General features: G+C 35.0%; 1 long non-coding RNA gene across 2 annotated transcripts; it reads left to right on the forward strand.

The window, feature by feature from the left end:
- The first annotated feature begins 2,545 nt into the window (after nt 1-2,545).
- Nucleotides 2,546-44,321, forward strand: LOC131034085 (uncharacterized). Of its 2 annotated transcripts, none has more exons than XR_009103737.2 (4): nt 2,546-2,841; nt 3,915-3,969; nt 4,091-4,164; nt 29,570-29,987. It is a non-coding gene; the product is annotated as an uncharacterized LOC131034085 (long non-coding RNA). The 2 variants fall into 2 exon arrangements; XR_009103736.2 differs by lacking the exon at nt 29,570-29,987 and adding an exon at nt 43,901-44,321 and having other exon boundaries at nt 2,548-2,841.
- Nucleotides 44,322-72,089: the final 27,768 nt, after the last annotated feature.

Consider the following 72,089-nt stretch of genomic DNA (forward strand, 5'->3'; position numbering starts at 1 on the left):
TTTGCATATGAGACACTTAGGGATATGTGCATACATTGGGAGTGTGTATGTAGGAGAATTTCCACCTTTTATGGTGTGATATTGTTGTTACATTCCACCTTTGGTGGTTGATCCACCTCTTGTGGAATATTTGATTATTCCTCCTACCTACCCTTGCATCTTATTGAGCCACATGTCATCATTGTGTTCTCTCTTGTCTCTTAGATTTGCCTTTATGAGTAGGCTCATCATACATTGTATGTAATGATCCAGTTGATCTCATTTTTCTGTTGATTAGAATACAGTTTATTCTTATCAAATATTTAGTCTTTCTTTTGTGCTATTCAATGTGCTCTTGATATTTGCTATTTTCAACAAATTCTTACAGTAGGAATGAAACTTCCTCCATGAGTTTTTCTCTACATTATATAGTCTAGTAGGCTACCTTGTTTGTTGCTAATGCATCTCTACCCAAAATACTAGGATTTGTTACTATTTCTCCATATTGATTTTCCATAGGGAAATGGTGAAAGTGATTATTATATTTTTGAATCACAATTTTCTACAAGTCATACTTCATCTTTCATTGGGTGAACCGAAAACTTGATCTATTAGCATTAAAAAATAAAATTATATTAAAAAAAGCACAAAAATATTTAAAATAAAAATAAAAATGTAAAAGATAATAAGCACAAGAATAAAAATAAAAATAATAAGCACAAGAATACTTCATCTTTAGATAATAAGCACAAGAATAATATTGTATTATCTTTCAAGGATTTTTACTTTGATTCTTGTACTTATATTCAACAAAATATTCTTGTGCTTATTTAGATAATAAGCACAAGAATCAAAATAAAAATTATTATATTTAAAACCATTTCTCCTAACAATGTGTAAACATATGATATATACATAACTTCTGTTAATTCATCTCATGACATCTCATCATACTCCCATTTACCACCAATCTTTAGATATTTGATCCTAATTTCTAAACATATTGTTCATCAAAATAAATTAGATATAATGATGGAGACTTGATTTAGGTCACTTTTGTAGTTCGAAATCTAACTACAAAAACTTTTAAAATTCAAATTGTTACCTTGTTGATCACTTTCATTAGCCATTGTTAGCTAAGCTACCTTACATTTTGGTAATTTGTGGGCTTGGTTGTATTTATTAAATCTATACAAATTTACTCAAATATAGTAGCATAATCAAGGATTATCATCTAGGAGTTATCAAGAAGCACAATGGGATTTCATTGATAGTGACATTATCCTAGGGTTGTTCTACGTGTTTTTGTTATTTCTATGCCTTTCACTCAAAGTTGTAATGTTGGTTTTTAGGAGTTTGATTTAGAAGAACTTGACCTCACAATCTAATAATTCCTCAAAGATGTTTGTAAACAACACCTAACCTTACACTTCTAGACATTAAATTAAGATAAATAGATTTCAATTGCAATAACTAGCAAGATCAAGGCAACAAGTTACAAAATTACTTCCATGCATTTAGGATTAGTTCTACACTTGTGGGGATACCTTTCATGCACCTTGGATGTGACCCTAAACAATGCATAGCCAACATATATGTTAACAATAGAGATCAAAATTTCAAAACCATAAGAAATTTTTTTTTTGACATCTAAACAAAAAAGCTTATATCAAAATTATAATTAAATACCCATGTATTTAATCAATTTTGCATATTCAATTCCAACTCTATAATTACTTAATTGAACTAACCTAGATAACTTGGAAATGTATGTTTTATTTTTTTCAGTTTTTGATTTATATACAATCATATCATCTCTTCCAAAATAAAAAAAAGTGTACACTATGTTGAAACTTGTCTAAGAACTAGGTTTTGCCTCATTTAATATTTAGAAAATCTCTCTTTTGGTTTTCACTTAAACAAAATTTTTAAAGCTTAAAACTTGAACTCAAATTTTAAACACTTAAAATCTTCAATATCTCATTATTTTAACCATCCAATTTTCTTATTTTTTTCTTTTTATTGAGGGGGAAAAATCGGTAGGAAATGGCTATACAACGCTTAGTATGCACCAAACATCCATTGCAATATATTTATAATGTACAAAGGGTATTGATATCTTGGTGCATCCTATGGGCTATATAGCCAAATCTGAATCGGTAGGGATAACTCAACGACTTGAAGCCCACTTGACTTCTTACACCTAACTTACAATTCAAGACAAGATGAGCCCATCCTTATAAACCCCTGGAGTTGCAAACTTGGCCTGATCAAACCTACAACTAGATAAACTAAGGTGGAGAAAATTGATCTCACAACCTATATGAGATGAACCAAAAACCCTTAACAAAGTACACCACCTCTTCAAACTTTTAATTACACAATTTTCAAAATAATTTATAAATTAACTTTTTAATTTATAGAAACAAACCATTCTTTTTGTCCCTAGGCTCTCCTTATCTTGTTCAAGTGCGGCCAAAGGGGAAGAAACAAAGTCTAAATAGGACCAAATTAAGGATTGAAATTCAGTATAGATGGTACAAGTAAGAAACCGTTTAACAAAGAGTTTTAGCAGTCAGCTCATTTTCCGAAAAGGCCTCTTAGGGAATATGCTCTTGGATATGCCCTTGGGTGGAAAAATGTCTGTGATGAGCATCATATTTGCTTGGCTGAGAATTTCTTGCCTCAAATCTATTTCAGTCACAGAATATAATCTGCAAGCTGTTATTGCATGCTGTGAAGCATATTGCTAATTGCCCATTACCCATTCAAGCTCTTGACTATCAATGAACACTCGAGACAAAAAGAATCGAATCGTCAAAATACAGAGGAATGTACTGCTTTCTGATCAATTTGGACGAGGTATATTCTGCTTTTTTGAGGATATCCTTTTATGTTAACTATTTATATCTCTCTGTTATGCTGTGGATATGGTGTGGATAACTGTTATTAGTTTGTGTGCTCAGCATTTGCTGAGCAGCTCTTCTTTGGCTGAAAAGAATACAGATTTTGCAGGGGATTAAGAGATTGATAATGTGGTCTCGGTTATCTAGTCTAAATCTGATTCTGCCAAAGGAGAATTGCTCCTCAACTGCTAAGCACAAACATGCCCATTGATATTTACCAGTTTCAATGCCTATGCTACAGTTTTGATAGCTTTGGGTTGTAGGGAGACTAGATAAAAGAAAACATATATCATTATTGTACAATGTAGTTCAGAGGATAGAGGTCTTAATTTCTGATTATAGCTCCTGTAGATCCAAAAACAATAGTAGGTCCTGGAAAATTCTTAAATTAAGACAGAAATTCTAACATACCTCAAAAGAAAACCCAGGTGGTGGAAAATTTGATTAAGGAATGTTCTTTAGAAACCTATAAATTATACCTAGTACATTTGTTGAAATTTTTTTGATTTTGAAAAATGATTAATGTTTTTTATATGATAAAAAACAGAGGATTTGTAAGTTCGAATCTTACAGAAGTAGGGTATGCATACATTCTGGAAGTATTAGGTGGTCTTATATATAATATAAGACCTGTAAATTCAAAATCAGATTGCCCCATATCATAAATTATAAAAAACTTACAAAATAGAACAATTATTATTCAGAAGCAAAAACCTACAAATGCCAACTAAATAAACCACCCTGGTTTATTACACTTATTAACTTCCAATTATTAGTTATTTTAGTAAAAAGTACATCCAGTTTGCTGGATAGACAGAGGCATCTCATTAGGGTACCATTTTACTTTTGGTAAAAACAGCATATATCATGCTATATAGACGTTACCTCTATGATGAGCATTCTGTGAATAAAAAATGTTGTAATATATCTTCGAATTGACAGCATGCCAAATAGTTGTAAGGAATGATCAATTGTAGGTTGTACACTGAATTAACCAACCATTTTGGCATTGTTGCTCATGTCTGTTAGGGGTGAATGGCACTACCTACAATAAAATCATGAAGCAGCCTCGTGGGCTTCTCTGGTAATTGTAATATTGTTGTCCTAATCTTCTGGTTTTGATCTTTATTTTTCTCATTTTTGAAAGTTTGGATAATCCTTGAAAATTAATATAATTTCTTTGTTTTTCAACTACCTCTATACAGGATGGCTTGATAAGAAACCATCACCCTGTAACGATAGTGACTGATAAGCTGGACAACAGGAAAATAAGATAATGGTATGTACTAAATCTTTTTCCTATTACATGGTCATTAGTTGCTCTTATTTAGCTTAGAATTGTAGCACAAAAGGAGGAGCATCCCAAATTTGTAATGATCTTGTGGTTCCCAGATAATGTGTTGTTGGTAATTGTTTTTCTACTTTTGTATTTGTTTTCTACAGTTATTACTAGCAGAGGATTCCTGTTTCGAAGTTGTCTGTACTTTCAAATTGCATGTTGTTATTTCTCAGTCTTATCATATGTTTTCTTAGCCTTTATAAAGAGTATTTTGGAATAGTGGCTCAATGCTTTGAAATGTTTTAAGGTTTTTAGATTCTCACAGGCACATCTTCGCCAGAATGTTTTATGCATTGCTACAGGATAAGACATGTAGTGAGAGAGGCCCATTCTCCAGCTCTTATTTGACAAGTGAAATGCATATAGAGTTCTATATATGTTTTCAGATTGCAACCAGTAGCTATTTCTTATGATGCATCAGTGTATATATTATTGTATATGAATTTTTAAGATGCATCAATGTATATATTATAATTTATACATTGATGCATCTTAAAAGCTGGATAGCCATTTCCATCTAGAGATCATATGATCTGAAAGAATGAAAAAGCCTGATTAATACATACAATTGAGACTAAAAGAGTTTTATGGACTGAACTGATCTAAACTGTATTCGTTGAGGCTCATTCTTATTTATGAAATATCCCCCATCGAACCTTTATATTAATCACAAGAGAATGCTTTACTAGGTGGATCCACAATTGCCAAATTATCTAAGTCAGCACTATTACACTATTCGAAAAAATCTAGGATCACATCCATATGCAAAGCCACCTTCAAACCCTTTTGCAATTTCCTTCAATAAGTGCTATTAACATTATGCATTTTATAGTGGCATGTAGTGATCAAGAATATAGTTAAACTATAACTCAAATTGATGAACCACATCTTCAATATTTCCGTCAATAAAAAAGATCTAGTCATATGTGACAATATCAATGAATAAGAGAAATTCTTATCCACATGTCAAACATGTTTCTCCTCCCCCATGTATGCCTAGGGTCGAGTAGAAGATTTTCTATAGCTGAGAAAATCCCCATGCTCAAATCCCCATCTATGTCCTTCGTGAGCTCCCAAATTCTCACCACCTAGTGACAAAGCTTTGATATTTATTTCCTTCTATACATGCAACATAAATTACTCCTCTCTCTTTTCTCCCAATCCCACATTCAAATCCTTTTATGGATGCCATATGTCATAGCACCACAAACCATAAATAACATATAATGCCACCAACCCCACCTATAACCAAAATAAATAACATCCATCATTGCTTTTACTTGAATGAATGAGAATGTTCATCATTTCATCCCATAAATGCTCTTGTCTCTTCATAGAAATAATATCATTACTTTATGTATCACATGCTATCTATCCTACCCATTATTGGATGATTAAACACTCATATCCTCATGATTAAGTCTCAAGGTCTCCATTGAATACCCATTAAATCAATGATTATTGGACCATCCCTCCTTCCCTGTCAATCCCATACCTATATTGACAACTTAGTTAATAATACAATTTCCTTTCTTGGTAATATGACTAAAGGTAACCTCATCAAAATAAGTCACTACAACCCTCGCATTTGATAAAATAGTTTGTAACTACCAATTATGATTTTCCCTCACCATTCATTGTGATAGTGACAAAATTTGAGTTATCTTCTACCCATAACATATATTATATATATTTTCTTTAACCAAGGATAACCCCCATAACAAGGCCCTATCTTCTACCATGTTGTTGGTGTCCACATCAAAATTAAAGGCTAAGATGTCAAGGGGCTAAAGTTGTCACCCCTAAAAATATATCTTCTTTCTTCACTAATATTACCTTTTCTTTCATTTTCAATTTTTAATTTTGACCAACTAGAATTAGGATAACTCTAGTTACAAATATTATCTTGTTTAGGTTTTCCTAAGGGGAATTTGTCAAGACAAAAAATTTATAGCCAAGTGTCAACACAACCTTTCTCTTCCAGGTTTCAATACTCAAATAGCTAACTCCTTAATATTAGATTCCAAATACTCCAAAATCCTTTTCACCAATAATTCTCCATCTCAAAATATTCTTCCATTCCTTTCTATCCAAATATTCCAAGCAACAAGTGGATTATTGTCTGGGGCCTTTTCCCCTATGTTTTTCTTTCTTGGGACTTTGTCCCCTAATGTTTTTGTGGATAGTTGTCCTTTTGAGGTGACCCATGTTGGTTCTTTTGTTAGGCTTGTTGGCAATAGGTTGTAGAAAGCCTCCCAAAACCTTCTAGTTGTTACTTGACTTCTTGATTAGTTTATTCCCATCCTAAGGGTGGTTGTTAAAGGGATGGTTCAAGGTGTGTTCCTAAACCCCTTTGTTATGAATCGATACTTTTGTGCACCTGGAACTTCGGTTCCACTCTGATCAAAAGACTCTATTCAAAAAAGGATCTACCTTTTTTGGTGATGCCTCAGTGCTCTCACTTCTCGTGAGCTCTTCCCTTTTGCATGCCCTTGTGGCAACTTATTTCGGTATGAGCCTATCTTGTTTTTTTCTTTTGTTATGGTATGGGCTATCTTGCTTTTATTAATCAAAACAAGTACGAGAAATTAGTCCCAAATGATAGTCGACTTGATACTTTTGATCTTCAAATTGCACTTAGATAAATGAAAAGAATATTAGTTGGACCTTGCCATTTTCCAAAAAATAATTCCACAAGTCAATAAATAATCACAATGAATAAAAAAGTGATTATTATCTTGTTCTCCCATTTTACTTAGAATATACCATGAGGGGCACAATTTATGCATCATCTGCAACCTACCCCAATTGAGGGCCCTAACAATCCAAACAAAGGAACACTTGGTTTAAGAAAATCCAGAATAGCTATATCTTATCCTTGGAAAATGTTCTTATTCCTCTTGTAAACATGTTAAGTGATCTCAAAGAGATGCAACCACTTCCATTCTCATACCAAACCATAGAGTCATTTTCAACAAGAAAATTTGACCTCTTAGACTTGGAAGTGTTTAGAGAGGAGAAAATAGTAGTAAGCTCCCTAATCGTAGTAGAAAGATCTAAGTTTAAACAAGGTCCCTTTAAAATTCAAAGACCAAAAATGATTAACTAATGATGATTAATTGTTTGACTAAACATTCAGCCCCTAGTCGGACAATTAAAAACTTAATCCAAGATTGCCTTGAGTTGATTACCAAGCTGGATGAAGTACGAATAACACATGTTTTTTGGGATGGTAATCAACCTACGGACTACGTGGCTAACTTGGATGTGGCCTATGAGAAAATCAAATGGTGGACGCAGGGGGAAACCTTCCCAGTGCACTTGTGTGAACTGGCACGAAAGGATGTAGCTTCTCAATGATCAAATATTAATGATGCCATCTTATCACATGAAATCCACTCTTTGCAATAATTGGAATCGATACAACACTAGGGATTCCAGATTGTTCTTTGCTGCTTGGTTTTGTATCTTCTGGTTTGGGTCTGGGTATGTTACGGTGAATCTTAGAATTGGAAAGGACAATTTAAATATGGGGGGAGATAAAAACAGAGTGGAGCTGACGTCATACCAGAAGTGGGAGAAAAATAAGGAAATGTGGACTAAGATTTCGGATGGCGAGCTTGTCCCATACCTTAAAAAACTGCATGGCCATGACCCCAGGGCGATGAAGGGGTTTGGTAAGGGCTGAATAAAGGTGTTCTCAGTGCCTATGGTGTAGAATTCAGAATTGATGAGGAGCTTATAGCAAAAATCACTGGGTTGCAAATGGAGGGGAAGAAGTTTTGTAGAGAGTGCAAAGTAGCAAAGGAAGCCCTTTCTAGTTTCTTTGACAAGTACAATGAAGGAGACTGAGTTAGGAAAACAACTGATGCGGGCTACAACAGAAAAGACCTAATGAGCCTTTGGGCTAATGTGGCAGAGGTGATTATGAGGTACATTACCTTGGATGACTATATATTTTCTCCTATCATTTTACTATTTTGAACCACTTCAGACATGATAGGAAAATTTATCTTCCACTTTATTTGCTTTCTTCTTTGGAGCATGGTCTTTCCAATCATGCTAAAAATAGTACGAAAACCTTGTTTTACATGAGGGGCTCATCCTTCTCATTATGGAGTATGCTAAATTGAATGAAGTTAAGTGTTAACCTGTCCACAGAATTGATAGCAATCCCAATCCCTCGTATGGTTTTGATGTGCATGTTGTGTTAGATACCGAAATTGAGGATGAGAAGGGTTTGGGTGAGATGGCTATGGATTGGTGTGACCTTCAAGTGTTGGACCCAGAGTATTGGCCCTCTAATGAACAGAGATACTCCCCCCTCCCCCAGGCCACACTTGGCACTAACAACAACAAAAAGAGTAAACCCCCTTGAAAATGCAGCCAAAAAGAACAAAAGCCCCTTCCCAAACCCTAGGGGATGGGTCATAATATCTCTAAAAAGAAAAAGGTGGGAAATTCTATGGATATAAAGGACAAAGGGGATAATAAGATTAAACTTGATATCCCCCTTACCTAGACTAGGTTGACCTTGATAATAGTAAAAATGATAACACGAATATTGAAATGTTATTGGCTAACTCCACCTCTAGCCAGGAGAAGTCCTTTCGTTGGGTGATCGGTGAAATAATCTTCATCAAATAGTATAAATAATATTATTAGCACCTTCACTGAAAATCCAATTCTTGATAAAACTGATAAGCTCCTTAAAATGACCCAGAAATTGACTGAAGATGTTAAGGTCATGAAAATTGAGCATGAATCCAGAATCGCCAATTTGGAGAAAGGAATGGAAGAGTTAAAGGGAAGTCTCAAGGTTTTGGTTGGCATCAGTAAAAAAGCAATGAGTAATAGTGTTGAAGGCCTTAAAATGATGAATGAGAAAATTCCAATCCATAAAGCCCATCCTCTCAACAGTATGCCACCATCTACTGCTAAATCCAAATGAATAACTTGGATACTAATCTACAAGGATTGGAGGTACATATGTCTACTGGACCATCCACCAGGATCGAGAGTATAGAAGAGTACCACTAGGAGCATCATGGAGGAGCTGGAAGATATCAACAAGAACATTATTGAGAAAAATTCTGAGCTCATGGAAGCTCTTGGCTAGTTTTTTGTAGGGTTTTCTAGGGATGTAATGTTTTTTAGTCGATCTTTGTGGGGTGCTTCCTCTGTTTCTGTCTCTGTTTAGTTGTTGGATCTGGATTGTTACGTTACTATTTTGCTTTTGCTATTTTTGGATTTGGGTTTGGGGTCCTTGTAAAACCCGTTTTATCTTAATTATAAACTAATAAACCAATAAAACCTTTGTAAATGAGAATCCAAAGGTTTCAAAATCTTAGTATCAACTAAATTTATTTTCTCTAACCATAGATCTTGCCAGAATATAATTTATTCCCCCTTCTCAAATATCCACCTCATATCAAGACAAATGAAGTGATGACAAGATATAAAAAAGTTTCAAATACTTGATCCTAGAGGGAGTGGACTCTCCCCTCTAGGTACACAATCCACCTCATTTTTCAAATATTTGGACTACATAACATGATTTGACAACCTATCTTATTATTCATAGGTTATCCTTAACAAGTTATAATGTAAAGCCTTGTTCATCCTCTTCCACTATCTTAAACCCAATCTTCTTTATCGATTGACATACGAACATCATTCCCACTTAATAAAAAATATTGATGTGTGGAATCATTGCCACACCAAAGAAAGTTCCTCACATGGCCTTAAACATCTTACTCGCCATACTTGAAAATTGAAAGATAGACATGACACAAACTAGGATAGTAGGCAATAAGGCCTTAATGAGAGTGATTCTTCTAGCAAGGGAGAGATTATTTACCTTTCCATATTGCAAAATTGCACTATAGTTTCTCTAATATTGCTTGCATCCCAAGATACCTTTTGGCAACTTATCCACATACAAATCGCGAACCTTCAAATCTTCAATACAATGATCGTTTAGAAAGAATAATCTAACTCTTTGGCTAACAACCATTTCATGTCAATTAAAAATATTGTAAGCACTCTAGCCTCTCTAGCCATAACTTTCGTAAATAAGAGTCTATCATCAAAAAAAATTATAGATGTACTTGTATCCTTACTACCCCCAAGAAAACTTTAATACCTTTTATATTACCCATGTCAATCACAATCTTTTGGGCCTATCCTAAAGCTTCCATAACAATGAGAAAAAAAAAAGAGAAAGAGGATATTGCTATCATATATTAAATTTGGCCTAAAAGAACTCCAAATATGATCCATTAATTAAAATTAGTAAGGAGACTAGAGAAATATAGTTGTACACCCACTTACAAATTATCACTTTTAAATCCAAATATCCTCATTACCTTAATAAAAAGATCCCAAGAAATCTTCTCATAAGAGTTATTTATATCTATCTTTTGAATCCCACCTTCTTTTTTCTTATGCTGCATTGAATTGATAGTTTCGTGGGCTATAACAATACCATCTAAGATTAAATACTACCCTTGAAAAAAACACTCTACTCCTTTGGTATGATCCTATCCAATCAATTCTTTAGCTTAATGATCATCGGCTTGGTCACAATCTTATACACAATGTTGCAAACATGTGCAATTAGTATAAATTCATAAAAGTATTTTAAAATCTTATTTTATTGGATGAGATCTAAGAAAGTATAACTCTCTACTTTTATTATGGCTCTCCTCTACTCACATTACTTATTCATGAAAAGAAATTCATTACTATCCACATCCCATTGAAACCTTTCAAAACTAGCTTGAAACTCATTTAACTTAGAAGGTTTCTTATAACCAAGGAAAAACGTATTCCACTTAATCTCCTACAATGAGAAATGATTCATCAAATACTCATTCTCATAATTATAAAAAAGAGTATGAGATGTTATAAAGTAGCACTTCTTGGGAAGTTAAATCCTCTAGAGGAGTCATAGCTATAATCTCTATGAAGAAGTCAAGATCTTCTCTTCTATTGGCATCAAAATTACTCACAAGAAAGCTAGAAGGGAGTTAGATACTCACAATTTGATTAAAATAAATTATTTTATTGGTTGAAAGATAAAATATATTTGTGATCTAATCACTTTCCTGTAATAATTTCACTGTATATTTTTGTTACCAAAATATCTCCTCCATCCTTAACATTAGATTCAATTCCTGTACTAATTTTTTTTTTGTCAAATCTAAGATCAAATTTGAGACCCACGTGAGAAATAGAGGCTTCAATATCATGCATTTATTTCACAACCTAGATCATTTTGCCAAAAAAGAAAACCCACCTACTCTTTGTTCCAATAGATCTATTTCTTCTTAACTTCTAGCTTTTTATGTAACTTTAATCTATGATACATCCAGTAATATTTTTGTTCCACTACCTCTTGAGAGACTTCATGAAGCCTAATTATTCATACCAAAATGATTTCATCTTAAAGGGGCATCCCTTAGGTTTCTTATGGTCAAGATTAACTACATTGGCAAATGAATGATGTGAGCCATTAAATTGGACGAATCAAGACAAAAAGATGATAAGATTAAACATCGACTACACATTCAATAGAAATCTATTTAACCTAAAAATTATGCCCTTCCCCTCTAAATTACTATTAATATAGCTGAATATCCTAATTTGGTAACAAAATACACCAAAGAGAGATTTCCACATCCCTTAAGGATGGAGAACCCATTGCAAAATCTCTACTACACCACATCTTCTCCTTTAGGCTTAAGATAACAATGAAATTACCTCCAATAATCCAATTATCTTATTTGAGAAACAATCTCATATCCTTGATTCTCTCCCAAAAAAGAGCTTTATTAGCCTCCAAATTAGATTCATACATATTTGTCACCATCAAAGAGGAGTTATCATGCAAATTAATTAAAAACACATTTGGGACTAAGAATATTTTTTTACAATCATGTTGGAGCCATTCTATAACAAAACCAAATCCCTTGACATGTCACGAACATCCACCACGACCCCTTCACCTTTCTTCCAAATCTAAAATGTTTTAACTTATTATCGGTTTCTATCAACCCTAGAATGTTTTAATTGATTATCTTCAAGGTTTCTTAGAGTTAGGTAGCTTCTCACCTTTATTCTTAAAAAAGTCCACATTGAAGACTAAGTTTCATTCTCTAAGTTTACTAGTACCTTCAATTTAGCTTTAATCCTATTTTACTTCCTTCATCATAGTTGCTGTCTATTCGCATTGAATTACTTTAAATATTATTTCCATAACTCTTCTACCTCTTTGATTAGCTACACATGAATCAAATATTTTATTTATATTTGAGTGCATCCTTGATCGACTCTTCATCATGTCTAAATATTTATTTGCATTATCTTGACCTTATTAATTTATAATGTGGAATAATATTTCGTTGCTTATATGATGCCCCTCAACTCCCTCAAATCTACTCCATGAGTCAAAATTCTAATTTCCAAATGAGGAGGATTATATCGATTTTCTCCTTTCATTCAAGGGGAAATATCCCCAAGAGGAGAGGTTTATGGAGGAGTGATGGCCATCCCAACTGCATCTTCATTATTTTCCTTATTCTGCAAAGTGCCATCCTTTTAAGCTAAAAAATTAATGTTTATATATATACACGTATGTATACACACATGTATGTGTGTATTTATGTATGTATGAATGTACGTATACAATTTTTTTGGAATGGGGTCTATTCCCTTTTATATATTTACGAAAATCAAAATAATAGTAAAAATTGCATCAACCTATAATTAGACGTGCAACAAAATAAAATATTTACTCTTTCTTTGTCATCTCAATATTATGTGATGATTGGGTTTCTAAAGGGGGGATTTTTTCTCTTTACTTCTTGTTGATGTGAGTTTTGAGTTCGCTCAACATTCATAACTCTTGCTCTCAACCGTGAGTTTATGTTCTTGAAAGCTATAGGAGACCTAGACCTCAAGGCTCGATACGTCTTATAAGACCTCGTGGTTTTGCTCATTAGCATACATCAGCTGTTTTTATATGAGGGGATTCCAATTAGTTTCTTTAAGATAACCTAGTTTTGTATTCTCTGGAGGATTATTTCTACTATAGTTCACAATTTTCTGAATGTTTTGAAATAAAGACAAATAAATGAATTTATATGTTGAAACAAATTCTGATAACTTAAGCTAGTATCTCAATACATGCCTTTCTGGAATAATCAGTAATGATAAAGAACAATCTTACTTGAATAAACAAAAATATTCTCTCAATTATTTATAAAATTGTGCAATCCAGAAATGAAACACCGAATTAAACAAAGCAAGGGATATAACACACTGAAAATCTGTGCAGAGTTATATTTTGCTTCATACAAAAATAGTGAAGTACAATCACATATCATCAGCTATAAGTCCTTTAGAATTTATCATCACTATTATTTGCAAAGAACAAACACTACCAAAATAACTATTTCATAAGAGAAACAAGAAAAGAGGCTTGAACTTGTCAGAGCTTTCATAAGTCTACAAATCTCAATCTGTTTTCAAAATGAACATCATTATGCTTTTATAGTAGATTTCTAGCAAAAGGACAAATTATTGAGAACTCAGTGTCATTCCTGCTCTTGGTCAACGTTTGACTTTTCTTTCAGCTTAGAAGTCTCCAATTGTTGCTCCCAGTATTGTTGAAGACTTGTCAAAATTTGGGCCATCTCTTTTCTCTTAGATTGTTTTACGACGGACAAATTGTATTCTTGCACCTGACATTTTTCCCGCACAGGCTTCGTGTTTTGATCTTCCTCAAAAAAAATGTTTTCATATTGTCTTGCCCAACTTTGGATTTGTCCTATGTCTCCCAAGACCCGCGAATCCACATCTCTACCTAACATTGATGCTCTCTTGTTCCATTCATCTTTGAAATCCTCTAGTATCGCATTTTCACCCATCTCAATTACTTCTTCTACTAATCCTCCCATTAGCATTTCAATGAGTTTAACATTTTGGTGTTGGGCATCCACTGCGTCCCTTTTTTCTTCTTGCAACTTTTCTATTCCTCTCTGCAAACTATTTATTTGCCAAGTATAGACTGTTGTTCCAATCTTCACTTGAGGCAATTGCTTCGCAGTTAATATCTTCTGATTAATGATTTATTCCGCAATCATTTCCACCACCATTTGGAAATATGAGGTCTCTACTTTAACATGTCCCAACACTTCTTTATGTGCCTTTTGGGTTCTATCAATCCTCTTAATCAATTCCCCCAAGTGGTGTATCTATCTATTGCCACTTTCAACGAAGATTTGACATGTTCTAGTACCTTCTCAGTCTAGTCATCCATTAGTTCTGCCTTTCTTCTTAGCAGATCTACTTCTTTAGCTTCTTCTTGAGACACCAGTACTGGATGAGCTAGGATTTTCTGTGGAGTTTCTCCCCTTTTGGTAATCCCTTTTATAAACTTTACCAATTCATCTATCTGCATTTTTTATCTTTTATCTTTCTTTCATCCATCTGCATTCTCTCTTCCATCAGGGCGACTCCTTCTTTGGTAACTCTCAATGTTTCCGCTCTTGATGGTTTTCCCATTTGAATTGCAGTTATTTGATATTCTTGATTAGTTGGTTCTTCCTCACCCTCTCTGATTACAGGTTTCACAATATGCAATTCTCATTCTCCTTGAAGATTCACCTAGGTAGTGTAGCGGGCTTTAACCACTTTTCTCTTCTTCGTGCGGGGTGCGTCTGATAGTAAGCTGTTGAAATCCAGTGGAATTACCTCTATCGGCCCGCTAGGCTCTTTTTGTTGCTTTAACCATTCAGACATATTCCCGGTTTCTACATTTACTATGCTGAGCCTTTTCATTATGGTTGTCTCCTTTTCCACTTTCTTGCTCATTTTTGACTCTTTCCAACCCTAATCTCTCCCTTCTCTTTTATCGGGGTTATCCCCTATTTCCACCCGCGAGGATTCTCCTTCATCTTGTTCCTTTCCTTTTTTTTGTTTGTGCCCGCTATCAGTTATGTTGAACGTTTTTTTTAACCCTCGGGCCTCGTCTTCGCCTTTCCTGGCGGGGTTTTCCTTTTGTGAAGATGGCAGGTCCTTTTGAAGCGGGACTTCAAAATCCTTTGGTTTTTCTTGATGCGGGGGTGCCATTACTTCGAGGTGTGGGACTTCTTGCATTTCTTCATTATCATCTCTTACCTGTTTTTCCTTTTCTTCCACTGCCTGCATCTCCTTATTTTCTTCCACTAGATTTTGTTGATCTTTCTTGTGGAGTGCTAGATTTTCTTCTACCCTTATTTGCTCCACAGTGTGAGTCTCATGCACTCTATGTTGTGTATCCTTTTCCTTCACCGTGCCTTCCTCAAGTTCTCTTGAGCCTTCCAAGTTTATCACTTGGTCCATCATGCTTTTTCTAGTCAAGGCCTCTACTCCATGCACTGGCTTTTGCGGCGATTTTCCTTGTTCCATCTTCTTTTTCCATTCTTCTAAGTTTCCCTTGTAGTGTTTTTCCAGCACCCGATTCAGGTCATCATACAATCCTGGATCTTCTTCGAGTCTGACCCCAACTAGACTAACTATGTCGTCCAAGGTGTTGTTGACTAATGGAGGGGATGCAAATAGATGCACGACAGATTGAGACACATTTATGGGAATGACCCGCAATGGCTGTTCTTGGTATATTTCTTCTTGCATCGCAGCTCTTTCTCCTTGCGTGAGGGTTTGCATTGTTTTACTGCCTTGATCTTGCAACTCTTACTTTTTGCTTATGGGCAATATATTTAGGTCTGCGTCGATGGAGGGGATGCAAATAGATGCGTGACGGATTGAGACACATACATGGGAATGACCCGCAATGGCTGTTCTTGGTATATTTCTTCTTGCATCGCAGCTCTTTCTCCTTGCGTGAGGGTTTGCATTGTTTTACTGCCTTGATCTTGCAACTCTTACTTTTTGCTTCTGGGCAATATATTCAGGTTTGCGTCAATGGTGACTACTTCGACCCCTCCTTGTTCTAGCTCCTCTACTACTTCCATGGTACCCGGTTCTATGATTTACCCATATCTATACTTTTTTGTGAACCAAAAAATCCACATTTTCCTCGATATCTTCTCTTTTCCTCTTCCTCTTTATGGTGAGATTTGTTCCTCTCGGCACTAGCTTTGCTTTATATGCCTCTAGCCATTTCTTAGTCGCTTCTAGGAGAGGTTGGTTGACTTGGTCCATTGAGACCATTTCTTGCTCATTTGGTGCAGATTCTACCCCTGGTCTTTTCTCCACATTATCTGTCATGTACTCAGTTATCTCTGCTGGTACTTCAATCCCTATTTTGGCCGACCCTAACTGCTTTATCTGTGCCAGTGTTAACCTTTGGTAATACTCTTTTTCTTACTCCTATTTCATCCTTGCAATCCATCCAGTAATCTTCTATATCTGGGATGTGTTTGACTCTTCTAGCAATATACCTTTCTATCTCGTGCAAAGGGTCGTAGTCCTTCCTTGTGCACTTGAAGTATTGCAGATGCTTGGCCAATAGGTCTTCCTCTGCTATCATATAAAATTTACAGTTAAACCTGGAAAGTAGAATATGGATCTAACTAGAAAATAAAAGCAAAACTTACATAAAATAGAGTAAAGACAGCAGCAAAGAATGAAAAGTAATCTCTATATCATTAACAATTACATCTTCGTATGATTTATACAAAGAAAGAATTAAAGCATGAACACGTTGGAACAGAACAGAAAGACGCAAAGAGGGTTAAAGAGGGGGGCTCTCTTTAGTTAGCTTACGCATAAACAGCGCATGCAACAGTCATCCGTAAAGTATGGGAGAAACTGGAAGTCAAAATTTGCCCTAACAATGAAAACGAGGACTAGGGTTTGTATCGCCATCCAGAAGTCTTTCTAAAATGATCGTATTATCGGAGCTTTTTTTTTTTTTTTTTTTCGGTGAAACCTTGATTCCAGTTAGATGACATGCGTTGATATCCATCATTCCACCTTGACTCCTCGAGCGGACAGGGACAGAACTTGCGCAGAGGGAACAAAATGGCAGATTTGACGAACTAGAGGGGAGCCGTTTGTTTGATCCATTATTGCACAAAATGCTAGGGCTTGGTCCCAGTAATAAAAAGTATATATATATATATATATATCCACTTCAAATGGTATGCTACGATCAAGTCACATGTATGAGCATTGGGAATATACAATATTTTCAAATATTTTCATACTTACATACAGAGAAAAAAATCAATAAATCCTAGCTGGATAATAATTCTAATTTTTCTTTTTTTAAGCATTACAAAATTAATTAGTACTCTATGTCATTAACATAAAGAAATACTTTTACAAATCTACCATCATACATTTTCAAAATATTAGGGTCAAAAATAATTTTTAGTAAATCTTTATGTTTGTGGTTGTTCCTAGATCTTTTCTTCTAAGTTAATGTAAAGAAATATATTCTTTATATCTATTTAATAAATCTAACATTTCAAATTAATATTCAATACGATAAAAAAATTAATTTTATTTAAAACTAGTTTTATCTTTTTAGTTGTACTAATACTTTCCATAAATCTTTCAATGAATTTACGAAAAACTAATCATGGTGTTATAAATTAATTTAATATTACTAATATTTATTCATTTAGAATGTTTCATTTAATCTCATGTAACATTTTAAATTAAAGAGTTGCTTTATTAATTCTTTATATCTTCTCTTTTAGTTCAAAAGTAAATCTTCTATATTTTTGATAATGAACTTCATTAAATGCACCATTCTTACTAGTGACAAGCTTCTAGTTTGTGTATTACATAAACCATAACATTTATGCAATTTTTCTAACTAATAAAGATATATTTTATTTTTATCTTGTTTCTCTCTTTATTCATCAAGAGCACACACATAAGCATCAAATACAAATAATTCTCAATATTTGATAAATGAATTATTACCATACTATGTTTCATTAGCTCTCAATTTTACTGTAGACTTTTTGGGTGATATATTTATAATGAAAACATAATATTTACTATTTTTATCATTAAAAAATTAAGAAAATTCTTAGTTTCAAGCATGCACCTTCCCATTTGTTCTTTGATCTTATTTTTTTCTACAATCATATATTTTTGGATATATCTTCCATAAACATTTAAAATTTTATTTGCATAATAATATTTTACATTACTAGTTCTAAGAATTTTAATCCTTCTCTCACTCTCATTTTCTAACTATTTATTTTGATGAAAATCTCTTTAAAAATAAAATAAACCTTATTTCTGCTTACAATTCATTAACTAAATATAACATGTCTTGCAGCTAAAAAGTGAGGAGTATGAATTAGGTCAAGATATCATGGTGCATGGACCACATTTCTCTCTTTTAATCTATGTGCTCCTCCTATCTCAAAGTAATCCTTATGCAAATATACACAAACAAGATTTATAGAATTTGAATTGATTTTGGGAAGTTCATAAGCCATGTCTAATTTGAACATGAAAAAAGAAATTTGATATTCAAGGTGTTTAAATCTTAGATTACACAATATGCTAGTATTATTAGTAGTTGAAAGAGCTTATATATTTGTACTGCTACATAAAATTTGTATATGCTTCCTTTTAAGATTTAATAAATCATAATTAATACCTTCAACAAATTTTTAATCAATAAATTTTATATCTAAAATTTTACTTTGTAACCTTATTTTATAATCTCACTAACTAAAATAAGACTCTTTACTACTTACCAATATTTATGCCCCTAATAATAGACTTGGAAGAAGTAAATTCTGGAAAAAGCTGGAAGCTATTTGGGTTCCTTACAAGGAGGATATGTGGATTGTTATGGGAGATTTCAACACTACTTTCCGTGACAACGAGAAATTTGGAGGTGTCCCTTCACACCTAGAAAGTAGAATGGATCTTTTGAACTTTATCAACAACCAGGGTCTCCATGATATTGATCTCCAAGGAGCCAATTTTACCTAGATGAACAGGAGGACGGGGGAAGATCTCATTCAAGTCAGACTTGACAGGGCCCTTATTTCTAATGAGTGGTTTAACCATTATCAATGCTCCCTCTCTACAATCTCTAGGATTGGTTATAACCACTTCCCTGTGATTTTTGATGCTGATAATACCATTGTTAAAAGAAATTTCCTGTTCAAATTTGAAAGGATGTGGCTGGACCACCCTAACCTTGTGAAGGTCATTGAAAAGTGGTGGTCTATTGATGTAAAAGGTACTACTATGTATAGAATGACCAAAAAATTAAGGAACATGAAAGACAATATTTAAAAATGGAACAAGGAGGTTTTCAGAGATTTGTTTGCTGTCAAGACCAAAACCCAGCTGGAACTTAAGGAAATCCAAGATAAAATCCAAATGAGTGGATAAAATGAAGTATCAATAAGGGAGGAAAATAAAGTGTGTGTGAAGTAACACAAGATTATCAGAAGAGAAGAAGAATTCCAGAAACAAAGGTCTAGATCTCTATGGCTTAAAGCTGGGGATAAAAACACTAGATTCTTCCATATGACTGCAATGAAACACAAGGCTGCTAATAGAATCTCTAAGTTGAGAATTGGGGGAACTGAAACGAGGAAGGATGATGAGATCGGGAAGGAAGCCAAATTTTTTTTTACCTCAGTTCTATCAGCGGATTCTGGTCTAGATGGTCACTCCCAGAGTGCTCTCCTTGAGAACATTCCTTCAACTATTAATGAAGATCAGAACAAGGCCTTTGTGGCCATCCCTTATGAGGAGGAAGTTAGAAAAATGGTTTTTTCTTTTGATGAGAATAAAGCCCCAGGCCCGGATGGATTTCCATTGTTCTTCTTTCAAACCTTTTGGGACATCCTCAAATTTGATGTGGTTAAAGGTGTGCAGGAGTTTTTTGGGGCTAGAATGATCTTAAAGGAACTCAATGCTACTTTCTTGGTTTTGATCCCCAAATGCCTGGGGGCTGACTCTATGGATAAGTTCTAACTGATAAGCTTATGCAACTCATTCTATAAAATCATCTCTAAGGTGGTGACAAGAAGATTGCTAAAGATTCTTCCTTTGATCATTTCGCCCCAACAGAGTGGATTTGTTCCCGACAGATAAATCCTTGACTCTATCATTGCTATCCATGAGAACATTCACTCACTGGTGGATTCGAAAAAGAAATGATTTCTTATGAAGCTGGATCTGTCAAAAGCCTATGACCGAGTGGATGGGAGTTTCTTGGGTAAGGTGCTTGGTTCTTTTGGTTTTGGAGTTAGATTTATTCAGATGATTGATCAACTTATCCCGACCTCTTCTTTTTCTATTATTGTCAATGGGGTGCCTTCCTCCTTCTTCAAAAATTCTAGGGGTATCAGGAAGGGGGATCCCATATCCCCTATTCTCTTCATCATTTTGGCTGAATGTCTGGGTAGATTTATCAGCAAATCCGTTTCTCTGGGATTTCTTTGTGGTATATCACCCTCTTTTGGTTTTAGAGCCTATACCCATCACTAATTTGTTGATGATACCATTTTAATGGGAATGTCTACTATCAAAGAAGTGTCCAATCTGAAGAACCTTCTCAACACTTATAGTTCGGCCTTAGGTCAAACCATCAATCGGGAGAAAAGCTCTGTTTCCTTCTTCAACATCCCGGAGGACAGACAAATGAGGATGGCCTGGATCCTTGGATGCCAAATTGGTAAGCCTCCTACTATCTACCTTGGTCTCCCTTTGGGTTTGAAACCTTCAGAGCTGTTTTGGAATAGTCTCGTGGATAGATTCAGTAGAAAGCTGGCTGGTTGGAAAGGTACCCTTCTTAGTCAAGCTGAAAAAGTCCAACTTTTAAAATCTTATCTCCAGAGTCTTCCGGTGTATGCTTTAAGCCTCCTCAAAATACCTAGCAAATTTGCTGAAGCTATTGAGAAAATTCAAAAAGCCTTCCTTTGATATGGGGTTGAGGAGAAGAGGAGGACGACTCTCATAGCTTGGGATAATGTGTGTGAACCCAAAAAGATGAGGGGTCTTGGCTTAAGGAATATCAGAACCTTGAATAAAACTCTTCTTGCCAAACAAATTTATAGAACTTATCAGGGAAAAGGAGAATGGGATGATATCTAGAAGTCTAAGTACTTACTAAAGGTTCCCACCATAGAGGATTTCCTCGTCTCTGATCAAATACCAAGCGACTCTTTCATTTGGAACAATGTAATCTAGGCTAAAGGTATTGCTAGTCTTGGCAATGTCTGGGCCATAGGTGATGGTAGGAAAGTGGACTTTTTGGGATGATGCTTGGATTGGTGGAGCCCCTCTTAATAAGAAGGCCTCTTAGATGCTCATCTAGAATTGTAAGGAGAAGATCGGTGTTAAAGTGGTTGATTATTGGAAAGATCAAAAGTGGGTGGACCTCAGTTATATTGATCCCAAACTCAAGCAGGTAAACTTAAGGATCAACCATGCTATCTTAAATACCAGAAGGGAAGACCACATGGTGTGGAGAGGGACATCTTCAGGGACTTATTCAGTCTCTTTTGCCATCCTTTTATTAGCTCAATCCCAATCCCAATCCCAAGACCCTACTCCTTGCTAGGCTAAGGCTTGGTATCCAAGTTTGATTCCTAAAATCAATATCTTTTTGTGGATCCTCTTGGAAAATAAGATTCTAACTACTGATAATTTGAGAAAGAGGGGCTTTTGCTTCCCAAATATATGCTATCTTTGTCTTAATAAAGAGGAATCTATGAACCACATCTTTATACGTTTTCCTTTACTCTTCCTATTTGGGGGATATTTTTTCAAATGTGGGGGTTGAATTGGGTTTTCCCTAAGGAGATTCAGGATTGTTTCAGAAGATGGCATTATTCTACCAATAACATCACCATAAGAAATCTTTGGAATTTTTCTTTTGCCCATATCCTTTGGGGGATATGGAAAGAGAGGAATAATAGAATAAGCAGGATTGATATTAACACCTCTAAAGTGGTGTGGGCCAAGATAAAAAAATAATTGTGTAGAGAATGTGATGGCCAGGGGGTGTATTGTTGTAGCAATAAGGTGTTGGCATTTTTGATGATGTTGTTGTGATTGTCATTGATGGACACACACTTGCTTTGAGATCACGTTTTGTATGTATGAGTTATGCTCAACTGGTTTTTGTTCCAAACTGGTATTATGTATTATAGCCTTTAGGCTATTGGTTTTTGCAGAAAGTGTCTACCGATCCCAAGTGGTATGAAAACCTCAAGCGGTTCGAGGATCTCAAGCGGTACGAAGGAACTGAAGTAGTAGTTATCATTTTTCTCAGTCTTCATTTGGGCAAACTGGTAATCGGTAAAATATGTGAACCGGTAATAGGTAAATGTATGAACCGATATTACTGTGTGATGAGTTACCAACCGGTATTATTTTTGTGATGAGTTATCATCCACTGACACTTTGGCGGTGATTCTGTGTCATGTTACCAAATGTGTCCAGATGCACTGAACCTAGGAACTTGCAATGTAATCCCATTGGACCGACATGAAATCAGATTCCTTTATAAGGACATCATGTCTAGGGTTTTAGGGGGTGTTAGGAATTTTGTGTGGTTGATGAAGTTTTTGCATGTGTGATCACAGAAGAAGATTAGGTCTGTGTGAAGAAATAGAGTGTGAAGATATTGAAGACCGAAGTAATGCTGAAATGCATTAACAATGAGCTATCAAGGATCTAACCAAGCACAATGTGCTAGTATTTAGATCACTCACTTGTTGATTACTCACACTTCAACAAGTCTGTAACCCTTAACCAGGTAGGCCTGACAAAGCCTTTGTAAATCCTCTAACAAGGTGGTTCATAACTGTGGATCTGAAATCCTCTCACAAGGTAGTCTTTAATCAGACTTATCTCCTAACAGAGATTGAGGTTGCTAACAGGATCTGTCCTGGTAAAGAACATTGTATGACCTTAACTGGTCTGGTTACTATTCTACAGATAGTTACTTGTGAGTTTCATCTCACTGTGGTTTTTCCCATTTGGGTTTCCACGTCAAAATCTCGTGTTATGGTGATTGTACTTCTGTGGGTGAATGCCTTATTTGTTGTTTGGTTTGCATTTGTGTTAACCAGTTTGTTAGTAAAACTGTTATACCGGTTTACTGCTAAACTGTTTAAGTGTTTAAGTTCAATATTTTTTGGTATACTAATTCAACCCCCCTCTTAGTATTCATCATAAGGATGATTTTGATGTTCTCAAAAGTTGGAATATCCCAACCTATATGGGCACCGACATCAACCAGATCAATAGAAGAATGAGATGCTGGTATTTTCCCCCTAATGATTGGTTTAAGGCCAACTTTGATGGTGTGGTGAAAGGGAACCCAAGACCTGTTGGTTGCAGTGGTGTTATCCGGAATGGGGTTGGCTTTTGTACTGGGGCGGTTTCCTATCCATTGGGAATTCAGACCAATCATCTGGCAGAAGCTATGGGTGCCCTTCAATCAATTAAATTAGCCTATAATTTGGAGGTCAACATGTTATGGTTGGAAGGTGACTCTAAAAACATTATTAATTGCCTCCTAGGTAAACACCAACCTTCGTGGATGATTAAAAACATCATTGATTCTGCGAAGTAGTTGCTTTAGGGGTTTAAAAAATGCCACATTTCCCATGTTTACAAAGAGGCCAATAGGAGTGTTGACTGGGCTGCCAATGAGGCAGTAAAGAGCGAGCAAATTATAACCTAGAATTGCGAAGGGGAGCTCCCGTGTGCGGCATGTGATATCTTATGAAAGATTGCATGGTAAACAAGGTCAGATTTGAAATCATTTCCCGAGGTGTTAGAAGACGTCATAGCAGCAGGAGCTATTTTTGTATGCAGTTGAGAAGGAGGTATAATAATCATTGCAGGATTACTTAACATGTTTTATGGGTGTTTTTCTCCCTATCGAGCAAAAGTATTAGAAACTCCCACAAAATTTTGGTGGTTTCTCATAGAAAGTTTACTGCTAAGAAAGGCATCTGCTGGAAATTACAGATGATAGATATCAATAACATTATGGGTGGAAACACAATAGAATGGAGGCTACCACCATTGACGAATGGAGGAATCCTCCGCAAGTCTAGGCAGTACTTCAAGCTGCCAAGATGACTGATTTCATGGAGTGCATGTAGGAGAAATGACCTGAAATTATAAGAATCTTCAAGAAGGGCGTGAATAAAGACACATTAACCATAGGCAACAGGAAGGTCAAGGTGGCTGAAACTATGATTGTTGAGGCAACGTGTCTTCCAATGGACGACATCAAGTTCTACAGGGATAGAAAGATTTCAGATGCAGCCGTGAAGAAATTTCTGAAGGATGAGGAGGAGAAAGCTAGACTGGTGAAGGGAAGCCATACCTACTTCTTGCCAAAGGTAATTAAATTAATTTGGCAAAGGGATTTGCTTGCTATAATGAAATTTATCACTTTCGATGGTAGATATACTAGGGTTTACAACTACCATTTTGTATTACTTAATCACTTTAGGTATAAAGGTAAAATTTCTATTTCATATTATCTTTTCTGCACCCTTAATGCTGAGATCAAGGATGCGATATCCAACCCCAATATCAACCTAGTAATGCATGAAGGTTTGATGGTGATTCTATATAATCACATCAAGAACACTACCGTCCATCTGAATATAGTTGAGGTGTCCGAGTCAGAAGAGGATCTCGATGACTCTGATGATGAGGTGATAGTTCTGATACTTAAAGATAAGTACAGATGCCAAACTAATAGGATGAGAGGGGGGGGGGGGGTTGAATCATACAAACTTAATCTTCCATAAAAACATCAGATTCAACCTCGGTAACATATACTTCAGTAATATAACCAAAATTGCTAAACATGCAAACTCAAAAGCATATAAACATCATAACACTCAACACCAGATTTAACGTGGAAACCCAAATAGGGAAAAACCACTATGGGATTTCAGACCCACTAAGAAATATACTCTTCTAGAGTATGCTCGGTTAAAAGCAAATCCTGTTAAAGATTACAAACACATTGCTAGATGTGACCCGGTTAAGGGATTTCCTTCAGATCTTTTAGGATCTTCACCTTGTTAGAAGTGACCTTGTTAAAGGATTTCAAACACTCAATCAGAATGTCACCTTGCTAGAGGGTTTTACAAATAAGACTGTTAAGTCCACTCGGTTAAGAGATTTTCTGTCACTTTACAAAATAATAGTAATAAAATCTATCTGCAACTTCACATCTAAAATGCTAAAGCAGATTCTTATTTGCTCAATACAACATAGACATAGAACTAATCTTGTCCATCTGCTGGGCTCTATACTCTGTTATTCAAAATATGTCTTCAAGCTTCTGTGCTCGGTAATCACTATGTAGCATCCCTGTGCATACACTTGCCCGCATGCATTGTTTATCAATAGTTCCTTATTTATAAACAATAGCTAACCGCTTAATCTCCTTGATCACATTTCCCATGATCAATCATAGCCATCAGATCTTCAAACTTTGACCAGGTTCAATGTATCCTTCGATCTGAAAACATTTTACCCCGCCTAGGAACTTGCATACATTTCTTGGAACTTGTGCTAGGGTATTGCGGTTCAATCTGAGCTGTAGATCTTCCTGCCGATTTTCCTTTGCCATAGATTCTTTAACAAACTTCATTCACGACATACCAATCATTTAACCATAGCCATCTCATTAGCTTCTTTCATTAAATAATGCATGTAATCATTTAACGCATTCTGTTATTACTTGGTTGCAACTCGGTAAATACTAAACTTCACTCGGTAGACATTCCGCCTTCATTAACCGATAGAGATAACCTTAGGGTTTACCGACTGGGTTCCTTAGGGTTTACCAATTAGGTCCTTTGCTCGGTAACATAGTATAGTATTAACCTTACAATCAATAACATATGTATGATATCAAAACAATCTAAACATCATGATCTCATCATTGTCTAACTCGGTAATAGTTGCCCATTGAATAACTTATTCCTCCCCTTATTCATCATATTCTTTCTGTGTCTTTTACCGACTTCTTTATACTCATCAAATCATACTTCTCAAGATATGGCAACATCATACTAAATTAGAAAATCAATTTCTTGACATCAATGACAAAATAATAATATTAAGACAGTAAATATCCTTAATCAGTTATATCCATAATCATCAACAACCTTCTCAATATCCTTATTGAAATGCCAACAATTTCTCCGTATGGCAAAACCAATTGATTTGATCTAATTGATTCAAATTGCTGTGAGATTCTGAAATGCTGAAATGCTCTCCTCTTGTCATCAGAACTCTCCCACATACATTAGTCTTCTCCTCTTCTTTTGTCTTCTCCCCCTTTGACAACAATGCCAAAAAGTAAAGATCTAAAACATAATTTCTTCCGCTGAGAAGTGAATTCCTGCTGTTATGTGTCAATTTAGTCGCGGTCAGAGCATTTTGTCTTCAATTCCCGTTTCCTGTATTGTTTCCTGCATTGTTTCCTGCATGCCTTTAGAAAACATCCTAAAGTGTGTAAATCAACATCAACTCCTAAAAGATATTCTGTAGAGTCATCGAATTGATGCTTTCACCGAACTCAGTCAGTGAGTAGAAGATAGGGGTAGGACCCCTAACTTACTTCTGAGATACTCAAAAGTGTCCCTTGGCAGTGGCTTGGTGAAGATATCTGCTATTTGTTCCTTTGTGCTAACATACTCCAACACCACTTTCTTCTCTTAAGCTTCTTCTCTAAGATAATGATATTTGATAGAGATGTGCTTTGTCTTAGAGTGCATAACAGGATTCTTTGAAATGTTAATGGCACTAGTATTGTCACAGAGTATAGTTATTGGCTCGGTAAATTTCTCATTTATACCTTCCAACAGTTGTTTGATCCATGCTATGTTGGTACAATTCAATGCTGCAGCAACGTATTCAGCTTCTGTTGTTGACTGTGAAACACATCCTTGTTTCTTGCTAAGCCAACTCACTAGTCTTTCTCCTAAAAGGAAAGCTCCTCCACTTGTACTAAGGATGTGGGAATGAAGAATCGGTCGCCTCTCATGACTGATTCTAAGGATGAGGGCCTAATGGGGGAGGATACGACCATGAAAGAAGCTCAGAGTTTTGATGTAAGGGAGGTGGGACTGGAAGTGAATCTTGAGACTGCAGGTGATAAGACCCAGGAAGAGCATCACTTGGATATTGACCTCTGTATCAATAATGACATGGGTAGCTTCAAATAGGTGCTCCTCTGGACGCAAAAGGAAATTATTGGCACTAAAACCAAGCAAGCCCAGGAAGCAGGAAAAAATGAGACTTTATAAGCTTTAGGCTTGGGTAAATTCAATTCCCTCCCTAATTGTCTCAATGAGCTTACCAAAGCTATTGGTAATGGAGAAGAGATCATCAATGCTAATCAACATAGCTTTCTTAGCCTAGAGAACAGAGTAGGGGCCATTGAAAAAAGACTTGATGGAGTTGAGAACACGCTCAAAAAAATTGGTGAGCAAAGTCATAAGATTCTTAATGCTGCCTCAGCTAGTATAAAGGCTCTTATCAGTAAGCTTGAGAATGACCATGGGGATAAGGCTTCGGCGGGAATCATTGAAGTGAAGGAAGATACCCTAGAAGATAAGGAGACTGGGCTTGGGAAGAGAATGCGGGCGAGCAACAGAAAGATGCAAAGCGATAGCAAGGAAATTGAGGAAATCAAATGGGCGGTTGATAATATGGAACAGTTGGAGCTGGAAGGTGCTGAAATGCTTCAGAACTTACTTAAATTTGGGCTCTTTCTGTTGGTCCTTTTGGTTTTTGACTAGCTGTCTCTAGTTTGCTGACGTTTTTCTCATCAGCTATCTTTTTCTTTGGTGCTGTCTTTTGCATTTTGTTGCACTTTAATGTAAATCTTTTGATCTTTTGGCTGTAATGGGGTTCAAGGGCCCATCAAAACCTGTTTTCCCATATTCAAAAACTAAAATAAGACTCTTTCTAAATTTATAGACTTGCACATATTTCACATTAAAACATTTTACCTCTCGTTTCTAATATTAATAATTAGATCATTGCAACATATGATATTAATACAAAATCATCACCTATCAATATAGATTTTCATATGTTTTATAATTTAAGCATTAATATCAAATTGCTTTCAAATGTATATATCAGAAAAAATTAAATTAATTAGTAAAAAAAAAATGCAATAAAAAGATTACATTCATTTTGTCTACATGAATTTCTATGAAATTTGATTAATTTCTCAATTTATTTTACATCTTAACCCTATTTTTACTATACCTTAAGAAGCTCCAATTTTCCATAATTAAATCACACTTAGTTTCTTTTTTTTGGGTTCCTCTTGTACTTTTCTTGGTTCATGGTTTACTTATATTGCATAATTACCTTTACTTAGATTTTATATTTTATTTATATGTTTGAATCTACCTCTTGAAATGGAGGCTTGGTTTATGGACTTGTAGGTTCTTTATTTTCTTTACAATCTCGATAACCATTCAAGTGTTAAATATGTGTTACTTTAAGTAGCCATTTCTGAGTATGTTAAACTAGATATTCATATTTTGTAGGATTATTAAGATTTATCTCAATAAAGTCATTTTCTTGGTTTTAGTTTTTTCAAATTTTTTTGTCCAATAATTTTATTAAAACAATATCTTGATGATTTATTATTCTTAAATTATGTATTTGCTTCCTTTAAATGTATATTAATACTATTCAAGGCTAGTTAGCTAGTTCTATTGAGACTGTCTGTTTGTCCATCATCCATCCATCCATCCATCTATCTATTTATCAATCATATAGTTTATCTCTTTTTTTCCCCATCCATCCATCCATCAATCATTTAGTTTTTCTTTTTCTTTTTCCTCCACTCATCCATCTAGTTTATAATAATTAAATTATATATATATAAAAAAAAATGTCTTTGATCTGCTGGTGAAGTTGAATGATTTTAAATGAGCCCACCAAAGATCATGTCTTGCTTAATACAAGATTCCGACATCTTAAAGAATGAATAAGAAATCATATCCCTCTGTAACAAATTTAAAAAATAAATAAATAAAAAATTACCACAATCTACTTACAAACTGACATCACACTAATCTTTTTAACATGTACACAATTTAGACTTTTTTAAGATAAGACCTTTTTTCATCCATACTAAACATAAATTTCCTTTTGTTCACCTTTGAATTTTGTGTAAAGGTGAGCTATTTTATTCTGTATTAGTAGTCAATTCTAACTTCAATGTTTAAAAAGTAGTCTCTATGATTGTGTATCTGGTCCACTTCCATGCTCCCATTTTGCTGTCACATTTACAGGATTGAAATTCTTTTTATTTCTTTCTCAGATCATATGCTACCACTTTCACAATGATAGCCTTCTCATTGCTTCTGCAACTTCTGTTTTAGGATCACCTACAACACATTCACCAAGCTTCTGTTATACCATATTAATTGCTCAGATTTAATAGATTAAACTACATTTGGAAGAGGGCTGATATGTGTATAAAAAAGAACAGTTTTAAGTTGACTGTAGAATGTCTTGATTTTCAAGAGGAGTTCATAACTGAATTATGCTCATGCTGTTTAGGTGACATTAGAGTTTAAATAAGTGTCAATGTGGAATTGTAGATCTGTCTTTAAGTTTCAGTTCATTGTCATTATTTTCAGTCAGTTAGCTGCAGAGCAGCTACAATTAGTTGTTAAGTTCTATAGCAATTTACAAAAAGTTGTTGAATCATCTTGTACATATAAATATGTAATTTTATGATGAATAAATCGATGAGTTATACAGCAGATCCATTCTGTATTTTTACTGTTATATTATTTTTAATTAATTCTAAATAGTACATTAGATAAAAAGAAATTGAGACATACAAACTTACATTTCTACTAATCCAAAATCAATATATTTATAGTTTTAGAACTAAAATAAAAACTATTTTATATATTATAATTATTTGTTAAATTAATTATAGTTTAAACTGAAAGGATCGGGTAATCCGGTGACAATAAGCAGTCTAATGATAGGGTTTTCTTATGAATGCTTTTAAGTACAACCATAGGGATTTTCAGTGTTAGCTGTTAGCTGTCTTAGTAGATGTTTAATCTGTCAAGCGTTTGCCATAGATATTCCATCTTTGGTGTGTTATAGATTATTTGATATAACTCTTGCACACACCAAAAGAAAACACATTAAGGTTTTGCAGAGGCCATTATTGGCACATCATTGGGTAAAGCAGAAACCTTTTAGTTTTTCTTTGTTTTTATTCAATAAGTCTGTTTTACAAATAATGCTTCTTTTTTCAGACTTTATAATCATTATTTTATTAAGATTGTTTGTTTTAAAAAGTATCGAATTTAGATGGTTTTGTATATAGATATAATTATGAAGATTCAATTATTTATTTAACATTTCATTATTGACTATTTGATTATTAATCAATGTGATGTTTAAGTAGAGTGACTAAAATTCCACCTACAATAAAGAGTTCTTTACAGAAATATAAGACTACAATTTTAGATTGATTTTGCAATTTCTATTTCTCTTGTGTTTATACATGTGAGCAAGATTCAATCAAAGCTAAATCCAACTTAGTAGAAAGTAAAATCTTTAGAAAGGTTAAAGATAGGCATGATCTAAATATTATTTATGTGTTCTTTTCGTAAAGATTTATCTTTTTGTTTAATAAATGGAGTAGCAAGTTAAGTGTGCTTGTTTTTTTGGAAAAAAAATATTTGTGAGACATAAATTTGTTTGAATTATTATTCATAAAATATGAGTCAATAAATTTAATTCTAAAACTATACAATTAAATTTTGATAAAACAACATAATTTGGTACACTACTAACAATACCTCCTACATACTTTACAGTATCTAAAAAAATCTATAAATATAAATATAAATATAAATATAAACTGTTCATTTAAAAATCGAAATCACAACACATAGGCTATACATGGTATAACTTCAACATCACCTATTTGCTCACATGTAATGCCTTTATCTAGTTGTTATATTTTTAAGTGATATTGTTGTTATCAACATAGGATAAAGACAAAGCATTGATTGTAATGTAGATTGGCTGCAATTTTGCTATCGATAAAATTTTGAGTCCCTCGATTTCTAGAGTTTCAGGTCCCTTCAAAATCCATTTTACTATCAATATAAAATATAGGATAAAAAAATCATTTGTCATTACCTTTAAAAATATATTTTAGTCACTTGAGATTCTTCATATTCCCTAGCCATCAAATTATTATGTTATTAAATTTAGTCAGATCATAAATTCTTTGAACCAACATTCTTATCTTTATATTTTCATTAGCAAAATCCAACAATGGATAGAACCTTGTCCCAACTTCTGATTCTTCCTCTGATGACTCTTCATAGGATGGTGATGATTCCTCATAGGATGATGTTGTGCCTTGTGCTAATGGTGTGGCCTCCTTAGGCCTGTGTGTCATGCCCAAAATACAGGGCAAAACACAACCGACAATTTAAAAAAAAACAAAAAAAAACACATAATTACATGCATTCATTTGCTTAAATAGTTGTGACAACTTAACAAGTTGTTTCAGGCAAAATCTTAATTGGTATTAAACACTAACATGACAATTATGATAATTTCTATTAGCAAGTGGAGCAAATAAGTCTCATGAGGGAGTTATTAAATTCTCTCGAAAGTCCCTTTCTTTTCAGTTGCGTCTTATTAATACTTAAATAGATTCTTTTCTACTAAATAGTCTTTAATAAATTTACTTGGTTCGACATCAATTATTTAATAAATATCAAGCTCCCATCATCCTGTTAATACACCCTTTCTTAATAATTTAATTTAATTGTGGGGTGCTAATAGAGTTAATTTTATTATCACATCAAATATAGTCAAAAGATTGATTTAATTCATCACTCTTTAAATAATTATCGAAGATCTAATTAATCTCCAATTGGGGCCCTTCGATTAATTTTAGGAACTAGTTAAATTAGTCCAAGCACATAGTTTTATAGATGTCTATATTTTATTTTACCTAATTAAAAAGTAGTGTATACTAATTCGACTAAAAGAATCAATTAAACCCATAACGAACATCGTTCTATAGGATTAAATCTCTAAAACTTATATTTTAGTTGGTCTGAATATATTTCCTCTTAGCTATAACCAACTCACCAACTTTGACCTAAAACTCCTTAGAAGATTTAACTTCCTAAGTAATTCAAATTTTAAACATCTCCCCTTTTTATTTATATATATTTGCCCACCTAAATATTAAAGGCATATTTAGATTATTAAAATATTTAATCTACATTTGCCCTTTTTCATTATATTTACCGGTTTATTTAACAATTTATAAAAGTATGAACGTTTTAAATAGACCATCATATTATGGCCAATTCATACATTCATTTTAATAACCACATATATATATATATATATATATATATATATATATATATATATATATATATATATATATATATATATATATATATATATATATATATTTCTTTTATCCATAACACATATATATTCACCTATATAAAAAAGAAAACAATTTTTTTTCTATATTAAACAATTCCATATCACTTAACTTGTATATTTAAAAAAAAATATAGAAACCCTAATCTTTTTTTTTAAAATCATTATAAATGGCCCCATTATTTATTTATTTCATTCTTTATTGTTATTATATCTTTTCGAATACCCTAACCCATACTGGGTTAAGGTTTCAAAATTTTTATTTGATGTAGGTCCGAGCGACTAAAAATGGCGGTGGCCGAACAACTGAGTGGGGAGGGAGAGACCGAGGGTTAACGGGTCAGCGGCGGGCGTCTCAGGGGTACCACTGTGGCGGCGAACCTGAGCGCCGTCACTATGGAAACCACAGTGGCGACGCTCCTGAGCGCTGCTCACTATGGATACCACAGTGGCGACACTCCCGGGAGCCGCTCACTGTGGATACCATAGTGGCGACACTCCCGGGCGCCGCTCACTGTGGATACCACAGTGGCGACACTCTCGGGCGCCGCTCACTGTGGATACCACAGTGGTGACGATCCCAGGCCACACCTCAAACCCTTTGCCCCTTGTTGGTATTTTATTTATTATTATTATTATTTTATTTATTTTTTTTAATTAAAATTTTATATATATATATATATATATGTATGTATGTATGTATGTATTTATATATTTATTTATATATATATACACCAATAAGCTAAAAGTGTTGATATATATTTAAACTAAAATTTATAAATAAATATATATTCAGATACATATATATTTATTTATATGCTTATGTTTTGGAATTCTCATTAATTTCTGAGTTTCTAAAGTAAATAAATAGGCTAACTAAATATAGGTTTTCTTTTAAAAAAAAAAAAGAAGTTAGCTGCATTAGATATACTTAGAACCATATTTTTAGAATTTATTCATTTCCATTAAATCTGATTAACTATATGATTTATTTCTGCATTAAATGATGTCCGAGTATATAGCAACCATCCAAAAGACAAATTTTAATGAAATAAGTAGCAACCATAGAGGGATGAAATTTCTTTAAATCATTTTGCTCATTTAATCATTGGATTTTATTCTCTGTAATTAAGTAATAACAGTATTCTATAATTTAAACACATTCCTATAAATGGCACAAATCAGTCATTTTAACAACAAGTAAATGTTTTATTAGTTAATTTAAAACTTAGAGATTTGCATAGAAAATAGTCTAATTTTTGTTTTCAAAATAAACATGCATGCAAGCATTAAAATTTTAAGAACGATGCAAACTGATACTCAATAGAATCCTTTCATTTATGCAATATTAAATCTACAGAAATAATGCATTGTTTTAAGGCATTTTCAGAATACAATATAAACATTATTACAAGAGGGTGAAATACCCAAACTAGTCCCTCATTCCTATTATATGAGGACTTCAGATAAATTAGCTACACCTTCTTTCCTAAATGGGTACAATAGATAGTTTCCTTTTACATTTCTGCACTTATAATATCAATTACTCCATTTCCAAATCCTTTTCTGCAAACAATTAAACCAACAACTTGTATTTGTTCTTTTATTTTCTTCTAACAACCTGCAATTAAATCAAAAGCTATGACCATGGAGTGCTCACCTCCCAGCCTAGGCTAACTAGTAGCCACCCCCGAGCTCGGAGAACCAAGCCCTAGACAGGGAACAAACATGCAAACTCAAAAGACAGAAAAATACACAACTCAAACACAACCCCAACCCGGGCTACACTGCACCACACATTGGTGATGTCTTTTCAAGGGTGGTAGTGGACCAAGTACCCTGAGGAGACTGCAAGTATGGTAAAACATATAGCCACCTCATGGCAAACCAAAACATATAGCCACCTCATGGCAAACTAAATACATCAAGTATAACATAAATCAACCCTTTATTCTTTATGCCCCCCAAGGCATTCATGCCTTATTTCCCTCCTTATGACCCCCAATGCATAAACAAGCCATACAGCAAGGGTCACATGAATTCCCTTGTGATCGCTCTCATAACGAGAGTCCCTCACTCGAGGGCTGTCACTTCTACCACCCACAAGATCCTCCTCTCTCCCAAGAGTAGGAGATCTTGATTACTCCCAAACACACATACAAAGTATAAACAAATTTCCAAATAAATCTCCAAGAGAACATGCATGAAAACAAATCTTTTTTCACAAACATTACTTACTAACACATGCAACAAGAAATCTATTATATGATGAATACGACCAACCTTAATCTGCCCAAAGGTAGGTTAGTTTGGTTGAGGATGAGCAGCCCAATTCCACAGTTCTTCCCTTTCTACCCTTAGCTAAAATTCTCAAACCAAATTCATTCTTTTTCTTTACAAAATTCTTTTGTCTCCAAGAATGGAGAGTGGGTGATTACCCTCAAATTCTCAAATTCTTGTTTAAGAAGCCCATTCTCTCAGTTCTCACAAGTTTCTAAAACTCAAAAAGGAAAGTAAGACAGAATGGGAAAAAGACTCTCATTCGAATAGGAAAGTTTACAACTAAGATCAAACTTCTAATTTCAATTTTCGCACAACTCAGAAAAGCCAATTTTTAAAGTGTCAAAAAGGTCACTTAGGAGTAGAAACTTGCCTAAAATTACCCCTAACCCTTAGGTATACCTTATGGGCTTTAGGAAACCCTATTAAACTACCCCTAGGTGTTCATTTAACCCATTTTAAACCCCTCTGAAGTTTATTTTCGGGTCAAACATATGTTGACCTCTCCAAAGATTCTTTTCCCAAGGTATTTATTACATCATGTTACATTAATTGAAAAGGCTATAGTTGAACACTTTCCCACCAAGAGACAAAAATAAAACATTTAAACTTAAATCCACACGTGTCAAGTGACACAAATAAAACACTTTTACAATTTAAAACATGAAATCGTCTCTTGTGGATTTTACACAATAACTTTAAATAACACTTAACACACATGCAGCATATACTGTTACGAATAAAATACAACACAAGCGGGGTGTTGTCTCTCCAAATAGACAACCCCTGGCTTACGAACATACATAAGTCTAGGTTTGGTTCTCCGTAATATTCCCCTGGTCACATGGATAATTCCTGCGCAACTCAATTTACACATTAGTACTCCCAAATAATCTCATGTAATATAAAACACCTGAATAATAGTGCACTACAAACACTCTGCATACAATATACATTTATCAATCAATACATCTTTCATCCAAATAACTCCACATAACAATTATCATCATTCACATAATTTTGATCCATACATTAAAACCTGCATTCCTATTTCTATCCTCATAGTAAAGTCATGCAAATCCAATAATGAAATGCCTCCTCTCAAATTTATCCTATCTTAGGATCATATAGAGTTCTTTATCATAAAGCATATAAATGAAGCATCAACATTCATCGTTGTTATCAAATCACGAAATACATTCTACATCCAGACATAGCTGACATACGTTAAATCAAGATTATCCAGTCATTGGATCTTTTAGGATTTCAAATTCATAACATATCCAAAAAGTACACCACAAGGTGCAATAACTCCATAACTTGGTTCAATTACCTTTCTCACCAATCTATCTATCTAACACAGTCCATTCTATTGAATTATAAAGCATTTATTAATAGGTCACACATGGTCAACTAAGTAAATCAAAGCTTGGTTTGGGGAAGGCCTTACACTGTGGATCCTCCTTCACTTCGTGCTATTGGTGTGTTCTGTTCTAGACTTGTGGACACTTCTCTGACTGTTGCTTCTGTTCTGCTCCAGCCTTCAGTGGTGGATTTGTTGCCTATTCAACATCCTACTCCCGATGTTGCTAGTCCCACTAAGGGGAATCCTCTTTCTCCCCCTTGTGTTGTTGTTCCATATGATAGTATTGTCTGGACCGTTATTCATCGACGTAGGAAATATTGCTCTTCCTCTTATTCCCAAACTCTTCCTCGAGTTGTGGGTGAAACTTCTACTCACCCTTGATGTGGGTTACTAGTTGCTCTGCTAGTGTGTTGTAAGTGGGCTATTTAGGTCTTTGCTATCAGAAGCTTGTTCTTGACAAGTTCTATGTAGCCTTTTTGGCTTGTCTTTGTATAGGGTCAACACCCTTGTTTTGCTATTTTATTAATAAAAAATAATGAATAGAACCTCATTATTTTTCTAGTTTATTTCTAGTTACAATGTTAATCTCCCACACTATATGCATATCTATTCTAGCAAAATATTTGTGGATGTGAGTTCATTGATGTAATATTAAGTTGAGACCTATAGATGGTTAGGTTATATAAATGCCTTATTCTTTCTTTTTTTGTAAATAATTTTTTATATTATAAAATTAAGTTATTAAAAAATATATTCAGAATAAATTTAGAGATATAAAATATCGACATGTATAATATTGAACTCAAAATGTAAGTCAAACTATAAATATAAATAGTTTTTAGTTTGATTTATAAAATTATGAAAATATTAATCATGCCAAGTATTTGGGTTCTATCTCTGTTCTCCCCTTTTATTCATTTTCATTTGTTTGTCTTATATGTAATGATTAGTGTACAAGTGAAATAGTTTTTCATCAAATATAGTATTTTTATTTGAATCTTGATTGAATCTAATTTCATGCATCCCAAGATTCTAAATCTATTTTTTAAGATTCCCTATTCTCTAACTTAGTTTAAACTCATAGTTGGGTATTTTAGTCTAGTTTATATTTTTAGATATGGATTAGGTCTGCAAAATCTCAAAATCAAATTTAATACAAACTTTAGGCCGATCACTTTTTAACTAATTATTTTTATTAGATAAGAATTGGGAGGGCTAGACCCATTACAAGTTAGCCAGGGAGGCAAGATAAACAAATCTCATAAGATGTGAGATTGAGAAAAAACTAAACTAAAATTTATTTAAACAAAATATCAAAAAACACAAAAAATAGCGAGGAACCAACTAACAACTAAATATCATTGAGGGAATTTGGGCCCTTAATGGCCTACCATTTTTTTTATAAAAAACTCTAGACGATCTTCAAATGACACCCCTCTAATTAGGATAGATGAACCAACAACAACATTAAGGTCTGTTGGGGAGAGTTAGGGAGCTCAATCACATGTTTGATCTTTTTTGCACTTGCTATGGGAGGCTACAATGGGGCAAGGTCACCACATTCCTTCTCATCCTCTTCTCCTTTCTTCTCACCAATTCCTAATATAGAACTTGAATGGTCGTTGTTGTAGTTTTGACCAAGTCATTGCATTACTTGATAATATCTTGAATATTTTTCATGAGAACCCCCTAGTTCTCCTTCAATTTGGCAACCTCCTAGATAATTTGAGAATTCTTTTTTAACCCTACATCTTTTTTGATGTTTTTTTGCATAGGTTCACTGAATCTATCCATTAATGAGGGTTCCCCCCTGCTAGCCCTTTCAAATAGTAGGGGGCTAGAGTAACACCAAAATAATTCTAGAATTGAGATAGAAGAACTTGCTTCTCAATTGACCTCCAATCTTCAAATGTTTATGTAATTTTCTTCATTTTCTCCCACACATGCTCATGAAGGAATTCCTCCAACCTATCTTGTGCCTTCTTAAAAACCAAAAATTATAGGGTTTGAATTTTCTTTTTTTTTCTTTATATAGTTGGATCATTTTCCTTTTAGAGAGATCCATATGAATATGAAATGATTTGCAAATCTCCTTCATTTTCTCTTGAAGTTTAAGGCATGAGATGCATTGGGTTTGGGTAGGCATAAAAATTGACACCTTATCCTACTTTATAGGGAAATCTTTATGGGGAATAGGGAGGGACATTTGAGTGAGCAACAAGTTTAGGGGAGTTTGAGTGGGAAGTAAAGATATTTCCAAATATCAACAATGAATCAGATCTAAGGCTAGTGTCTGGAACAATAGAGACCTTTGATTAATTAGAAAAATAGAAATTTTTGCCTTTTGAGGACAAAAGAGAAATGTCAATTGGAATGTTTAGGGTGCTAAGGGTAGAATTAGAGGGCCATAGAGATGAATTATAAGTAAGATTGGGAGTGGGGATCAAAGTGGCCAAAGTAGAGGCCATACATAGGGTGGGTAAGTTGGGGTTTGCATATTGCACTAGCATAGAAGGATTAAAAATTCTAGGATTTGGGTTAAAAACTAGGGTAAGTGCCAGATTTTACTATAAGAGGCAAAGAATAAAACCCTTATGGGGAGGGGGTTTAATAAAGACAACTATTTTCCCTACAAAATATTTCGGGGACTTATAAATCCAATATATAATGTTAAGCTCGACATGATGTCTGAAATGGCTTAGCAACGGGAACAAGAAAACATGAAACGACTTATAGAAACCTTCTAGAGTGATAAACCTCATTAGGAATTTGGCAACCCTATCACAGACACCAGAGAGTTCTTTATTAAAGCCATTTTAGAGCTGATTGAACTTCTTGTGAGCTTTTAAAAAAATAATCATGTCCTCCCTATAATCGCCCTTCATTTTTATACTATTTGAACTCCTTCATTGGGGATACCCATGGTAGTGGAAATGGTCTCTATCAATACCGGAAAGGAGATGCCCTTAACTCTCAGTAAACTATTCTAGGTATTTTTAAATTTCATAGAGATGAACTTATCGAACCCTTGCGTAGCCACAATGTATGGGGCAAGTTTTCCCTCCTCCAACATCTCCCATAGCTTCTTGTCAATCTTGAAATTATCATACTCCTTGGGTAAAATTTGGGCCAAATCCCTACCCATAGATCCAAAGTGATAAACTCAAAATAAAATGATGAAAGCTAGAGTTGAAGGAAGGAGACAAAAACGTAGGTTGTAGTACCTTAGGAGATGGAATTAATGGCCCCATAAAGCATTGACAAAATAGTACAAACATGCTATCCCAAAGACAATATATTATTGTGAAAGGCATGAGAATTGAGGAGTAATCTTTGGGTGATGTGAGTCAAAAAAAAGGAATCTTTGTTCCATGTGAAAGAATCATTATTATAAGTAACCAGATTAGCAAGAAGATTTGAAAAATGGTTATCCTTCTTATATATGTGTATATCCATGTGATTTTGGAAAGAAGTGATGCGGTTATGAGTCTCAATAATCAAATCACAGATCGACCAACTAGGATTTACCTTATCATTCAAGAGATTGATCACATTCATAGATTCACCTTAAATATAATGATGAGTTTAGGACCTTTATTTTTTTCTATAATAATGCCATGATATGTCACAACCACCTCAACAAAGTGTGATGTCTATACACCTAGGTTGATGGAATAAGCAACTTCCATTTGTATTCTTGCATTATGCTACCCGTACCATCTACCCTAGGTGCAATGAGAAGAGATATTAAAATTAAGTTTTAACCAACAAGGAGCAACAAGGACCATGAAGTACTTGCTCTAGTGAAGGCTTTAGTATTGTCCACTATGTTCAATAAACCTAATACAATCCATGTTCTAGCAATTCTAGTTTCCATCTTATTAAGGTTTTTAGGTGGATTTTTTAGATTATCTTCTTTGATGTTTTCTTTTATAGCATTACAGCTAGACTCCAATAGGATATGCCAAAAACATTTTCTATTCCTACAAATTTTGTTATTTCATTCCTTCTAGATCCTCCAACCAATGTAAAGGAAAGTCATTCACCATAATTACTTTATGAGGGGATGAGAAGAAGAGGAGGACCTTCTCTCAAACATGCTTTTAATATCTTTTGGCCACCCCCATGAAATAAGGTAAAGGCCAACCATCTTTTGTCTTATATTCTAGTTGCAGTTGCAATTAATTAGGAGATATTCAATAGATTATTCATCCTATCCATAAAGGAAGCATCTATTAACTAGTTGCATCCCTCTCTTTTAAAGGTTATCGATTGTAATGATTTTACAATGGAAGTTCGTCTATGATGTAGGGGCATCCGAGAAATTCATCCGGTTGGAAGAGTTGACTGTGGAGTTGCTGGTTATTGAGGAGGTGACCTTGGAGATTGTTGCATTTCTTCATATTTGTGAATTTAAAGCCGCAGATTTGGATTTAGCATCTAGAGATCCTTGACTTAAACATATTCAAATTTCATGGCATTTGGATTTGATTCCGGTGAGATATCAATTTCGGTATTGTTCCGACATTGATTTGTCCTTACCGTGTTGTTCTTACAGACATCGATTTTGGTATTGGTCTGGTATTGGGTCACATATCATTTTCGTGACTTGCAGATCATATGGGAGTGTTCTTTTGGACTTGGCAAATGCTTGTGGACATCCGCTCGAAGTCCTAAACATTTTTGGAGGTGTTCTTGGTGATTTTGCCGATGAGCTTGTGTTTACACATTTCTTCATAAACTGGAGCATTTTGGCTGACTTGATTAAGTTGTTGAGGCTTGCGGATGATATAAAGGGGAAGAAATTTGGAGGGGAGAAGATCCGTGAAAGATAAGATTTAGAAAAGATGTAGATTCCAGAGGTGCTAAGGTGTTTTGGTTTGGCAGACTGAGGTCCGGATCAACAAATAGAGAAAAAGATAGATTTGGACGCAGGTGATCTACTAGATTAAGAAATTGAATTGCTTGAATCATTTTGTTACCCTAGGCTGCGGCCTAACATCTGTAAAGCCCGAGGGCATATGTAATTTGTTAAATTATTTTAAAGATTGCTCCTTTTCCATGTTTACCTTGGTTGTATCTTGTGTTGTGTAAACCGGTTCCTCTATCATTCATGGTGTTTATGTTTTAGGCTGTAAGGTGAGGCTACCCTTCATTGGACCTCCCTACCTTGAATACATCAGATGGTACCAGAGCAGGTATTGAACCGGTTGGAAGGAGAGAACTTGAGACAGCTTGAAGACTTGTTCAGATCTCCGAGCATTGAGGCAGTGCAAGGCTTGCAAGCAGACCACTAAACATAGAAGCAAGAACTTGAGGCAGTTGGCAGGTTGTCTTGAACAGATTGCCGATTAAGACATGCTACAATAGAGTCCAGTAGATCGCTGAGGAGAGGCAATTGAAACTTGTAGTTAGATTGCCAAAGCTGAGGCAGTTGCAAATACCTATGAACAAATTGCCAAACCAATTCCAAAGATAGCATTGATTGTGGCATGTTGCAGATCAAAGTGATGGGACTCACTTTTCAAATAACCCTGAGAGTTTGATGCAGGGGCATCTAAGAAGTTCATCTGGTTGGAACAATTGACCGTGGAGTTGCTGGTTACTGAGGAGGTGACCTTGGAGATTTTTGTGTTTCTTCATATTTGCGATTTTAAAGCTGTAGATTTGGATTTAGCATCTAGAGATCCTTGAATTAAACACATTCAAATTTCATGGCATTTGGATTTGATTCCGGTGAGATATCTATTTTGGTATTATTTTGGTGTTGGTTTGTCCTTACCATGTTGTTCTTATAGATATCAATTTTGATATTGGTCCGGTATTAGGTTGCGGATCATTTCCATGACTTGCAGATCATATGGGAGTGTTGTCTTGGACTTGGCCAATGTTCGTGGAGATCCACTTGAAGTCCTAAATATTTCTTAAGGTGTTTTGATGATTTGGCTGCTGAGTTTGTGTTTACACGTTTCTTCATAAACTAGAGCATTTTGGCCGATTTGATTAAGTTGTTGAGGCTTGCAGATGGTATAAAGGAGAAGATGGAGATTCATTTGGAGGGGAGAAGATCTGCAAAAGATAAGATTTAGAAAAGGTGTAGATTCCAGAGGCACTGAGGTATTTTGGTTTGGCAGACTGAGGTTCAGATCAATAGATAGAGTAGAAGACAGAGTTGAAGGCAGATGATCTATTAGATCAATAAATTGAGTTGTTTGAATCACCTTGTTACCCTGGGTTGCAGCCTAGCATTTGTAAAGCCTAAGGACATATGCAATTTGTCAAATTATTTTAAATATTGCTCCTTTTCCCTCTTTTCCCTAGTTGTATCTTGTGTCGTGTAAACCGATTCCTCTATCATTCATGGTGTTTATGTTCTAGATTACAAGGTGGGGCTTTCCTTCATTGGACCTCCCTACCTTGACTGTATCTGTTTACTAGAAGAAATGAATTTTAGGTTGGACACTATGCTTCCACAAATTCTTCTAGTTGAAGATAGGGGCTAGAAAGGTTCCAACATATTAAAACCTGATTTCACATAATAATCTACATTTCAATATTTAGGCCAAATAAGAGTTTATTTGTAATGGTGGATCATGTAGCACTTATGACTTGAGATGCAAGCCAAGAGATCCTAAAAAATAGTGCAAAGAAGAGGGTTAAATCAATCTAGAACAATTCTCTAATTTGGGGAAGACTGAGGGGTCCTAGTAATCCTTAATAAAACTTTCAAGTCTTCTTTCCAAAGCCAGTCTAACTATAGAATATAAGTGGTTCCAAGAAAGAGGATTGTTCGAGATCCAAGGGTCCAACCAGAATCTAATGGTATCTCCTTTATCAATTTTCCACTTTTCTCTCTTAGCACTAACATCCTTGATTTTCACAAGATTGTTCCAAAATTAAAACTTATTGGTAGGAATTGATAATTTAAGAGAACAAATCCTTCTAGACCATTGAGATATTTAAGTTTAATAATTTTAGCCCAATCCCTCTCTTGTTTGAACATTTCTTTCCAAATAATTGTTATTTGATGACTTGAGTTGAAAATATTTAGACTTGTGATCTAGGGTGTTGTATAAAATAATAATCACTTAGCTAACTTTAGATATTATAGGATAAAAAATAATTACGTTATAACATCACAGTATAGCATTTTATCATCATTATATATATAATTCAATATATCACGAAATTCATTGTATCAATTCAACATACTTCATGTATTAAGTGCTACATCTTCAAATAATTGCCTAATAACTTAGTATGCAAGAACATATTACAAATGCCATGATGACTGCTTAAAAAAGACATTTTAAATCTTGGTTTATACTTTAAAACTTTGTTTATTTTGTTAATTAATGTGTTTGGCAGTAGACTATATACTTGTATGTTTACTTCTTTTGCTCTTATATTTGATTAATTTAGAAGATATATATTAGAAATGATGTTTTGTATTGAATGCATTACTTTAGTGGCTAAACTAATGGAGAAAAAACCATTATCTAGAATCTTTATTGTTATGTGCTTGTCCTACTTTCTTGGATATTGTTTCAGATGTTTTAAAGGGTTGTTTCAAGGCGATCGATCATGAACTTCCTGTCCAACGACGTTGAACTCATAATTATGCTCTTGGTTGCTCCAAATGAGTGATGCAATGGTTCTCTCCAGTTTGACTTCATTGATTGTCTATGAAACTAACAGTTTCATCAACAATAAAATAAATCATTGTAATAAAAAATATTGAGTTTTCTATATTTTAATTTGCAGTCGTTGCTCATCTGAGTGGGTAACTCATCATTTACAATTCAAATATGGATATGCCTATATATCCATCTGTTCTTAGTAGGAAATAGTTAGTCAACCATTAGTTGTCTAGCATTGTTATTTTTCCTTCAACTCTGTGATGTTCCAAAAACTCTGTTTCGCTCCCCCATGGTAGCCAATTTGAATGCAAGTTGGAAGTGGATTTAAATTTCGGTGTTGAAAGATCCCACCAGAGGGAGAGAAAGGCCTGCTCAACTGAAGGGAGACGATCTTGTTTTATTTCTTATTTCTATTTGTTTCATGTTTGTTTTCCAGTTACCTTTCTTTCAGAAAGTTTTATATTTGAAATTTAAAATTGAAAAAATCATTTTTAGTTCATAGCTACTATTTGCAAATCATTCTTATCTTAGTAGACTTTAAGGTTAGCCGATTCTTTAAATACATGTTTAGATTCGTGTTTAATCAGATTAGTTCAAGTTTTTAGAATAGGTCAATTGATAAATGTATTTTACTTTTTGATTTTAATAGTGAATGACAATGGTAATGGAAGCATTAATTAGATAGATTTTTTATTGACATAATTAATGGGATTTATTTTTAATTTGAATGTTTTGTAGAATAGTGGTTTAATTTCCTGCAAGCGTAACGTTGGTTTCATTTGTAGCAAAATAGAATAGAATTTAAATTTTGTGTCATAGATTAAATACAATTGTAGTCATCATTGTAAGATTCCATGAGTTAATCTTGATCAAGTTATGTCTAGATTGAACTAAAATCACCAAAGTTTCTTCTTAGTATGGATTGAATACCTTAGTTTCAATTTCTAACATATTAGAATAACAACTTTAGCATATAAATTAGTTTTTCAAAGTGGATCTCGAGAGCTCCTGATGGAGCATGATTGAAGAGTGAGTAATTGTTTTTAGTGCAAACTCCCCTGACTTGAGTACATCCTTATCACATACAACTCTAAGACACACCCAGTTCGATATATGAGAAATTAAATGATGCCAGTTGTGACATCAACGACCTCGCCCATCATTTTTGGCGTCGATGTTGGGGAATTAAAATATTTGGCTACAAAAGTTTGAGGCCTTAGCATTAATGAGGATACGTATTTTAAGTTGTTGATGAGAAGAGTTAGAGATCCTTTTGGAATATTTCTTCCAAGGGATTATAATATTGATCAAGTGCGATATTAGGGCTCTAAAACATCCAAATAACAATTTGAATATCAAGAATAACAACAAGAACAATAAGAATAGTTTGAGAAACAAGAAGAATAGATAGGTGACTGTGTAGCATCTTAAGCACCTCCACCAAATACGACATTCTCATATCCTATTAATCTAAATTTAAGAGATGATGATCCTCCTATGAAGAATATTTAACACTATGTTTTATCTATCTTTAGAGGAAAGACTTCTGAAGATCCTGACTAGTTTCTCTTTGAGTTTAAAGTCCTTTCTAAGTCTTATGATTATACATTTGATAACCAAAAGTTAAAATTGTTTCCCTCTACTCTGAAAGAGTCAAAATTATGATGGTTTATGGGTTTAGGTGTTGGTTCAATCTCAACATGGAAAGAGATGGATATTATATTTTTGGATAAGTATCAAGATTATTGTCTTGTGAGAGATAGGAAGGATGAGTTGTTTTGAATGAAGAAAATGGAAGATGAAAGTTTGGAAGATTATGCTGATAGGTTTTAGTTTGTACGCAGAAGATGTCCTAATGGGTTGGATAATGAGATCAATAAGACAATATCCTTAAGGGGAATTAATGATGAGCCTAGAGAAGCTTTGAATTTAATGGGAAAAGGATATATCAATAAGATTCCCTTGGAGAATATTATTGGTATATGTAAAAACTATTCTAGAACTGGAATTGGGACTAGGGATTACAGAACGAACAAAGCTTTAAATACTAATGTATATCAAGTAATGGAGGAAATAGAAATCTTGAAAATTGATACACTCCACCTTAATACTCTAGTAGGCAAGAAGGATACCAAACCCTTAGCCATTTACTGTTCGAAATGTAGGGTTAAACATATTTTGAGGGAATTTACATTAAATCAAATTGACCTCTATGAAATTTGTGAGAAAAAGAATCCAACAAACTCTTGTAGCGTCTTACTAGAGATTAAGAATCATTTGAAGAAACCTCCTATAATGGAAGAAGAGATTAATCATGTTGGATATAGACCTCAGAATTGAGGATTTAATGCTTATCCAAGACAATATGGCTCGAGAAACAATTAAAATTTTAATCAGTGGCAGAATGTAAATTGGTGGACCCCTCCATTTGCAATGCATCCACCCCCTATATCTTGGGGACCTCGAGAATGGATTATTCCTCAATGGAACCAACCACAGTGGCAACCAAATTAACTGTCGTGGCAACCCAATCAGCCAATGTGGTAGAAAAATCAACCACAGTTTCAACCTTGGCAGAATCAAGGGGCAACTTGGCACTAGGGACAATCTCCCCCACTTACCAATGTACCTAATTTTACTAATGAGCAATTAAATCAACCTTAGATACTAGCTCAACTAGTTCCTATTCCAAAGAAAAATCATCCTCAACAAATATTTAATACCGATTCTAATCCTCGTGGTCTAAATGTAATAGAAGTTGATGATATTCAATTAAGGAATCGTAATTTTCCTTATAAACCCGATGTTTTAGACAAGGAGGGGGAGAAGAAGGAAGAATCTCAAGAAAAAGATCAAAGTTATGATGATGTTAAAGAAGTCACTGATAAAATACCTTATCTCAAGTGTTTTAAACCACTAGCCAATCCGCTTCTGATGCATCCCGACTTGATCATGTTGACATGCAAGATTATCAACTCCTTCGTGAACTAAAGAAGATCAATATAGAGATACCCTTGTTACAAGCTATCAAGGACATACCAGAGATAACCAATTGGTTAAGTTTCTTTGTATAAAAAATCTAGGGAGAAAAAGGAAATTTCCTTCTACAATCTAGGTAAGAACTAAGCTCACTGATGTATTGTCAAGGAGATTACTTCCTTAGAAATATAGTGACCCTGAGAGTCTTGTGATTACTCTGAGCATAGGATGAGTTTAGATAACCAATGTATTGATTGATCTAGGAGCAACTATCAAAATTATTACAACTGATACTACTAAAATGTTAGGAATGACAAGTGTGGAGCCCACAACAACTATGCTTCCATTGATAAATCAATTTATTTCCAAACTTGAAGGTGTTTTGGAGGATGTAATAGTTACAATTGATACATGGGACTATCCAGTTGACTTTTTAGTGCTCAAGATAAGGAAGAAAGAATCAAGATATCCAATCATATTAGGAAGTCCCTAGCTAGCAACTGTAGTAGCATTAATACATTGTAGATCTGGAAGTATTACTATCTCTAATGGTCAAAGAAAAAAGGAGTTGTCATTTTATCCTCCAGCTAAACCAACATTCCATTCTGATACTCAATTTTGGGGTGATGAGGGTATGGAGTCAGAAGGAGATGGAGTGGTTGAGTTAGCCATAGTTACTTTGTCAAAACATGTTTAGGAATATGAAGAGTATGTGGAACAAGGAGAAGATTTCAATATTATTTTTGAAAAATCTTCCCAAGATGAAGAAGAGTGTACTTTTATTGAGAATGTTGAGAAAGAAAGTTGCAAGAATATTTTGCATCAAGGTAATTTACACCCTTGTCTTCTCTATAAACATGTAAACCTCCTATATTAACTCATGGAAAATTAGCTTGATGCAAAATTTGATGGCAAGAGTGAAACGAAAGGAATTACAGTAGTAGGAAATAAACCTCCTATATTAACTCATCTTTGCTTCCCATGCAAGAAGAAGAATTGAAGCAAACATTGGAAAAAAAAATAGAAGCATTTACTTGGGAATACAAGGATATGAGAGGAATTCACCCTTCTGTCTGTACTCATCATATTTACACTAAGGATTTTGAACCTGTGAGACAAGGTCAAAGAAGAATCAATCTAGCTCTTAGAGATTTTGTTAAACAAGAAATAGAGAAATTGCTATAAGTAGGATTCATTTATCCAATTTTTGATAGTCAATGGGTTTCTCCATTGGTTATTGTCCCCAACAAAAATGGTAAGTGGTGTGTCTGTGTGGATTATAGAGAATTAAACAAGGGCACTGAGAAGGACTACTTTCCTATACTATTTATTGATCAAGTGCTTGATAACCTAGCTAACAGTAGTTATTTCTCTTTCCTTGATGGTTTTAGTGGTTACAAATAGATTCAAGTGTCTAGTGAGGACTAGGATAAAACAACATTCATATTTCCTTGGGGTACTTATGCATATAGAGTTTTACCATTTGGAATCTATAATGCACCAATCACTTTCTAGAGAGTTGTATTAGTTATTTTTGCAGATTTAACTACCTCATGTATTGAAGTGTATATGGATGACTTTACTGTCCGCGAGAATACATTTGAAGAAGTATTGGAAGTTTGAATAAAATTTTGCAAAGGTGTAAAGATCATATATTATCATTGAATCATATAAAAGTTCTCTCATGATGAAAGAAAGAATTGTCTTAAGACATCACATTTCAAAAGAGAGAATAAAGGTTGATCCTAAAAGGGTGAAAATTATTCAACAGATAGAAATTCCTAAAACTCGGACTGATGTTAAAATTTTTCTTGGTCATGCAGGATATTATAGAAGATTCATTGAGGGATTTAGTAAAATTGTTGAGCCTCTATTTACACTACTTAAGAAGGATACAAAATTCTCATTGGCATATGACTGCCAACAATCTTTTGAATCTATCAAGCATGCTTTAACTACCTCTCCTATTATTAAAGAACCCATTTGGGGAGATCCATTTCACATACATATAGATTCCTCTAACTTAGCCATTGGAGTAGTTCTAGGACAAAAGGATGAAAATGGAGCAATGCAAGCTATTTACTATGTAAGAAAAAATTTGAGCTTCACATAGAGGAATTACACAACAACTAAGAAAGAGTTTTTAGATGTGGCTTATGCAATTAATAAATTTAGACATGATATTACTTGTTATAAAGTGTTTGTCCATATAGATTTTACAGGCATCAGGTATTTAATGAACAAAGTTGTTGAAGGCGGCTGAATTATAAGATGGTTGTTGCTGTTACATGAATTTGACATCCCTATTGGGGATAAACCTGATAAGGATAATGTTGTTTTTGACTTTCTTTCAAGAATGGTTCTACAGGGTAATCATGAGCCGATGGATCTTGCTAACTACCTTGTAACAGGGAAGTGTCCAAGTCATTTCAATGCCAAATAAACAAAAAGATGAATTCATGAAATTTCCATATTTCAATGGATAGATGCCAAATTTTATTTAAAATGTGTCTTGATCATGTTCTTCCCAGGTGTTGTAGGAAATAAATGTTTATGACATCATATATGCATGTCATAATGAACTAAAAGGACATTATTCTATAGTTAGAATAGCCCACAAGACTCTTGGAGTACTGTACTTTTGGCCAACCATGTCAAAAGATGATTCATTTTATGTGAAACATTGTGATGAATGTCAGCGCATGGGATGATCTACACCAACAATGGAGATGCCACTGCAAACCAAGATAGCTTTGGAACCATTTGAAAAAAGGGGAATTGATTTTGTGGGACCTATTGATCCACCTTCAAGAGGACATCATTGTATAATAGTCTACATAAATTATGTAACAAAATGGGTAGAAGTGAAGGCATTGTCAGTAGGCAGAGAAGATAAGGTAGCTGATTTCCTCTACAAGCATATTCTTTAGAGCTTCGATGCACCGAGAGAGATAGTTTCTGGTCAAGGACCACAGTTTATGTTTTCTATGATTGATGTTTTTATGCATAAGTACAAGATGACACATAGAAAATCCACACATCATCCTCAGGCAAATGAGCAAGTGGAAGTCACCAATAGAGAATTGGAGAATATTTTAACAAATACTATTTCACTAAGAAAAATAGATTGGTCAGAGAAATTGGATGAAGTGGTTTGGGCCTACAATACAAAATGGAAGACAACTACACGATTATCTCCATATGAATTAGTGTATAGAAAGACACCTGTTATGCCTATTGAGTTTGAGTTGTAGACATTAAAGATGACATTACAGGTTGGTATTGATTTCTTAGAAGTAAAGAAAAGAAGAATTCTACAATTGAACCGATTGGATGATATGAGAATGGAAGATTTACAACATATAGAGGTGGTGATTTAGAAGTAAAGGAAGGCATGGAATGATAACATGTTGCAAGCAAAAAAATCAGAAAAGAAGATTGGGCATTATTGTTTAACTCCAGATTCTAGGAATTCAAAGGGAAATTCCATACAAGACGGTTGGACCCTATGAGATTGATCAATTTTTTGATAATGGATCTTTTCAGTTAATAACAATAGATAGAGAAAGAAGAACCATGCAGGTTAATGGCCATCATTTGAAGTTATATCACAAACCAGCATCCAAAGAAGAGTTTCTTTTATAATTGCAAGCCAAAATTGAACATTCATAATGGAAGATATCACTTCCATGGAGGAATGTGCAATTCTTAGTAGACCTAGCAAGAATACATGAATAAAGGAGATAAGTTGAAAACTAGAAACGATGATTTATCTCCCCCCCAAAAATATCAAGGATGATTGAAAATCGTAAATTGCGGTTCATACCTTAGAGAGTAAAGTTGAAAATCAGAAATGGCAACTTTACTTAGATCAACTTTAGTTTTCTCCTGATGACTCTTGATGGCTCTCAAAGTCCTCAAGTAATAAGTTTTTTACAGGTATCAAGAAGGAAGAGTGGCTTTGGAATTCTCTTGATCGTTCTTCTTGAAGAAAGAAATCTCTCTTTTCAAGCAAACAGTTTCAGAGCATTTAATGCATTATTTTAGTCCATGCAGAATGAGCCCCAAGTATCTCATGATTGACTCATTTGCTCATCATTGTTTGAGATTATTCTTATGCTTTGAGTGGCCCCTGATTGGTAAATTAGTTTGTCTCTTTTGGCAAGACAGTCAGTACTACATGACAACTCATGATCAATACGCTAGTCATTTTTAGCAAGTTGGTCACTACTGCATGACACCTCTTGACAAAATATGCATTAAATGAGGAGGTATGCATTTATTCCAAATTTTATTTTCTGATTTATTTAATATAAAGTAGAATTGGTAGGCATTGTTTGTATAGAAATCTCCACAAACTCATTTTTACCATTATAATTACTGTGTGTGTGAAAAGTGGACTTGTATTTGTATCTGAAATACACAACACTTCAATTAAGTCATTAGATACATGGTTAGTAAATCAATAATCAATGAATAATAAACCATTACAAAGTGACCCATTGCCTTCTAGTAGATGTGAGTTTAGATTGCTCTTAGATTTCTAAGCTTTCTAGTGACTAGGCAACACCTAAACAGGATTTTTAAATCTATATGAGCATGAATATGAGCTAAATGGATGCAAGATTTAAGCTAGATATGCAAGATTAATCTAACATGATTAAAGCAATATGAAATAACTAATATGCAATATCTCAATTTGCAAATTCTCAATGAACCTAGAGCAAAAACAACGTAATAACAATATATTCTCTAGGATTTTCAAATGAGAGATGAGAGCTTGAATTTATAGAAAATTCAGAAAGAAACCAAAGGCTGAGATCAAATGATGATGAGCAGTCAAGATTTTCCAAGAGGAAGAACAATCTAGGTGAATTGATGTGATTGGATGCTTTTCTCAGGTTTAAAGGAAATTGAACTAAAATTAAGATAAAATAAGGAAAAACTGATTTATTCTCTATTTCATTCAATTTTAATATTTAATTGTTTTAATTGCTTTCTCTGAGATTATTTATCAATTTTTAATTTATTTTTCAAGATTATCTCCAATTGATTTCTTTTCTCGAATTTTAATTCTTTTTTGTCAATTAATTCCTTTTTTGATGATTTAATGGCAAATTGATTTATTTAATTAAATATGCTAGGATATTCAATAAAATAAATAGGATAATTGTTTAAAAATGATTTTAATTGGAATGATCAATTAATTAAATAAATATCTAATTAATATTGAGTTATTGATTAATTTGCCATGTGACATTGGTGATTTTAGAAATTAATTGTGTGCTCAAGATTTATTTTAATTGCCTTTGGTTAGGACCTTGGTGACGTTGTCGAGATTAGGGGCTCATGGTTTAGATGATCATTTTTAGGGTATTACATTTTCCCCTCTGTGAATTAATGTGCAAGTAGCGTGTTGGTTCAAAGAAAACTTGATGTCTAGGAGATACTAGTTCTGAACTTGATTGATCACGAACTAGATGAAGAGCGAGGTGTTTAGCTTGATTTGAAGCGATGAAGCTGAACATAGTTGATTAAAGCGATACCGATCCTGAACTTGATTGAACTTAGGAATGATAGAGAGCAAAGATACCGAGCTTGAACTTGATTGATCAAAAAGTAGATCTTACTGATCTAAAACTTGATTGATCTAGACACAGTAAGCATAGAGAAAACTGATCTCGAACTTGATTGATCAAGATACGATGAGCGAAGATAAACTGTTCATCTTGATTCGATGCAATGAAACTGAACACCTGCTTAGATTGAGCATGTGATTGAAGATACTCTTTAAACCCTTGATTGAGTTTAAACAAATAATATGCTTGATGAAAAGCAATGAAACTGATTAATGTTAAGAGACTGATTCAGACAAAGACAATATCAGCTTGATTTGAAGCGATAAAACTGATATGCCCCTAGTGACAAGAATTTGTTTGATTTTCTTTAGTTGAAATTTTTTTTGCTCAACTTTTGATGAAGATTTGAACATTTTCTTGACTTTGAAGATGTGAAGTCATGAGGTCATCAGTATGCCCCCTCGGGAGTGAAATCGAAAGATAGCGAGGGTACATGATTATAGGAAATTATTGAGTGATGATATTGATTTGAGCATAAAAATGATTTGTAGAATAAAAATGAGATTCAACATTGATTTACGAGAGATTGAGTGCAAATTGAAGAAATAATGAGCTTTTGATGAAGAATGCTAAGTGGTCTAGGTTGTGAAATTGACTAGAAGAACGATCTCGGATTTCAATTTCAATCCTGAAAATGGAATCAAGATAGGCAAATTAGCTAAGGGTACAAATTTCATGTCCATCGGAGCAAGTTGAAAAATTAGGGTTTTGGCTATATATGGGGTAAAAGTGTCATTTTCAATTCATTTTAACCCTCCAAGTTTGAAAATTCAAAAATCCTTCTGTGAAGAAAAATGGTGGTTCCACACATGAGCATTGATTCAAGTGCCAGAGATGATATAATTGACCTCAGAACTATGAACCAACGGTAAGCGATCGATCTTATGCCTATTAATCATTTCAAAATTGAATTTTTTTGTTGAATTTTTCATGTTTTTGGCATGTTTAAGTCGGGCAATCTTGTTTTGTCATGTGAGGCAGGATCCTGTCTCGTATGACAAATTGATTAAATATGTTTTATCATTTAAAGTCACTAGTTTTATCGGTTTACATACACCCTTCTGTCGTACGAGAACCTTCAAAAGAGCTCATTTTGTTGTTTCAGGGCTAGTCCTGTGTCGTATCAGACTATTTTGTCGTATGAGACCAATTCCTAACTCATACAAGTTGCTACCTTTGTGATGTTTTGTCGTTTGAAAAACAGTGAGCATTTTTGAAGGTGTAAACTTGAAATTTGGATTTTGTAGTTGATATAGTTAGATTTGTATGATGTTTTGCTTCTCTTATAGGTGAATTTGAAATGTTTCCTGATGATCTTTTGTTTGATTTTTGTAGGTTCGATTGCCCCATGTGTTATTCAGATGTGTATATCCACCTATGATGATATTAGTTCATCAGTTATCCGATATAGACTGGGCACATATTGATGTGTGCGGATTGATATTAGTTCGTCAATTATCCGATATATGATCAATGCTTTAGTGGAGAGGTTTCATTCAGAGCATAATACATTTCATTTTCTAGTTGGGGAGATGACCATTACTCCCGATGATGTATACAGATTCTTTGTATCCCTTTTGTTGGGGATAAGGTAGATTATGATTTAGCACAACGTCCTAGCCTTCTAGCCCCGAGGTAGGTATTTCATGATGTGGATAGTGAGGAGTTTCCACTAGCTTGCATCTTGGCAAGTTTCTTTGGCTATTTTCTTATGCCAGACTGGGGACAACATGGGTTTTTATGTGGATGGGGCAGGATGTTGGAGAGACTCGTTGAGTACCCCCAGAGATTAGGATGGGGTTCATGCATGCTGACACACATGTATTGTGAGATGCATGATATTGTCTACCGAGAGGGGAAGAGTATGGCTGTCAGGGTGTTGATTTTATAGGTATGGGCCTGGGAGCATTTCCCAGTATGCAGACCGATTGTTGATGAGGCCAGAGATCCACAATAGCCCATAGTTTATAGATATGCTGGATATGTGACGCAGCCCCATCTGGGCAAGACCAATTATTGGAGACGGTAGCTAGACGATCTTATAGTTATCACATGGAGACCTTATAGGAGTCTAGAGCCTTGGGATGATTGGAGAGCTATGCGCAGAGACCTATTCATGACCCAACCTCTTATTAGTAGATCAACACTAGTGGTTGAGCATTTTGTTGTTACCTGAGTGATGAGGTAGTATGGTAGACCTCAAGGGATCTCGTAGGAGTTTACTGCATACACGCATTATGCAGATGAGGAGAGGTGGGGATGGGGACCAAGGCTATCATACGCCTTGGGAATGCAGGAGCTGACTGGGTTACAATGACTCTAATGGGATTATTTAGATGATAATGCAGATGTGGGGATATTGCCCCAGTATAGGGATTGGTTCTAGCAACATCCATTCCTGATATTTATGGATCTAGCTGAGTAGGCACCTCGTATAGAGGAGGTTGAGGATGATGCCCCTACACAAGGATAGGGACATGGATAGAGGTAGGCACAGAGAGTTGAGGCTCTGAGGCAGGAAGGTGATGATCCTGGTGCTAGCAGCAATAGTGTACTAGCTGGTGGTAGGCAGTAGTAGAGAGGAGAGGGTGGATCCCTAGGGACTATTGGAGTGAGGTTGAGTAGAGTGAGGGCAGCAGAGGGTGGTAGAGAGGAGGAGAGAGAAGCGCTGAGACATGTTTGGTAGAGGAGAGAGGAGCAGGGGGGCCAGAGGCGGAGATGGAGGAGGGGATGGAGGCGGAGAGCCTGTGAGGGATTAGAAGGCCGACACAGCGTGGTGGATGAGAGCACACCTAGAGGGTTTACAGTCATAGTTGACAGTGGCACAAACACAGCTAGCAGAGCGAGACCGACAACTAGTAGAGCTTAGATCAAAGAGAGATCGTTAGTTATCTAAGCTCAGAGTAGAGCGCGATCATCAGGTAGCTGAGTGTGATCGTCAGTTGGTGGAGCTCAGGGCAGAGTGCGATTGTCAAGTCGCAGCGATGATGGCATAGCGAGACTCTCTTCAGTAGGAGGTTCTCCATCAGACGAGTCAAGCAGCCTATTATGTTGCGGCTTATAGCATAGCAGTTCTAGTAGCGCAACAGGTTGTACTGTATTCATAGTATATGGCTCGATGAGAGGGAGCTCAGGAACCTAGGTAGGATCCGGGTTAGTAGGCTCCACCTCCTCCACCACCTCACAATGAGGGAGAGGCAAAGAGCTAGATCTTTTTGTGTAGCTCTTAGATTTTTTTGTAGACACACCCATTTTTTTTAGCCCTTACGATTCTTGCTCCGATGGGAGTTTGTATATGTTAGTTGACATTATTTTGTACCCTGAGACTTGATCATTATATATATATACGAGATCTTGATTTGACTTTATTATACTTGTGTCAATCAATTTATGAGATGCTTTTCTATATGCTTTATTCTATATGTATGCATATCTGTTCAGTATGGATGTATGTAATGCAAATGAATATGGATGTTTGTTTTTGTTTCTTTTCATATGCAAATAAAATGGATGAAAATGAGTAATGAGTAGTGCAATTTTTTACTTTTTTCAATGCAATAAGATAAATTTAAATGAGTGATAATGAATGTATGAATCTATATAAAATTCTCATGTATGCAGCTAACATCTCAATACACAAGTACTCGATCAGAGAAATGATGATGAAGAGACCACTTAGCTAAGAAATGATGAAGCTTCTGACTCTCATTCAGAAGATAAAGAGATCATTTGTTATCATACCGGAATCACTCTAAATTCGCAAAATGCAAAATGAAATGCAAAATGAGATGCAAAATGAAATGCAACCTAAACTTAGTCACTAGATTTGAAATGCTTAAGTTTCATCACTGAGAATTTTACAAACACAGTAGGCAAATGAGAATTCCTTTCCTTTCATTGTGCAATATTAATCATCTTGTCTGCAATGACTCTTTTTCATTTATATCCTTGGAAAGAGTTCATAGGGACTTGGATTGCATGATAAAGAAATTCCCTCAGAACAGATAAAGAAATGATGGGAACTTCCCTATAGCATTCAAATAAGCGGAGTCGAGGTATGTGTGGGGATTTCACCTTGATGTGAAGGCTCTTATCACAGACACCCAGCTAATTAGATGTTTCCAGATCATTGGATTCATTCCTACAAGCAGAGAAAAAAAAGAAAAGTATTTTGCCCCCAATCCTTGCTCCTCTTAGTCAAGATAGACTTCCCTGAGCTACTCAGAGGGATAATAAACGAAAACCAATATAAAAGACAACACACAAAGAAAATTTTCATGCATAGCTCAAACTGTTTAGTGATTGTTTTCAGTAATGTTGTTTGCTTGTGTACTCAGTGATAAAACTCTTTAGTAGTCAGGAGATAGGTGACTAACTCGGAGTGGACGACTAGGTTTCACTGACATAAAGATGACTTGGTTGATACTGCTTAGGACATGTAAATTGCTCTGTCGATTATCCTAAGACTAGAACATTGATCAGTTTCAAGCCATGAGGGTTCCAACAAACCAAGATGTCGCAAAAGTGATTGAAATATGTACAAGCGAAAGAAAAGATGCATGAAAGTGAGAATGCCAATGCTGCAATGATAGATGGAGCGCTTGAGTACAAGAGGCGCCTGTTTGCCAGGTTTTCACCTACTTGACAAAGATCCCATTTTTTTTTACCAAGGTGCCTATTTACCAGGTTTTCACCAAGGCATTTTCTCTCTTTTTCCATTTTTTTTTTTTTCATTTTTTTTCTTTTTTTTTTGGATTTCTTCAGGACTTTTTTTTGATTTTTAGGATTTTTTAAGGACTTTTTCTGATTTTTAGGATTTTTTCAGGACTTTTTTAGCTGCATAGGCTGTTGCAGTAGAGAATATTTAGGTGAAGAGTTTCTTTAGGTGGATGGTGTTGATCGATTCACGGAGCTATTCTCCTTCCGATGTTGAGAGTTGATAGGCACCAAAGCCGAAGGCTACAGTAACGATGTAAGGACTCAGTCAGTTAGGTTCAAACTTCCCTTTGTTGTCTCAAAACTGTTGATTCTTAGCATTTTCTCTCAGAACAAGGTCACCAACTTGAAATTCTTGTTGTTGAACCTTTTTGTTATAACCTCTAGACATTCTCTTAGATGATCAAACGCCACTTGCTGACGTTCATCCAACAATTCAAGTTCTTGCAATCTAGCTATTCTGTAGTCTTCATCAGTAACAAGACCTTGCAAAGAAACTCTTAGAGATTGTATTTCCACTTCAATAGGTAATACTACTTCAGACCCATACACCAAAGAAAAAGGTGTAGCCCCAGTAGGTGTTCTGATACTTGTTCTATAAGCCCACAGGGCAGGATTGAGCTGCAGATGCCAATCCTTTCCATATTTATTTACTATTTTGTGTAAGATAGTCAATAAATTCTTGTTAGATGCTTCGGCTTGTCTATTACCTTGAAGGTAGTACACAGATGACCAGTGTTGTTTTATTTTAAATTTTTTTCAGAGTTCATTTAGGTCTTTGTTCTTGAACTGTCCTCCATTGTCAATCGTAATGGATGAAGGTACACCATACCTACAGATGATATAATTAAGGATGAATAGAGCTAATTTTTTATTGGTTGCTTTGATGAGCGGAACCACTTCTACCCACTTAGTGAAGTACTCAGTGGCAGTTATGATAAATTTGTGTCCGTTAGATGATGTAGGATATATTTGGCCAATTAGATCAAACACCCACTATTGAAAGGGCCAATGTGTAACAAAGGGTATGAGGTCCCTTGGTGGAGCGTGTATATGGTTCCCATGTAGCTGACACTTTTCACAGGTTTTAGCAAATTTTATAGCTTCTTTCTCCATGTCTGGTCTGTAGTAGCCAACCCTTAGTAGTTTTCGTGTTAAAGTTAGACTGTTCGAATGGGATCCACAAACACCTTCATGAACCTCGGATAATGCGCATTGAGACTCCTCAGTTTCTTGGCATCTAAACAAAGTACTATCTAAACCTTGCCTAAATAGGTCTTTCGCAATGATGACGTACCATGACGCATTTCAGATTAGGTTCCTTTTTTCATTTCGGGAAAGATTAGCAGGGGCAACTTGGTCGCGCAGGTAAGAGTAAATGTGGCTATAGTGAGATGAATCATGTCCGATAATAAAACAGACCATCTGAGACTCAGGAGAGTCATAGGTAGGATAATGTAACTCTTCCACCAGGATTTCAAAGCAAAAATTAGATTCTTGTAGTTGTGGTATAGATGCCAAGGTGGCCATTGCATCCGCTGCTCTATTTGCCAATCTGGGGATCTGCTGAAATGATACAAAGGTAAAGTATTTCTTGAGATCATCCACCATTCTCTTATAAGACATCAATTTCTCATCTCTTGTCTGATATAGATCATTGCTTTGGTTGATAATGAGTTGAGAATCTCCATAGATGTGTAATTCAACAATCTTCCACTCGACGACCAGCTTGATTGCATTTACCAACGCTTCATATTCTGCAATGTTGTTTGTGCAAGGGAAGAGAATCTTGTAAGCTTTCAGGATTGAATATTTTTGAGGAGTAATAAAAACTATTCCGACACCAGAGACATGTTGAGTGAAAGACCAATTAAAGAACATCTTCCATGATTGTTGAGTAAGGTGCATGATTGATTCGTCCAAAAATTCTATATGCAGAGGTTGACTATTTTCGAGTGGAGCATCAACAAGTTGGTCTGCAATAACTTGTCCTTTGATGGCTTTACTTTACACATATTCAATATCAAATTTTGTAAAAACCATGACCCATTTAGCTAGTCTTCCTGTGAGCGTTGCTTTATTGAGAAGATATTTGAGTGGATCAATCTTAGCCACCAGCTTAATAGAGTGTGCCAACATGTAGTGTCTCAATTTTTGTGATGCAAAGAACAATGGCAATCATGCTTTTTCTATTATAGTTTAGTTCATTTCATAAGACACCAATGTTTTGTTGATGTAATATATAACTCTTTCCTTTTTATTCTCATCCTGTTGTGCCAGAAATGCCCCCAGTGAAGTATTTGTAGCCGATATGTATAGAATCAATGGCTTACCTTGAATAGGTGGCGTCAATATAGGTGGATTAGAAAGACAATCTTTGATTTGTTTTAGATGTTGTTCATAATCTTTATCCCAGTTGTATTGAACTCCTTTCCTTAATACCTTTGTGAAGGGTTGAGCTTTGTCTGCTAGTTGAGATATACATCACCTTATTGATTGAAGACGTCCTTGTAAAATTCTCTTTTGATTGATATTCTTGGGCGGAGGCATTTCCATTATAGCTTGGACCTTTTCAGGGTCAACCTCAATTCCTTTCTTTGAAATTATGTAACCAAATAATTTTCTTGATGTTACTCCAAATGCACACTTTTTAGGATTTAGTCGGAGCTTGAATCTTCCCATTCTATCCAGTATGAGGCCTAGTAGATCTATTCATGGTTTTTACTAGGGTGTCATCAACATAATATTCCATGTTTTTGTGCATCATATCGTGGAAGATAGTGGTTACTGCTCTTTGGTAAGTTGCTCTTGCATTCTTTAGTCCAAATGGCATAACATTCTAGCAAAAGGTGCCCCATGCACATGTGAAGGCTATCTTTTCTTGATCCTCAAGAGCTATCTTGATCTGATTGTAACTAGAGAATCCATCCATTAATGAATACATCTCATATCCAACAGTCATATCTACTATCATATCAATGTTGGGAAATGGAAAATCGTCTTTCGGACATGCTTTGTTGAGATCCTTGAAGTCTATACAAACTCTAATAGATTTGTCTTCCTTTGATATAGGTACTATGTTTGGTATCCATTCTGCATAGTCTATAGCTCTGATAAATCCATCTTCTTAGCAATTTTTCTAGCTTAGCCTTGACTAGTAGTGCCACATGAGGATGCATCTTACGGAGTTTTTGCTTGACTGGTTTAAATCCTGGTGTAATAGAGAGACAATGCATGATGAGATCGGGATCTAGTCCTGGCATATCGAAGTATGTCCATGCAAAGTTGATCTTCTTTTTTGAAAAGAGGTTGCTGAAATCTTTTAACTCTTTTGCTGATAGTGATTGAGCTAAATGAATGATATGTGGCATTTCTTGACTTCCAATATTGACTGGTTGAGTTGGTTCAATCAATATCGAAGACCTTTCTTGGAAGTGACTTGGCAGCATATCAAGTATCTCACCTTCACGTGCCTCAGAGAGGTTTTCACCTTTAGGTACGTCCTTTATTTTTACTATTTTTGATTTTGACACCACCACAATGTGGTTTTCGCCATCAGATCTCTTATTTTTCTTTTTTCAATTTTTGTGACTGAGATACTTGATGTTTGTTTCTATCATTTTCTCGCTTTTCTCACTAGTGAAAGAGTTCATTGGTTCTATTGCATTAAGATAGTAGGATAGTGTGTAGTCATTGGTGAAGGTGGGTATATTCAAAGGTTGGTTATAAAGAGTGCAGCCAATTAGTTGAGGATGTATCAAAGATAAAGCTTGAACAGGTTCAAGGGAGTTCACGGTGCTATAATCATGACTTCGGACTGACCAGTCAAGTTCCAAAAGACTACCTTGCATAGGTGTCTTGAGACCAGGAAGAGTTACAACATGATTATTGAAATTTATGTTAGTATTTATTGGACCTAACCCAACTGACCTACTTCTAGCATCATCCCCTACTTCAGACTAGACTACATATCATGGTGTGATAGTAACAGGGTCAACAGACAACATCTCAACATTCATGACAGAGTAGTCATAATGTGTTGTTGAATAGTTGTTGTTATAAATAGAGCTTCTTCCTGAGTTATCAGAGTCATAAGAGGAAGTTTTTGACTCATCTTCAAGTGGTTTAGTAAACGTATATATAGTATCAATACCTACATCTTTGATGTTGCAAGTTCCTTCATGATTTGGCTCATTGATCACTTGTATTTGACTCACTTGCAGACATAACCTTGATGGTTCTGTTAATCCCTGTCATCTTTTCCATTAAGCTTCCTTTGGATTGATAACTGGTCCTACTTTTGTAGCTTCTAATTCTTCTTTTGTAGTTCCATACCTGATTTGTCCTATCTCATTAGAGGGAGAGTTAGTAGGTGAAGAAATTTCTTGTGTTCTTTCTTCCTCCAGCTGGTGTTCATGGTCTTCTTGTCTTTTTAGTCTGATTTCTTCTATTTCCTTTTGCATCTTTAAGCATATCAGCTCTTATGCGTCATCTATGATATCACAAATTTCTTCAAGGGTTTCTGTAGTAGATGTATCTGAGAGATGGTCTGGACCCCATTCATACTCATTTGAATCAGTTTCTGAATCATCTACTTGTTGTCTGCCAGTATATGTGACCGAAATGTTTACTAGTACAAAAAATTCTCTGATTTTGTATACTTCTTCTCTCATATCCTCTGGGACTTCTACTTCCTATAGTCTTATAGCTGATACGATTGGAACTTGATTACCATCTGCTTCCTCTCTCGAGTTTGGCAATTCTTCTTATTCATTGTCACACTCAACCTGAGTTTGTTGAGTATTAATTTCCTTTGATGTTGAAGGTAGTACCTTTTTCCTCCACTTAGGTTGATGGTGAGGAGTATGTTTATGATCTGATGACTTTCTTGGATTGTATCTTAGTCCAACTATCATTTGTAGACTTAGTTTGTAATTGAATAGGTTCAACAATACCTTCTTGACGCTTTCCTAGAGGGCCAGTACCTGAATATCCCATGCGTTGAAGCATCTTATAGCATGTACCATATTGTGTCGGGGAAATCTCACAATGTTGTATTTCTTTGTTTGCGCTATCTTCTTTGAAAAGCCATTTGAGAGCAGCATCCTCTTCTATTTCATCTGCAAGGGAAGTAGAGGACTGTATAAAGAGACCATCATAAATGACTTTTGGAGTTGAAATTTGTGGCTTCATAACCTTTGATGGTTTTCCTGACTGTCTTGGTGATGGAGGAAGAGACGTTAGTGAGAGTATAGGCTCTATCTTGTAGCCATCCATGCTGGTGTTTGTGATTTTCAATATCTTCTCTAAATATTTCAGCAAAGATTCTAAAATTTCAGCTATAGAGGCTGCTCTATTATGAGGAACAAAAGCATCGACACTCTGCGTTATGAATTGCAGGTATAGCTTGTATCGACAGGAATACTGACTTCAACTCCATTATAAGGAAATTTCAAGCATGGATGATACGTAGATGGTACTGCTTTCATTTAGTGAATCCATGGCCTACCTAGTAAGATGTTGTATGAAAGAGGAAGGTCAAGGATCTGAAAGATGACATCTCTTTCCATAGGTCCCACCCTGATTGGTAATAGTACCAGACCTTTAGAGGTTCTTTCTTCTTCATCATAAGCTTTGATTGTTATTTTCTTTGTTGGATCAATAACATTTTCAGAAAATCCTAGCTATGTCAATATATTGTAGGTACAGATATTCAACCCAACGCTTCCATCTATCAAAACAAGTTTAACTCAGTGTTTATGGATCATAGCTTCGATGTGTAATGGTTGGTTATGTGGGTGACTCAGCCAGTTATCATCTTCTTCAGAGAAAGTGAGGTAATGAGGTGAAGTCAGGTGGCCCATCATAGATTGAAACCGTTCTACGTCTAAATCTTTAGGGACACTAGTGGTGAGCAAAGCCTTGTCCAAGATCTCTCTATGAGCAACATAGATCTTAAGCAGTTCCAAAATGGAGTTTTGAGTGTTAGTTCTTTTCAATTGTTTGACAATACTATAACCAGGAGAGGATGATGAAGCCACCTGTTTTGATTTGGCCGTGATTGTGTCTGTTTGTCTATTTGAAGGAGTTTGTAGGTTTGATGTTGTTTGAGCGAAAGTTGAGGAATTAGCTCCTTGGAGAGTAACTTTCTTTATAGTGCGGGGCACAACATTAGCAGTTTGTGCTTGATTTTGTTTATCTTTGATTATGATCACATTGAAATATTTAGGTTAATGATGTTGATCACATTGTCATTGTTAGTATAGGTATAATTGACTCTAACACCTCCCTTGGATTTTGAGGAATCTCCTTGTTCATTAGTCGGTAAGGGATCTTTAAAGGCCTTATGATCAAAATTAGTCACATGATTTCCAACAATGATTTTGATAGCATCAATGAGATCTTGAATTTCATGTCGAAGTTTCATGCAGTTGTTTGTGTTATGTCCCTTGTTCCGATGGTAGTCATAGTATTCATTTTCTCTGCACCATTTGGGTTTAATTTCTGGATCATATGGTCTAGAATTGTCTGGCAATGTTATCAGATCATTTACCAATAAATTTTTAAAAGCTGACTCATATGATTCATCCAGAGGAGTAAAATCACGCTTAGGCTTTGAAAGCCAAGGTTTCTCCTTAAACCATTCTCTTGATTTTTTTGGCGGATTTTCTGCTGCAGTTTCAGCTACCTTGAGTGCTTGCATGCCACTAGCCAAGTTAAATATTGTGGATTTTGTTTTTGATTTAACAGTGTCTACCACTCCATCATTAACAACATTTTTGTTGTTATCTTTGTCATATTTCCAGTATTTGTTCTTTTCTTTAGAACTAGAAGCTTGCGATGTTTCTTTCCAAAGTGATATATCTCCCTTTTTTATAAGCACATCTTCCATTCTGAGGGCATTATCTACCATTTTGTTGAATGAAGGATGTACTTGCATTTGAACACTATATTTCAATTCAGGGATTAATTTGTTGACAAAGATATCCATCTTCTCAAAATCTGGAATAGTCCGTGAATATCTAGAGAACATTTGTCTCCATCGTTGGTCCATCGTTGGAGAAAAGTAAGAAAGGGTTCTATTTTTTGTTTGGTATTGCAAAGCTCTATCATAGTGACTGGGTGACGAATGTTATAGGAGTATTGTTATAGAAATAGTTGGATTAATTCTTCAAAAGTTTTTATTCCCATAGGTACACTTGAGAACCATTCCATAGCTTTCCCCCCTAAGCTTCTCGGGAAAAGGCGCATGAGATACATTTGGTTGTGCATGAACTCCATACATAGAACACAAAATTCACTGATATGATCTTGAGAATCTATATTCCCATCATATTTTTCAAACTTAGGCATTTATATGTTTGAGGGAAATAGAGGCATGTAAAGGTTTTTGTCAAATGGGAATGGGCATATTGTGTCTAGAGAATATTGTTTTGGTGTTTTGTCTTTGTTTTTCAGTTCCGTGATCTCAGTTCGTAACACTTGTAATTGTTTGTTTAGCATTCCCAATGGCATCTCTTCCTCTTTAGTGATGAGGGTCTCCAGATCATAACCAGTAGGAAGCTTATTGCCTTGTTTTGTTAGTTCTAGAAAATAGTCTTATTTTTCTCTAGCCATGATAACCTTCATCATTTTTCGGAAATCTTTATCCTTTTGACATTTATGAATATCTTTTTCTGGAGGTTCAGAGGCTTTAGATTCACTTGATGAGGAATCACTGTTGGTATCATGGATATTGATGTCATCATAAATATTACAGTGTTTAGCAGCTTATTTTTCCTGCCTTTCTCCAGACATGGTGGGAGATAGGGGCTGACCAAAGATTGGTAGATTGTAAACTGGTTTTTTGTGATGATGACGGTTTATTTAGGATGAGGATTTATACAAAGAATGGATTGTCATTTGATGAAAATGGTGTTCCTTTTCCTTTGTCTATTTTGTTGCGAGAACGTCTGGTTTGAATGGGCATTACAACCGATAGGACCGAGAGATAGATGTGTTGCAGAAGTCAAGATCAAATTGTAGCTAGTTGTTCATTTAACCTAGTGATTGAGTGAAGTAACTAAGATCTGGTCTGGTTTCATGAATGATCTATCATGTGTAAGACGTTATCTAAGTTAACTTAGGTTTCATAAGATGTTGATTGAACTAGCTGGAAGATGATCAAAAAAATCATGCAACGCAATGATAGGGGTACACTATCAAGGTTGTTTATGCTCAGGAGGATGATAACCAGTTTTAGGTTCGCTGTAGACTATTTTAGGCAAGTTTAACTGTTCTGGATTGACAAAATTAGGGATTCGTAGGATAGGTTTTGGAGGACCAGATGACAGTGTAATAGCTTCAGGAAAATGACAATACTAATTTGTACGAGTTGCTGCCTAAGATTGTATGATAGATGGGTATGTCTGAAATGACAAACTGTTAAATGAAAAGGTTTATTGTATGACACAGGATTCAGGATGAAACGACAATTCTCAGAACTCGATGACAAACAATCAGGGCTTGTACGACATAGGATGGAGGCTTAAACGACAGACTGTTAGGACTGATGGAATATCGTACGACACAAAAAATAAAATAGGATGATGAATCAGAAGACCCATACTAATGTGTTTGGGTATAGGTTCAATTATGAGTTTTCAATGACTGACGAGGACTAGTTTTTGACACTGACAAAGTTTATCATTGAGTTATTTGGTATTTTTTTCTCCATTTTTGGTATTCCAATTTCAGTTTTAGGGATAAAAACAAAGAAAACACGTAATACAAATAATAACTCCAATCACAACATGCAAACCCTATGGAAGTTGGCTTAGAGAAGAAAACCTTTGCTTGTTGACTTAGGTACACATCCAATAGCTAATCAGAATACAGCCCCTGAGTCTCACACAATGGATTCTCAACACCGTATTAGTCGACTCCAAACGCTAATGGGGGCATGATATGACAAGTGTCTTGGGAGAGTTACTATCTCTCTTGCACAAATATTATGAACCTTTCGAAGGTGAACCAGGTAGTTTCTAATTTGAATTGGAAATTGTAAGGGATCCGTTCAGCGCATTGAGGTATAAATTCAATTAAGAGGTCTCCCAGCCTTGAAAACAAAGTTTTAATATACCCAAAGGTACAGAGGAGAGCTATTTTTGAGCACTGCCATTGACTTGATTTTCATCAAATCATGTTTGTTTTATAGTGGGTTGGAGTACTTGGCGTTTAGCCCTTCCCACTTGGGTCGTTCCCCTCTCACTGGTCGTAATGGCTATGTTAGGTCCAACAATGAAAGCTAATATACTGAGAGGGAAGGGGTGAATCAGTACTTCAAAAAATTTCTTTAAAAATAATCTTACTGATAAGCATAAATTGTATATAGTTGATCTCATAATATATAAAGCCAAAACACAATCATAGAAATTACATCCATACACATTTCACTCCATAACACAAAGATTTTGGTTATGAAGAAACTCTTGGTTAGAGAGAAAAACTACAGTGGGGATGGCACCCACAACTTCACTACTGCAATAATAAAGGTTGCTCGGTTAGAGCTACATGTTTAGCTATTTCTGATAGCTTACCCTGTTAGGAGTATCAAGATCTTTAGATCTACCTTGCTAAAGGATTTTGCAAAAACTTTTACAAAATGTTATACCTGGTTAAAGGCTTTACAATTTATAGACCTTGTTAGATTCTTTTACCCTGTTAAAGGTTTCTAACACAACTCAAAATAATTCAATCAAAATCTCTTACAAAATATTTGCAACTTTACATCTGAAATGTTATAGCAAACTCTATGTGCTCAATATGAAATTACCATGCTCATAGCATACCTCGATAATTGATAGATCAACTCAGTGACCTCTTCTATGTTCTCTATCCCTTAAACTATTTTTTGAAAATCTTCTCGGTGACCTCTAAATACCTCTGTTCAATCATCTCATCTTATCTTTTCACAAGATTTTATCTTCAACTCACCATCTTTTTTTCTCTTCTCCCTTAGATACTCAAATCACTCTATATATAGATCTCTAAGGTGGTGATCTTGTTCATACATCTATTATACAAACATTTTTTATCGAATGAATAATCATAGAAATTATTTCATTGGATAAATTTCCTCAAAATCATACAAAATCTTTAAGTGCAATTCCCTATGAAATAACGGTTCCCTGTTCTCAAATCTTGTAACATGTTTCCACATATGTGTCCAAGTTCATTGAATCTGGTAACACGTTTCCAGTCGATTTAGATTAACTAGGTGTACCTTCTTTGCTACTCGGTAGACAGCTCGGTATATATCATCTCGGTGACTAGCCTTTCTTCTGTAAGTGACACCCTTAGTGCTTACCGACTAGGGTATATAGGATGACTTTGAACATAAAACTAATGAAAACTTAGTAAATAGTAACAATCTCCCCTTTTTTCATTGGTTTGGTATGTTTGACAAAACTCCTTTCAAAGTCATAACACAAAATCTATATACTTACAAAATGTGACTGAAATGATAGTATATACATTCATTCAAATACATACTTCAAATACATACTCCCCTTATCAATATGTGGTACAAAACTTGATTTGCATGCCCCTGATGTTCCATGCTCCCCCTAACAATTTCATTTGTTCACTCGGATACTCTGTATATACTTGGTAAACTCCTTCTTTTTGACAAACATCAAAACTAGTTACCATTCGGTGGGGGCAACTGATCAAAAATAGATTTATACTTAGTATGAGCATCATTGAGAGCATTGGTAAGTGCACCCTTGACACTTTCCATTAAAGAATTCTGAGCATTAATATCAGCTAACAATGATATCGAGCCACCTAAAGTGCTTCCCTCTACTTGTGTGGATAGTTGGGTAGCTCGGTTGATCTGCTCTTGTACTAATGATAGATGGGGAATAAATAAGGTCTGAAGAGTCATGATATCCATCCTTATTTTGTGCTCTTCAATCCAAAGTTCTCACTACTGAGCCATAAGAGTTTGTAGCTTGATATAAAAATTTTGAATATAATTTGGCTTGGTAGTTAGTTTATTTGAGAGATCAGTAATCTCTTTTTCAATGACTTCGGTCTTCTGCTTGATATCTTTAATAAAGAATGAAAATGTACATAATTTATGGAATAAATAAATAATGTGCTTGAGTTGAGGGGACAACTATGCAATGAATCCAACAAGCTTGATTTTACCTATAGCAATGGCTTTCTGCACTTCTTCAATCATCTTGGCAGTTAGCTCTTTTTCTTTTAATTTTCTAGGATATTCTGATGCCTCTACTCTTGATGTTTCCAATTGAGTGAGTAGTTCATCCAATTGCATATGGATGGCAGGATCTTTACTTATGGTAGCTTTAGGTAGCATGTCTGTTAATAATGCTTTAACCTTCTAAAGTACTCGGTTCTTCTTTTGAATGGCTATCTGTTTTTCTTGTTCTGCTTTGGCTTTGCACAACTCACCAAATTCAATAAGTGCTTGCCCTTTTAGTTTGGAAATGTCAACATTCGGCAGTACAATAGGCTTTGACAGATCTATCTTGAAACTATGCTTCTTTGCTTTCTTCTCCTTTGATGATGATGCCTTCACCGGTTGAATGAGTACAATGGCTTTGGAGGCTTGATCTTCCTCAGTATGTTGCTTGGTGGGAGAAACACTTTTGTTAGTTTCTATAGCCTCTGTTGTAGCCTTCGGTGATTCCTTGCTTGGGGTCTCAGTGGCAGCAATTTCAGTGCTTGCAGGAGCTTGAGAAGTTTGCTCGCCTGTGGCCTAAGAGGTAGATTCACCTTATGTAGCCTTATGATCCTCTTTGCCTTGTTTTGTGTCCTGAGGTATCTCAGTTGTCACTTGTTGAGTCACCAGAGGATAGGACTTAACCTATTCCAAGACTGATTCACTGGATACCAGTTTGGCATAGGCATTTCCTTCTATCATTTCTTCTTCCTGTGCCTCAGTGTCCATGACATCCTCATCTTGTTGAATAGTTGAAGCAGGATCTTGCTCGGTAATGTCAACTATTTCCACTTCACCTTGAGGTTCTTCAGTCTGAATTCTGAAGATTCCTTGCCATTTTTCTTTGGTTTCCTTTTCGACTTCAAGATAAAGTCCATTCATCATTTTCAAGGCTCTATGCTTCACTTGAAAATTTGTCTGGTAGTTTTTCAAATGATTTCTAATATCATCTACTGACATGTCTTGAAAGAGATGTACTAAAACTCTTTCTCTTATATGCTTCTCCGAGTCCATAGCATATTTCCATCTGTTGTCAATATGAGAGTATAATGCTTTTGGAAGAAAGTCAGTTACTTCCAATGGAACTACTCAAAATTTGAGAAGTGTACATACTATTGACTCTTCTATTTGTCTCTTTTCTTCTTCTATCCAAGAGTCATATTTAACATACCTGAATGACCCGAATCCTCCATATTGTTTCAATTTGGCACAAAAGTTGTCAACACTGTGTACATCTTCCTTTGTGCTTTTAACAATCTAAAATTTATTTTTGTCTTCAAATTTTGTATCACTTGACTCCTTATTCAAAATGAGTCTCTTGGTCAACTTTCTATAAGTCTTTGTAACTTTAGGCAATTCAACATTTTTCTGCCTCTTACCGAGTGACATTGCAAATGATCTAGTGTTAGGTCGTTTCACTGGTGGAGTCGGTGATACCTTAGGTGTATCTTGTTTCTTCCTTTTCAATATTTTTCCCTTTGGCAACTTGGTGCTTAGAGTGATGGTGCTTCCCGAGCTTCAGATTCTTCCTAAATTGAAAGTTGATCATCTTTCCTACCTGTTGTCTTAGTAGGTGTGGAGGTAGAACCTTCTCCAAATTTCTCAGTTAAGTCTTTTATCATTTTAGTGGCTTTTCTAGTAGCCTTTGGTACAACTATGCTCATTTTTACCTTCTCTTTTACCTCTTCATAGGTACCATATCTGATCTCAGTCGAGTGCCTTGGAAGTGTCAAAAAGGTATCTATCTGTTGTTGAGTAATCTTAAAATCAATCTCAAAACCCATAGGCGGTAAAGATTGAGTTCTGGGTTCTACTGCATTGACATAACAGTAGTCAGTGTCCACTTCAAAACATATAGTATCCTTATATTTCTCCACTAGCTAAGGTGGGAACCTGTACCTATTATGCATCTTTTCCTGAAATTTATTAAAGTAGTTATCCATTATCTCATTGAAATTATCACCTAGCTGATTGATAAAACCATTTATTTGATGGGTGATCGGTCGGTGTAATTCCCAAACAATGTTACCGACTGAAGGAAAGAACTTCTGAAAATAGAAGAACATGCACACTAAGAGAGACCCAAACTTTAGTGTGTTAGAAGTGTTATTCTTCTTAGGTTTCCTTATTGTGTTGAGATTCTCAAAAAGATTCTTCAACAATACTTCACATAGATCAATTTTCATACCCCTTTTCACAATTTTATAGGCCAAATCCATAGCTACACATGGTACACTGTTCTCTCTCGCCGACTGAAAGAAACAATAACCGATGACTCTAATTGCAAACTTTAGTCTGCATCTATTACATTATTCAGCTTAAGACCTTTGCAATCAGACTCAACTCCGTTTAAGGTTATTAGTTCCTTCTATGAAATCATCTTCTGTGCTTAGGCATGGTCGTATATAGGGTATCCGGTGATTATGTGAATAATCTCCTTGGTGATCTTGAACGGTCGGTCTTCTAACCACATAAAGTCATCATGCACTCTGCTCAAAACAAATTTGACACATTGGGGTTTGAAAATTTGATGATAGGTTAGGGCTTTGGTCAATCCCTTAACCTTGATATGCTCATACTTACTATACAAGATTCCATCGGTGCATAGTTCATCATACATGTCCTTAATTTTGGTATGACCTAGCTCTTCTACATGGCACTTAGCATAAAATTTGACATCTTCAACCAATAGAACCCTCTTTGGAATAAGAGAAAATGCAGTTTTCTCATCAGGTTCAGATGCCACTTTGGGAGGTAAGGAATACTTAAGTGAGGGCTTCTCAATAGTCTCAACTATAACTAGTTTCTACATCTTGGGAGCCATTTCAAACTTTGGATTTCTTCTAATAAAATAGCTTAGGTTTTCAACTAACCAGAAAATGCTCTCGACTTGGTAAATATAATGCAAATATTCACAACTGATATTGATCGGTTAACTTGCTTGAAAATGCGTTTAAGATTGTGTGAAAATACCTTGAATTTGCTCTGAAATGTTTGATCGCCTTTGATTCACTTAGCTCTGCTCTTTGAAAAATGGTAAGTGTAAAATGACTGCACAAATAACTTTAAATACACCTTTTACTTTATCGGGCTTCGTGCAGTTAGGTAAGATAAGCAAAAATGCACTTGATTACACTTTACCGACTAACTTCCTTATATACTTTTACCGACTAGACAGGTTTACTGTATTTACCAACTTCACTGGTAAATCGTAAGACTAGATACAATTTCATAAATGTAAATACATCTTAGCTATGCAGATTTTGGAGTTATTTCCATGATTAAAATAGGAGCTGTTAAGATCTAACCTTGTGAAGACGCAGTCCCTTCATACCTTTATTGATTAATTGGAAGTAGATGCACCTAACTTGGTAGGTAAGGTGCTTTCTTCATTATTTGATCCATTTTCCTTCTTTTTCCAGATTTTCTATAATTTGATTCTTATCTCTTCAGTATCTCCTCTAGGTTGATCTCTGCAATCTTTAGCCAGGTGTCCAACTTTATGACAATGACAGCATGCCATTCCAGGATTTCTC

The sequence above is a fragment of the Cryptomeria japonica genome, chromosome 5 (genome assembly GCF_030272615.1).
Source record: "Cryptomeria japonica chromosome 5, Sugi_1.0, whole genome shotgun sequence".
Classification (NCBI taxonomy): Eukaryota; Viridiplantae; Streptophyta; class Pinopsida; order Cupressales; family Cupressaceae; genus Cryptomeria; species Cryptomeria japonica.